The sequence below is a fragment of the Salvelinus fontinalis genome, chromosome 6, assembly GCF_029448725.1.
Source record: "Salvelinus fontinalis isolate EN_2023a chromosome 6, ASM2944872v1, whole genome shotgun sequence".
NCBI classification, from domain to species: domain Eukaryota; kingdom Metazoa; phylum Chordata; class Actinopteri; order Salmoniformes; family Salmonidae; genus Salvelinus; species Salvelinus fontinalis.
In genome coordinates, this window is record NC_074670.1 from 77,857,923 (window position 1) to 77,930,011 (window position 72,089).

Genomic DNA, 72,089 nt, shown 5'->3' on the forward strand with positions numbered 1-72,089 from the left:
ACGGTCCTAACTACTGTGACCTGATATAAACCTGTATCTCTGCTGCTCCAGTACAGTACACCCACGGTCCTAACTACTGTGACCTGATGTAAACCTGTATCTCTGCTGCTCTAGTACAGTACACCCACGGTCCTAACTACTGTGACCTGATGTAACCCTGTATCTCTGCTGCTCCAGTACAGTACACCCACGGTCCTCTATTCTCCACTACACCCACACGGGCCTCACAGTGTGCACATGTAACAAACACACAGCTAACACAAAGCAGGAGATAACTGATGTGCGGCTCAGCCAATTCATTAGTTGTTGTCGGCCTGTTGTGAATCATTTGGATCACAACAGGAATTCTGTAACATTGATACCTCTCTGCGATACCTGAGCTGACAGGGTGGAAAATCTGTCGCTGTGTCCTTGGGCAAGCCACTTAACACTAAGTGTTGCTCCTGGGGCTCTGTATTACTATGGCTGACCCTGTAAAACAACACATTTCACTTCTACATTGAAAGAAAACATATGGAATCATGTAGTAACCCCCAATAAGTTTTCAGCAAATCAATATATATTTAATATTGGCATTCTCTCAACCAGCTTCATGATGTAGTCACCTGGAATGCATTTCAATTAACAGGTGTGCCTTGTTAAAAGTTAATTTGTGGAATTTCTTTCCTTCTTAATGCATTTGAGCCAATCAGTTGTGTTGTGACAAGGTAAGGGTGTTATACAGAAGATAGCCCTATTCGACCCGGTTTAACATGTATACCACTTTAAAGATGAGTCGGTGTAGCACATATGAGACTTTATGGCCGTTTTTATTGGGAGGAGAGGGGGAGGTTCAGTCAGGGCCAGCCAGATGGTGTACTGTGTTGAGTAAGGCAGTAAACCTACCACAGGAACAGGGGCATCCACAGCTAAACAGTAGAGAAGAAAACACTGTTTCATTACACCCTGTGGAAGACTTTCAACAGATACGGTTTAGGCTTTTTAATACATTTTGATTAAAGTGTTTTTATGAAAACATTTATGGGATGGAATCCATATATGATACTTGTCTCTGCTGTCTCTGGCAGGGACTGCTGCTATTGCATTGTCCAAATGTTCATGATAAAATACAATTGATGATGTGTGTTATTTGTTTTGCATTGCAATAACCGCCTAAACTCACAAGTGTGTTGTGTATCCTCAACAAGATAGAGTTAACAAACGTACTGTAGTTTCAACTGTCAAAACAACAACTGTTGGGCCAGCGGACCCTAAACATACTGTAGTTTCAACTGTCAAAACACCAACTGTTGGGCCAGCGGACGCTAAACGTACTGTAGTTTCAACTGTCAAAACAACAACTGTTGGGCCAGCGGACGCTAAACGTACTGTAGTTTCAACTGTCAAAACACCAACTGTTGGGCCAGCGGACCCTAAACATACTGTAGTTTCAACTGTCAAAACAACAACTGTTGGGCCAGCGGACGCTAAACGTACTGTAGTTTCAACTGTCAAAACAACAACTGTTGGGCCAGCGGACGCTAAACGTACTGTAGTTTCAACTGTCAAAACAACAACTGTTGGGCCAGCGGACGCTAAACGTACTGTAGTTTCAACTGTCAAAACACCAACTGTTGGGCCAGCGGACCCTAAACATACTGTAGTTTCAACTGTCAAAACAACAACTGTTGGGCCAGCGGACGCTAAACGTACTGTAGTTTCAACTGTCAAAACACCAACTGTTGGGCCAGCGGACCCTAAACGTACTGTAGTTTCAACTGTCAAAACAACAACTGTTGGGCCAGCGGACGCTAAACGTACTGTAGTTTCAACTGTCAAAACAACAACTGTTGGGCCAGCGGACGCTAAACGTACTGTAGTTTCAACTGTCAAAACAACAACTGTTGGGCCAGCGGACGCTAAACGTACTGTAGTTTCAACTGTCAAAACACCAACTGTTGGGCCAGCGGACCCTAAACATACTGTAGTTTCAACTGTCAAAACAACAACTGTTGGGCCAGCGGACGCTAAACGTACTGTAGTTTCAACTGTCAAAACACCAACTGTTGGGCCAGCGGACCCTAAACGTACTGTAGTTTCAACTGTCAAAACAACAACTGTTGGGCCAGCGGACGCTAAACGTACTGTAGTTTCAACTGTCAAAACAACAACTGTTGGGCCAGCGGACCCTAAACATACTGTAGTTTCAACTGTCAAAACACCAACTGTTGGGCCAGCGGACGCTAAACGTACTGTAGTTTCAACTGTCAAAACAACAACTGTGATTTGGACACTAATGTGTCCAAATCACATATTTTCCATTTTTCTCTGAGGATATTTGTGATGGACTAATATAATTACATTAAGATTCTGTGACATGTAACAGAGGGTCTGAGCTGCACGCAGTCTCATCCTCCACATTAGATCTGCTGCAGTCCACTATACTGTCCCCTCTCCCCTCCCGTGGTGACAGTGTGTGCATCCAAAATGGCACCCTATTCCATATAGAGTGCACTACTTTTGGCTAGAGCACTATGGGAAAAGGGTCCCATTTCAGATGAGTCCAGTGCCTTCAGTGGGAAGGGATTAACTTTTTCTCTAGCTCTGGAAATGCCCGCAACTATTTTTACTTCTTCGGTTTCAGTAATTACCATGGTTTGCTCTCTCTCGCTCTCTCTCGCTCTCTCTCGCTCTCTCTCGCTCTCTCTCGCTCTCTCTGCACTAAAACCCATTAACATTTTGATTTCAATTTGCTCTGTGTGCAATTCATTAAAATATTACTGAATTAGAATATTCTGTCCTGCTAGAATAAATCTCAAGTAGATATTTGGATAAATTGGCAAAGATGAGGAAATATGCTGAAAATGACTCTTACATTGCTGTAGCAATTTCTCCTCAGCTGTCAGGCTATAGTTTGAAAGGCACATTCGTTATTTATTACAATATGTTAATATCATATTGATTTAAGATGTATTTAGTAAACGGATTAATTAACTCATTACAGGAAAAAGGTGGTGAAAAAAAGTGGTAATCAAGCTGCAACTCCAGAGGGCTTTTGAGAAGTCATACAATATGAGTACAATAGTAAATAGCTGAAATCCCCTTTTGGTCAACATTGTCTTTATTCTTATCTGAAATTATTATGTCCAAAAGTTGTAAAAGTATAACCCTATAAAGGAATTTATTTAATTCAAGTACATTTTTAGATTTTATGTGAACAGATACTTTTGGTCACATAGTGTATGTGGACACCTGCACGTCAAACATCTCATTCCAAAATCATGGGCATTAACATGGAGTTGGTCCCCCCTTTGCTGCTATAACAGCCTCCACTCTTCTGGGAAGGCTTTCCATTAGATGTTGGAACATTGCTGAGTAGACTTGTTTCCATTCAGCCACAAGAGCATTAGTGAGGTAAGGCACTGATGTTGGGCGATTAGGCCTGGCTCGCAGTCGGCGTTCCAATTCATCCCAAAGGTGTTGGGGTTGATCATGTTAAATAGGAGACCTCCTCCCAGACTGAGATACAACACATCATGTTAAATAGGAGACCTTCTCTCAGACTGAGATACAACACATCATGTTAAATAGGAGACCTCCTCCCAGACTGAGATACAACACATCATGTTAAATAGGAGACCTCCTCCCAGACTGAGATACAACACATCATGTTAAATAGGAGACCTCCTCCCAGACTGAGATACAACACATCATGTTAAATAGGAGACCTCCTCCCAGACTGAGATACAACACATCATGTTAAATAGGAGACCTCCTCCCAGACTGAGATACAACACATCATGTTAAATAGGAGACCTCCTCCCAGACTGAGATACAACACATCATGTTAAATAGGAGACCTCCTCCCAGACTGAGATACAACACATCATGTTAAATAGGAGACCTCCTCCCAGACTGAGATACAACACATCATGTTAAATAGGAGACCTCTAGTCTGTGTGTGTGTGTGTTTAATATGTTTAATCTCCCCCGCTATCTTTAATAACTCTACCTATATGTACACATTACTTCAATTACCTTGACTAACCGGTGCCCCCGCACATTGACTCTGTACCGTAATACCCTGTATATAGCCCTGCTATTGTTATTTTACTGCTGCTCTTTAATTATTTGTTACTCTTATTTATTATTATTTTTCTTCTTTTTTTTTAAGGTTTTTATTTTTATTTATTTTTTAACTGTATTGTTGGTTGGGGCTTGTAAGTAAGCATTTCACTGCTGCACCTGTTCTATTCGACGCATGTGACAAATACAATTTGATTTGATTGTGATGTTCTCTCTTGTTCAATGTGAGTGTTGTGTTACCTCAGCAGAACACCTGCTATGGGCTTGATGTTTGAGCTTTGTAATGACAGACGTACAATGGATTCCTTGGTCACACACACACCCTGCAGCCTCACACAGCCAGCAGCCTCACACAGCCAGCAGCCTCACACAGCCAGCAGCCTCACACAGCCAGCAGCCTCACACAGCCAGCAGCCTCACACAGCCAGCAGCCTCTCACACCCTGCAGCCTCACACAGCCAGCAGCCTCTCACACCCTGCAGCCTCACACACCCTGCAGCCTCTCACAGCCAGCAGCCTCACACAGCCAGCAGCCTCACACAGCCTGCAGCCTCACACACCCTGCAGCCTCACACAGCCAGCAGCCTCACACACCCTGCAGCCTCACACAGCCAGCAGCCTCACACACCCTGCAGCCTCACAACAGAGGCTTGATTACACACACCCTGCAGCCTCACACAGCCAGCAGCCTCACACACCCTGCAGCCTCACACAGCCAGCAGCCTCACACACCCTGCAGCCTCACAACAGAGGCTTGATTACACACACACTGCATTTATGTCTGATTTTCAATCTGATCAGCACTCCTACACTTTGGCGTCAATATCATTTATGTCTCTCTGATCGGAGACCCATTGATATTACATGTTGCTCGTGAATGTGTCATAGAAATCAATAATGAATTATATTGAGTATCTCTTAATACCTCTTCATTGTCACTCTGTAGTCTATTGTCCCATGTGTTCTCTAGGCCTATAGGTTCTCTACTGAAGTCTGCCAAATAGCATATTGGGTGCTAAATAACGATAAAACAGCACAATGTAAACAATCTTTATCCATCTCTAAAGCAAGTTAACCCTTAGGCTTTGATTCCATGAAAATTATTTCACAACAAGTCATATCCATAACCAGAAATAACCATTTGGTGTCCATGACTAAAACAAAATTATACATCCAGATTATATGCAGTTGATTTGAACAATTCTAGGAGATACAAAAATGCGAACTGTGTAAATTGTGATATTTTATTTGTATTTTTGGAGAAGCTTGAAGTGGTAGTGTGAATAGTGAAGGGGTGGTCGGGACTGAGGGCGGGCGATACTACTCATCGCCAAACTGCGGAGGATAACAGACAGACTTGTTGGTTGGGGACCGAGAGAGACGCCGCCTGACTTTCTCCAGCTGCGCCAAGGTTTGTTTGAACAACTAATATAACGCACCCCTTTCTCCGATCAATTAATTTTGAGGAACAGGTGTTTCACATAGCTGGGAACACGTTTTGACTTTCCACTCGCCTGGTGCTGAAACCAGCTAGGCTACTGGTGGTACGAACTGCAGTCGACAATGGACACGCGCTGGTTTCAAGGCGTGTTGAGCTGTTACTTTCAGCACCATGTTAGAAAAATGAAAAGAGTGATCATGGTTGTTGCCTATTTTACCGCCATATCTGGCAGTAAGTGGGGCGGGGGGGGGGGGGGGGGGGTGTCCTCCTCAAAGCTATTGAGCGGCGGAGGAGAAAATATAGATGCGTGTGTGGCGCTGATGTTTTTCGTCAATGGGCGGTTGTTGTGCATGCATTAGATAGTCTACTGAGACGCTCTATTCGATGAGCGATCGGTCTGAACATGTATTGGGTTGTTCAAGTTAAACATGCATTTTCTATAGGTATGTTGTATGTTGTATGCGCAGACCAATGTGTTTTTGTTGAGGGTGTAGGTTACCAGTCTGTTGAAATGGACCAGATCTCCTGTTATGGACACCTTAAATATTTGATGTTATGCTGAATGGATTAGCCTAAATATTCATGCTATATGCACTCACGCTGTGTATGTATGTGTGTGAGAGAGAGAGAGAGAGAGAGAGAGAGAGAGAGAGAGAGAGAGAGAGAGAGAGAGAGAGAGAGAGAGAGAGAGAGAGAGAGAGAGAGAGAGAGCAGGAACTAGAGAGAGAGAGAGAGAGAGAGAGAGAGAGAGAGAGAGAGAGAGAGAGAGAGAGAGAGAGAGAGAGAGAGAGAGAGAGCAGGAACTAGAGAGAGAGAGAGCGGGAACTAGAGAGAGAGAGAGAGAGAGAGAGAACATGAACTATAGAGAGAGAGAGAAAGAGAGAGAGAGAGAGAGAGAGAGAGAGAGAGAGAGAGAGAGAGAGAGAGAGAGAGAGAGAGAAATGAACTAGAGAGAGAGAGAGAGAGAGAGAGAGAGAGAGAGAGAGAGAGAGAGCAGGAACTAGAGAGAGAGAGAGAGAATGCATACATAAGTATACAGGATCCAGAAAAGTTCAGGTCACTGGTCCACCAATAAGACCATATAGAATCCTTGTTGTTCAGAACTAAGGGATGGATGAGTTCAACATTTACAGTCAGTGCCAGTGTTTCACCATTAGCCTACCAATGGGTATACTTTCAACAGTTGCTTATAGCTGAATCAACATCCTCCAGCCATGCTTGTACAGTAGCCTATCAGAGCCTGGAGGCAGCCAACCCTACAGTTCATTCATGTAATCCTCAGTCATGTTAAGTGCGAGAACCTTTTGGATAAAGATTTCATGAAATTCAGTGAGCTCATCCACAACCTTTCAATCACTCTTAAGACTACATAGATTGCCTTCTATACATCCAATGCAAAAAAAAATCAAGTAATACACCTACAGTACATGTTGTAATAATTGTATAGCTGTAATACTAGCCTACAGCCTCCGGCAGATGCCGAGGGTAAAATGCCACCCAGGCTTGCCTGTCACCTAGTTGGAAGGAGATTAATCATCTTGTCAAAAGTGGGCTGTAGATGACAGATGTGGAGATGGTTTGAAAATTCCTGTGTGCGTTCTGTTCTGTTAGCAGTGCAGCAGAGGAGAGAGGGGGAGAGGGAGAGATGGGCAGAGAGAGAGAGAGAGAGAGAGAGAGACAGAGAGAGAGAGAGAGAGAGAGAGAGAGACAGAGAGAGAGAGAGAGAGACAGAGAGAGAGAGAGAGAGAGAGAGACTGAGCTGCTGAACCACAGAGGATTCAAACTGATGAATTATTAATATAATCTCCCACAGAAATAAACCTCAATCAAGATGTTGTGAGATGTTTATAATGCAATAATGAAAATAATAAGAACTCCTGTTACAATTACCTGGACAAATGGTCCCTTTAGGAGCCTGTGATGGGGATGTTGTCATACAGGTTCAAAGGATCAGGTTCAGTCTGTATTTCAGAACCCAGTAGACATGATGTTTCCCAAATGGCACCCTATTCCCTATATCGTGCACTACTTTTAACCAGTGCCAAATGGCACCCTATTTCCTATTTCGTGCACTACTTTTTACCAGTGCCAAATTGCACCCTATTCCCTATATAGTGCACTACTTTGACCAGAGGAGCTGATTTGTAATTGAATAGATCTTCTAGAGCTGAAATGGTAACAGATAATGGATAGAGCTTCTAATCTATAGCCGAAATGGTAACAGATAATGGATAGAGCTTGTAATCTATAGCCGAAATGGTAACAGATAATGGATAGAGCTTCTAATCTATAGCTGAAATGGTAACAGATAATGGATAGAGCTTCTAATCTGTAGCTGAAATGGTAACAGATAATGGATAGAGCGTCTAATCTATAGCTGAAATGGTAACAGATAATGGATAGAGCTTCTAATCTGTAGCTGAAATGGTAACAGATAATGGATAGAGCTTCTAATCTATAGCTGAAATGGTAACAGATAATGGATAGAGCTTCTAATCTGTAGCTGAAATGGTAACAGATAATGGATAGAGCTTCTAATCTACAGCTGAAACGGTACCAGATAATGGATAGAGCTTCTAATCTATAGCTGAAATGGTAACAGATAATGGATAGAGCTACTAATCTATAGCTGAAATGGTACCAGATAATGGATAGAGCTTCTAATCTATAGCTGAAATGGTAACAGATAATGGATAGAGCTTCTAATCTGTAGCTGAAATGGTAACAGATAATGGATAGAGCGTCTAATCTATAGCTGAAATGGTAACAGATAATGGATAGAGCTTCTAATCTATCGCTGAAATGGTAACATATAATGGATAGAGCTTCTAATCTATAGCTGAAATGGTAACAGATAATGGATAGAGCTACTAATCTATAGCTGAAATGGTAACAGATAATGGATAGAGCTACTAATCTATAGCTGAAATGGTAACAGATAATGGATAGAGCTTCTAATCTATAGCTGAAATGGTAACAGATAATGGATAGAGCTTCTAATCTATAGCTGAAATGGTAACAGATAATGGATAGAGCTACTAATCTATAGCTGAAATGGTAACAGATAATGGATAGAGCTTCTAATCTATAGCTGAAATGGTAGAAATGGTAATCTATAGCTGAAATGGTAACAGATAATGGATAGAGCTTCTAATCTATAGCTGAAATGGTAACAGATAATGGATAGAGCTACTAATCTGTAGCTGAAATGGTAACAGATAATGGATAGAGCTTCTAATCTATAGCTGAAATGGTATGCACAGTAACATACACTGTAGTGACATCATATTCATTACAAACTGAGATAATCAAATTATGATAATGGATTGGTGTTGGCATACCCTCGAAATTATAAATGATTGTTTCCAAAAGTAGTTAGCAGCACGTCATGAATATATTCCCTTGTTCCTTTGTAGTGTTTACGGTAGCCTAACGGTACAGAACCACACTGTTGTTGTTACGCTAGGTGTTGAAGATGACAACACTGCATCATTTTGACAGAGGCTAATTAGACCCCACCGTGTAGAGGGAGGGGGTTCCCAGGACCTCTATGTGAGACTCAAACCATCGCCACTACTCTGCTTTGACACCTCTCAGCAGGGGTGCAATGAGACAAGACACCAGGGCGGGGTTGTTTAATGGGCTGAAATGTTCACATTCTTCACAACACTGCAGATATTACCTCTCAAGAGAATTCTCTTCAGTTATAGTCACAGCCGTGTATATTCCACCTTTGTGCAAACTGGAAACCACATATCCTGAGGCCGCATTTATTTTTTGCTGGGGATTTTAAAACCTGTTATGGCTAGGGGTTCCGCTAGAGGAACGTTTCGACAACATCTGGTGAAATTGCAGAGCGTGAATTTTTTATTTTTTATTATTAGAAATATTTAACTTTCATACATTCACAAGTGCAATACACCAAATTAAAGTTTAACTTCTTGTTGATCTAGCCACCGTGTCAGATTTCTAAAAGGCTTTACGGCGAAAGCAAACCATGCTATTATCTGAGGACAGCACCCCATCAAACAAACACATGACAATCATATTTCAACACGCCAGGCACGATACAAAACTCAGAAATAATTATATAATTCATGCCTTACCTTTGAAGAGCTTCTTCTGTTGCCACTCCAATATGTCCCATAAATATCACAAATGGTTCTTTTGTTCGATTAATTCCGTCATTATATCTCCAAAATGTCAATTTATTTGGAGCGTTTGATTCAGAAAAACACCGGTTCCACCTCGCCCAACATGACCACAAAATATCTAATAAGTTACCTGTAAACTTTGTCCAAACATTTCAAACAACTTTCCTACTCCAACTTTAGATATTTTAAAACTTAAATAATCAATCAAATTTAAGACAGGGAAAACTGTGATCAATACTGGATAAAATGAAAGTGGAGCAAGCTTCAGGTCACGCGCCCCAAACAAAACTGTCCACTTGGACAATCCACAATGGAAATGGCTACTTCTTCATTTCTCAAAGGAAAAACATCAACCAATTTCTAAAGACTGTTGACATCTAGTGGAAGCCATATGAACTGCAACCAGATACCTCAGAAATCTAGATTCACATAGAAAACCAATTGAAAACACAGCCACCTCAAAAACAAAAATTTCCTGGATGGTTTGTCCTCGGGGTTTTGCCTGCCAAATAAGTTCTGTTATACTCACAGACATACTTTTAACAGTTTTAGAAACGTTATAGTGTTTTCTATCCACATCTATCATTTATATGCATATCCTAGCTTCTGGGCCTGAGTAGCAGGCAGTTTACTTTGGGCACGCTTTTCATCCGGACAGGAAAATACCGCAGCAGCCACTAAGGTGCAGGTTTGAGTTATCGGGTGGTAGCCGGCTAGTGAAGACTATTTAACAGTCTGATGGCCTTGAGATAGAAGCTGTTTTTTAGTCTCTCGGTCCCGGCTTTGATGCACTTGTACTGACCTAGCCTTCTGGATGATAGCAGGGTGAACAGGCTGTGGTTGAGGTCCGGGAGGGCAGGTAGTTTGCCCCCGGTGATGCATTGTGCAGACCGCACCACCCTTTGGAGAGCCTTGCGGTTGCCGTACCAGGCTGTTATACAGCCCGACAGGATGCTCTCGATTGTGCATCTGTAAAAGTTTGTCAGGGTTTTGGGTGACAAGACACATTTCTTCAGCCTCCTGAGGTTGAAGAGGCGCTGTTGTGCCTTTTCACCCCACTGTCTGTGTGGGTGGACCATTTCAGTTTGTATGTGATGTGTACGCCAAGGAACTTCAAACTTTCCACCTTCTCCACTGCTGTCCCTTCGATATGGATAGGGGGGTGCTCCCTCTGCTGTTTCCTGAAGTCCACAATCATCTCCTTTGTTTTGTTGACATTGAGTGAGAGGTTGTTTTCCTGACACCACACTCCGAGTGCCCTCACTTCCTCCTTGTAGGCTGTCTTGTCATTGTTGGTAATCAAGCCCATTACTGTTGTGTCGTCTGCAAACTTGATGATTGAGTTGGAGGCGTGCATGGCCACGCAGTCATGGGTGAACAGGGAGTACAGGAGGGGGCTGAGCACGCACCCTTGTGGGGCCCCAGTGTTGAGGGTCAGCGAAGTGGAGATGTTGTTTCCTACCTTCACCAACTGAGGGCGGCCCGTCAGAAAGTCCAGGACCTAATTGCACAGGGCGGGGTTGAGACCCAGGGCCTCCAGCTCTATAATGAGCTTGGAGGGTACTATGGTGTTGAATGCTGAGCTGTTGTCAATGAACAGCATTCTTACATAGGTATTCCTATTGTCCAGATGGGATAGGGCAGTGTGATGGCGATTGCATGGTCTGTGGACCTATTGGGGCAGTAAGCAAATTGGAGTGGGTCTAGGCTATCAGGTAGGGTGGAGGTGATATGATCCTTGACTAGTCTCTCAAAGCACTTCACGATGACATAAGTGAGTGCAACTGGGCGGTAGTCATTTAGTTCAGTTACCTTTGGTTTTTTGGGTACAGGAACAATGGGGGTCATATTGAAGCATGTGGGGACAGCAGACTGGGATAGGGATTGATTGAATATGTCCGTAAACACACCAGCCAGCTGGTCTGCGCATGCTCTGAGGACTCGACTAGAGATGCTGTCTGGGCCGGCAGCATTGTGAGGGTTGACACATTTAAATGTTTTACTCACGTCGACCACGGAGAAGGAGAGGGCGAAGGAGGGCGCAGTCCTTGTTAGCGGGCCGCGACGGTGGCGCTGTATTATCCTCAAACCGGGCAAAGGTATTTTGTTTGTCTGGAAGCATGACGTCAGTGTCCGTGACGTGGCTGGTTTTCTTTTTGTAGTCTGTGATTTCCTGTAGATCCTGCTACATACGTCTCGTGTCTGAGCCGTTGAATTGCGACTCCACTTTGTCCCTGTATCGGCATTTCGCTTGTTTGATTGTCTTGCAGAGGGAATAACTACACTGTTTATATTCAGCCATATTCCCAGACCTCTTTCCACGGTTAAATGCGGTGGTTTGCCCTTTTAGTTTTGTGCGAATGCCGCCATCTATCCACGGTTTCTGGTTAGGGTAGGTTTTAATAGTCACCGTGGTTACAACATCTCCAGTGCACTTCACCGAGTCAGAGTATAAATCAATGTTGTTCTCTGAGGCTGACCGGAACATATCCCAGTCCGCGTGATCAAATCAATCTTGAAGCGTGGATTCCGATTGGTCAGACCAGCGTTGAATGGGTCTCGTCACTGGTAGATCCTGTTTGAGTTTCTGCCTATAAGAAGGTAGGAGCAAGATGGCGTCGTGGTTGGATTTGCCGAAGGGAGGTCGGGGGAGGGCTTTGTATGCATCGCGGAAGTTAGAGTAGCAGTGATCGAGTGTATTGCCCCTGTGCCTCAGGATATATGGTTTCCAGTTTACATAGAGTCCAGTGAAGTTCCTTGAGCGCCGTCTTGGTGTCTGCTTGAGGGGGAATGTACACAGCTGTGACTATAACTGAAGAGAATTCTCTTGGGATGTAATATGGCCGGCATTTGATTGTAAGGAATTGTAGGTCGGGTGAGCAGAAGGACTTGAGTTCCTGTATGTTGTTATGATTACAGCATGAGTCGTTAATCATGAAGCATACACCCCCACCCTTCCTCTTCCCAGAGAGGTGCACTAGTCACTTTAATATTGTTTACATACTGCTTTACTCATCTCATATGTATATACTGTATTCTATTCTACTGTATTTTAGTCAATGCCACTCCAACATCGCTCGTCCTAATATTTATATATTTCTTAATTCCATTCTTTTACTTTTAGATGTGTGTATTGTTATGAACTGTTAGATATTACTGCACTGTTGGAGCTAGGAACATAAGCATTTCACTATACCCCCAATAACATCTGTATGTGACTAATAAAATTTGATTTGATAGAATTGTAATGATTAGAGCAGCTGACATGATGATTCCCCAATTCTACAGGGCAAAATAAATCTGTTTTATCTGTCTGTTCTGCGAAATGCATTTCTATCTGATTATTTTGCCATGTTGCTCCCTACTGAACAGACCCCAGGAACCTGAGTCACCGATAGGCCACTTACCGGCCAGCAGCACTTGGCTTTCTCTCTTTTATTTCACTAGAGGAGAAAACCCATTGTGGGCTCATTGAACCACTCCAGACAAACAGATTAGCGCCACAGTACAATACCAGACAGATGACAGAGTTGTTGTTGAGACTGGTACAGTACAATACCAGACAGATGACTGAGTGGAGACTGGTACAGTACAATACCAGACAGATGACTGAGTGATGTTGTAGAGACTGGTACATTACAATACCAGACAGATGACTGAGAGTTGTTGTAGAGACTGGTACAGTACAATACCAGACAGATGACTGAGTGGAGACTGGTACAGTACAATACCAGACAGACGACAGAGTTGTTGTAGAGACTGGTACAGTACAATACCAGACAGATGACTGAGAGGAGACTGGTACAGTACAATACCAGACAGATGACTGAGTGATGTTGTAGAGACTGGTACATTACAATACCAGACAGATGACTGAGAGTTGTTGTAGAGACTGGTACAGTACAATACCAGACAGATGACTGAGTAGAGACTGGTACATTACAATACCAGACAGATGACTGAGAGGAGACTGGTTCAGTACAATACCAGACAGATGACTGAGAGATGTTGTAGAGACTGGTACATTACAATACCAGACAGATGACTGAGAGTTGTTGTAGAGACTGGTACAGTACAATACCAGACAGATGACTGAGTGGAGACTGGTACAGTACAATACCAGACAGATGACTGAGTGATGTTGTAGAGACTGGTACAGTACAATACCAGACAGATGACTGAGTGGAGACTGGTACAGTACAATACCAGACAGATGACTGAGTGATGTTGTAGAGACTGGTACAGTACAATACCAGACAGATGACTGAGTGATGTTGTAGAGACTGGTACAGTACAATACCAGACAGATGACTGAGTGATGTTGTAGAGACTGGTACAGTACAATACCAGACAGATGACTGAGTGGAGACTGGTACAGTACAATACCAGACAGATGACTGAGTGGAGACTGGTACAGTACAATACCAGACAGATGACTGAGTGATGTTGTAGAGACTGGTACAGTACAATACCAGACAGATGACTGAGTGATGTTGTAGAGACTGGTACAGTACAATACCAGACAGATGACTGAGATGTTGTGGAGACTGGTACAGTACAATACCAGACAGATGACAGAGTTGTTGTAGAGACTGGTACAGTACAATACCAGACAGATGACTGAGAGGAGACTGGTACAGTACAATACCAGACAGATGACTGAGTGATGTTGTAGAGACTGGTACTGTACAATACCAGACAGATGACTGAGTAGAGACTGGTACAGTACAATACCAGACAGATGACTGAGTGGAGACTGGTACAGTACAATACCAGACAGATGACTGAGTGGAGACTGGTACAGTACATCACCAGACAGATGACTGAGTGATGTTGTAGAGACTGGTACAGTACAATACCAGACAGATGACTGAGTGGAGACTGGTACAGTACAATACCAGACAGATGACTGAGTGATGTTGTAGAGACTGGTACAGTACAATACCAGACAGATGACTGAGTGATGTTGTAGAGACTGGTACAGTACAATACCAGACAGATGACTGAGTGATGTTGTAGAGACTGGTACAGTACAATACCAGACAGATGACTGAGTTGTTGTTGAGACTGGTACAGTACAATACCAGACAGATGACAGAGTTGTTGTTGAGACTGGTACAGTACAATACCAGACAGATGACTGAGTGGAGACTGGTACAGTACAATACCAGACAGATGACTGAGTGATGTTGTAGAGACTGGTACAGTACAATACCAGACAGATGACTGAGTGATGTTGTAGAGACTGGTACAGTACAATACCAGACAGATGACTGAGTGGAGACTGGTACAGTACAATACCAGACAGATGACTGAGAGATGTTGTAGAGACTGGTACATTACAATACCAGACAGATGACTGAGTGGAGACTGGTGCAGTACAATACCAGACAGATGACTGAGAGATGTTGTAGAGACTGGTACATTACAATACCAGACAGATGACTGAGTGGAGACTGGTACAGTACAATACCAGACAGATGACTGAGTGATGTTGTAGAGACTGGTACAGTACAATACCAGAAAGATGACTGAGAGATGTTGTAGAGACTGGTACATTACAATACCAGACAGATGACTGAGTGGAGACTGGTACAGTACAATACCAGACAGATGACTGAGAGATGTTGTAGAGACTGGTACATTACAATACCAGACAGATGACTGAGAGGAGACTGGTACAGTACAATACCAGACAGATGACTGAGTGATGTTGTAGAGACTGGTACAGTACAATACCAGACAGATGACTGAGTAGAGACTGGTACAGTACAATACCAGACAGATGACTGAGTGGAGACTGGTACAGTACAATACCAGACAGATGACAGAGTTGTTGTTGAGACTGGTACAGTACAATACCAGACAGATGACTGAGTGGAGACTGGTACAGTACAATACCAGACAGATGACAGAGTTGTTGTTGAGACTGGTACAGTACAATACCAGACAGATGACTGAGTGGAGACTGGTACAGTACAATACCAGACAGATGACTGAGAGATGTTGTAGAGACTGGTACATTACAATACCAGACAGATGACTGAGTGGAGACTGGTACAGTACAATACCAGACAGATGACTGAGAGATGTTGTAGAGACTGGTACATTACAATACCAGACAGATGACTGAGTGGAGACTGGTACAGTACAATACCAGAAAGATGACTGAGAGATGTTGTAGAGACTGGTACATTACAATACCAGACAGATGACTGAGTGGAGACGGGTACAGTACAATACCAGACAGATGACTGAGAGATGTTGTAGAGACTGGTACATTACAATACCAGACAGATGACTGAGAGGAGACTGGTACAGTACAATACCAGACAGATGACTGAGTGATGTTGTAGAGACTGGTACAGTACAATACCAGACAGATGACTGAGTAGAGACTGGTACAGTACAATACCAGACAGATGACTGAGTGGAGACTGGTACAGTACAATACCAAACAGATGACTGAGTGATGTTGTAGAGACTGGTACAGTACAATACCAGACAGATGACTGAGTGGAGACTGGTACAGTACAATACCAGACAGATGACTGAGTGGAGACTGGTACAGTACAATACCAGACAGATGACTGAGTGATGTTGTAGAGACTGGTACAGTACAATACCAGACAGATGACTGAGTGATGTTGTAGAGACTGGTACAGTACAATACCAGACAGATGACTGAGATGTTGTGGAGACTGGTACAGTACAATACCAGACAGATGACAGAGTTGTTGTAGAGACTGGTACAGTACAATACCAGACAGATGACTGAGAGGAGACTGGTACAGTACAATACCAGACAGATGACTGAGTGATGTTGTAGAGACTGGTACTGTACAATACCAGACAGATGACTGAGTAGAGACTGGTACAGTACAATACCAGACAGATGACTGAGTGGAGACTGGTACAGTACAATACCAGACAGATGACTGAGTGGAGACTGGTACAGTACATCACCAGACAGATGACTGAGTGATGTTGTAGAGACTGGTACAGTACAATACCAGACAGATGACTGAGTGGAGACTGGTACAGTACAATACCAGACAGATGACTGAGTGATGTTGTAGAGACTGGTACAGTACAATACCAGACAGATGACTGAGTGATGTTGTAGAGACTGGTACAGTACAATACCAGACAGATGACTGAGTGATGTTGTAGAGACTGGTACAGTACAATACCAGACAGATGACTGAGTTGTTGTTGAGACTGGTACAGTACAATACCAGACAGATGACAGAGTTGTTGTTGAGACTGGTACAGTACAATACCAGACAGATGACTGAGTGGAGACTGGTACAGTACAATACCAGACAGATGACTGAGTGATGTTGTAGAGACTGGTACAGTACAATACCAGACAGATGACTGAGTGATGTTGTAGAGACTGGTACAGTACAATACCAGACAGATGACTGAGTGGAGACTGGTACAGTACAATACCAGACAGATGACTGAGAGATGTTGTAGAGACTGGTACATTACAATACCAGACAGATGACTGAGTGGAGACTGGTGCAGTACAATACCAGACAGATGACTGAGAGATGTTGTAGAGACTGGTACATTACAATACCAGACAGATGACTGAGTGGAGACTGGTACAGTACAATACCAGACAGATGACTGAGTGATGTTGTAGAGACTGGTACAGTACAATACCAGAAAGATGACTGAGAGATGTTGTAGAGACTGGTACATTACAATACCAGACAGATGACTGAGTGGAGACTGGTACAGTACAATACCAGACAGATGACTGAGAGATGTTGTAGAGACTGGTACATTACAATACCAGACAGATGACTGAGAGGAGACTGGTACAGTACAATACCAGACAGATGACTGAGTGATGTTGTAGAGACTGGTACAGTACAATACCAGACAGATGACTGAGTAGAGACTGGTACAGTACAATACCAGACAGATGACTGAGTGGAGACTGGTACAGTACAATACCAGACAGATGACAGAGTTGTTGTTGAGACTGGTACAGTACAATACCAGACAGATGACTGAGTGGAGACTGGTACAGTACAATACCAGACAGATGACAGAGTTGTTGTTGAGACTGGTACAGTACAATACCAGACAGATGACTGAGTGGAGACTGGTACAGTACAATACCAGACAGATGACTGAGAGATGTTGTAGAGACTGGTACATTACAATACCAGACAGATGACTGAGTGGAGACTGGTACAGTACAATACCAGACAGATGACTGAGAGATGTTGTAGAGACTGGTACATTACAATACCAGACAGATGACTGAGTGGAGACTGGTACAGTACAATACCAGAAAGATGACTGAGAGATGTTGTAGAGACTGGTACATTACAATACCAGACAGATGACTGAGTGGAGACGGGTACAGTACAATACCAGACAGATGACTGAGAGATGTTGTAGAGACTGGTACATTACAATACCAGACAGATGACTGAGAGGAGACTGGTACAGTACAATACCAGACAGATGACTGAGTGATGTTGTAGAGACTGGTACAGTACAATACCAGACAGATGACTGAGTAGAGACTGGTACAGTACAATACCAGACAGATGACTGAGTGGAGACTGGTACAGTACAATACCAGACAGATGACTGAGAGATGTTGTTGAGACCTCTGCTCTTATGCAGAGTAACGCTCTGCTCTAGTCCACAATCATTGTAGAAGCACTGATGTGAAGCAGCTGTTCCACATTTAAAAGGAAGGAAATGGAAAGACACTGCAGGGATCTGGGATTAAAAACCCCTGAGTGAATCCTGTGTCTCTATCACAATGTGTGTTCCCTAAAAGCACTTCCCTGTCTGACTATGGGTGTCGCTAGGCTGTGCCTCGTTACGATGTGTCTCACTCTGATGGGTCTCGCTACAATGGGCCCAGCTATGATAGGTCTCACTACCATGGGCCTCGCTATGATAGGTCTCACTACCATGGGCCTCGCTATGATAGGGCTCACTACCATGGGCCTCGCTATGATGGGTCTCACTACCATGGGCCTCGCTACAATAGGGCTCACTACCATGGGCCTCGCTATGATAGGTCTCACTACCATTGGCCTCGCTATGATAGGCCTCACTACCATGGGCCTCGCTATGATAGGGCTCACTACCATGGGCCTCGCTATGATGGGGCTCACTACAATGGGCCTCACTATGATAGGCCTCACTAACATGGGCCTCGCTACAATAGGGCTCACTACCATGGGCCTCGCTATGATAGGGCTCACTACCATGGGCCTCGCTACAATAGGGCTCACTACCATGGGCCTCACTATGATAGGGCTCACTACCATGGGCCTCGCTATGATAGGGCTCACTACCATGGGCCTCGCTACAATAGGGCTCACTACAATGGGCCTCGCTATGATAGGGCTCACTACCATGGGCCTCGCTATGATAGGGCTCACTACCATGGGCCTCGCTACAATAGGGCTCACTACAATGGGCCTCGCTATGATAGGGCTCACTACCATGGGCCTCGCTATGATAGGGCTCACTACCATGGGCCTCGCTATGATGGGTCTCACTACCATGGGCCTCGCTATGATAGGTCTCACTACCATGGGCCTCGCTATGATAGGACTCACTACCATGGCCCTCGCTACGATGGGCCTCACTACCATGGGCCTCGCTATGATAGGTCTCACTACCATGGGCCTCGCTATGATAGGTCTCACTACCATGGGCCTCGCTATGATAGGCCTCACTAACATGGGCCTCGCTATGATAGGCCTCGCTACGATGGGACTCGCTATGATAGGCCTCACTACCATGGGCCTCGCTATGATAGGTCTCACTACCATGGGCCTCACTATGATAGGTCTCACTACCATGGGCCTCACTATGATAGGTCTCACTACCATGGGCCTCACTATGATAGGTCTCACTATGATAGGTCTCACTACCATGGGCCTCGCTATGATAGGTCTCACTACCATGGGCCTCGCTATGATAGGTCTCACTACCATGGGCCTCGCTATGATAGGTCTCACTACCATGGGCCTCACTATGATAGGTCTCACTACCATGGGCCTCACTATGATAGGTCTCACTATGATAGGTCTCACTACCATGGGCCTCGCTATGATAGGTCTCACTACCATGGGCCTCGCTATGATAGGTCTCACTACCATGGGCCTCGCTATGATAGGTCTCACTACCATGGGCCTCGCTATGATAGGTCTCACTACCATGGGCCTCGCTACAATAGGGCTCACTACCATGGGCCTCGCTATGATAGGGCTCACTACCATGGGCCTCGCTACAATAGGGCTCACTACCATGGGCCTCACTATGATAGGGCTCACTACCATGGGCCTCGCTATGATAGGGCTCACTACCATGGGCCTCGCTACAATAGGGCTCACTACAATGGGCCTCGCTATGATAGGGCTCACTACCATGGGCCTCGCTATGATAGGGCTCACTACCATGGGCCTCGCTATGATGGGTCTCACTACCATGGGCCTCGCTATGATAGGTCTCACTACCATGGGCCTCGCTATGATAGGACTCACTACCATGGCTCTCGCTACCATGGGCCTCGCTATGATGGGTCTCACTACCATGGGCCTCACTATGATAGGTCTCACTACCATGGGCCTCACTATGATAGGTCTCACTACCATAAGCCTCGCTATGATGGGCCTCGCTATGATAGGCCTCACTATGATAGGTCTCACTACCATGGGCCTCGCTACGATAGGTCTCACTACCATGGGCCTCGCTATGATAGCTCTCACTACCATGGGCCTCGCTATGATAGGTCTCACTAACATGTGCCTCGCTACGATAGGTCTCACTACCATGTGCCTCTCTGACCTGGTCCTCCTCCTCCTCTCTGACCTGGTCCCTGGTCCTCCTCCTCTCTGACCTGGTCCTCCTCCTCTCTGACCTGGTCCTCCTCCTCTCTGACCTGGTCCTCCTCCTCCTCTCTGACCTGGTCCTCCTCCTCTCTGACCTGGTCCTCCTCCTCCTCTCTGACCTGGTCCTTCTCCTCTCTGACCTGGTCCTCCTCCTCCTCTCTGACCTTGTCCTCCTGGTCCTCCTCCTCTCTGACCTCATCCTCCTCCTCCTCCTCTCTGACCTGGTCCTCCTGGTCCTCCTCCTCTCTGACCTGCTCATCCTCCTCTCTGACCTGCTCCTCCTCCTCTCTGACGTCCTCCTCCTCTCTGACCTGCTCATCCTCCTTTCTGACCTGCTCCTCCTCCTCTCTGACGTCCTCCTCCTCTCTGACCTGCTCATCCTCCTCTCTGACCTGCTCCTCCTCCTCTCTGACCTGGTCCTCCTCCACTCTGACCTGGTCCTCCTGGTCCTCCTCCTCCTCCTCTCTGACCTGGTCCTCCTGGTCCTCCTCCTCCTCCTCTCTGACCTGGTCTGGTCCTGCAGCTGCTGCTGTTTCACCTCCTGTTCTGACAGAACAATGGTTCGGGGTTCCTTCTCTCTCACTGCCTCTAACTGATGTAAGAAGTGGTTGTCCTGGTAACAACCCCTTAAACCTGTCACTGTAAAGCTATCTGCCTTGTTTTAGCCAATCAGAGTGCTGTCGGAGGGAAGACAGTTTGGAGCTCTGTACGGAACACACAGGTGCTGTATCCATTGTTTCTCCCCAAATATAGTCATTAGATTCATCGACCTTTAAAGGAGCGTCACTGAAGACAAGGTGTGTTACAATAACATGGATATAAAGAATGAAGAAAAATGATACCAGCCTCTGTTTGCAAAGTGTAGCAAAGAATCAAGGTCTGAACCACTTAAACTTAACCTTGTAGTGTTTGCAATAGTATGTCAAAGTTATGGATATTCATAAGGGGAAGAATCTCATCCAGCAACCTGCTCTCTCTCTCTCTCTCTAGTAGTTGGTCCTGGGGACTAGGCTAGTAGTTGGTCCTGGGGACTAGGCTAGTAATCAAGAGCCTGCTCTCTCTCTCTCTCTCTCTCTAGTAGTTGGTCCTGGGGACTAGGCTAGTAATCAAGAGACGAGGAACGCTTTTGATACTTACACTACCGTTCAAAAGTTTGGGGTCACTTAGAAATGTTCTTGTTTCTGAAAAAGAAAGTCACTTTTTTTCATCCAGTAAAACAACATCAAATTGATCAGAAATACAGTGTAGACATTGTTAATGTTGTAAATGACTACTGTAGCTGGAAACGGCTGATTTTTTGATGGAATATCTACATAGGCTACAGAGGCCCATTATCAGCAACCATCACTCCTGTGTTCCAATGGCACGTTGTGTTAGCTAATCCAAGTTTAACATTTTAAAAGGCTAATTGATCATTAGAAAACCCTTTTGCAATTATGTTAGCACAGCTGAAAACTGTTATGCTGATTAAACAACTGGCCTTCTTTAGACTAGTTGAGTATCTGGAGCATCAGCATTTGTGGGTTCGATTACAGGGTTCGATTACAGGGTAAGATTACAAATAGTGCTCTTCACTGATGAGTCTCGGAATGAGCATTACACCGAGGCCTGTACTCTGGAGCGGGATCGATTTGGAGGTGGCGGGTCCGTCATGGTCTGGGGCGGTGTGTCACAGCGTCATCGGACTGAGCTTGTTGTCATTGCAGGCAATCTCAACGCTGTGCATTACAGGGAAGACATCCTCCTCCCTCATGTGGTACCCTTCCTGCAGGCTCATCTTGACATGACCCTCCAGCATGACAATGCCACCAGCCATACTGCTCGTTCTGTGCGTGATTTCCTGCAAGACAGGAATGTCAGTGTTCTGCCATGACCAGCGAAGAGCCCGAATCTCAATCCCATTGAGCACGTCTGGGACCTGTTGGGATGGAGGGTGAGGGCTAGGGCCATTCCCCCCAGAAATGTCCGGGAACTTGCAGGTGCCTGGGTGGAAGAGTGGGGTAACATTTCACAGCAAGAACTGGCAAATCTGCTGCAGTCCATGAGGAGGAGATGCACTGCAGTACTTAATGCAGCTGGTGGCCACAACTTTTGATTTTGACCCCCCCTTTGTTCAGGGACACATTATTCCATTTCTGTTAGTCACATGTCTGTGGAACTTGTTCAGTTTATGTCTCAGTTGTTGAATCCTGTTATGTTCATACAAATATTTACACATGTTAAGTTTGCTGAAAATAAACACAGTTGACAGTGAGAAGACGTTTATTTTTTTGCTGAGTTTATATACTGTATATTTGGTGACCCCACTGCAGTTCCCCCGCGACCCCACCTTTGAATACCACAGACCTAGAGACTTGAAACTTTGTATGAAGTTGTTTTTCCTCATGCTAAACAAATTTGCCTCAAGAAACCATATGGTCCGTCAGGACAGATTTTCCTCCATCTTGGATATTTTGGAAAACTTCTTCTCATGAACCATGAGTCCAAATAACAACAAAGCGCTAAGGGATTGATTAAGAGATGACTGAATTATTGATAAATCAGGAAATCAGATTTTACATGTCCATTTAAATCCTTTGTAAATCCATTTCACAATGGCCTATCAACTTGAAACGTTTAAGGGTCATCAAGTTTGCCGTTGATATAAAAAAAAATTGGGTCTGGACTAACTTCTTGGGGTTGTACAGTCAAAAACCCTCTACACCTGCCTAGAGTTCTACTCTATATCAACAAGCAAGCAGCATATAAAAAACACTCTATTCTAATGTAGGTGGCTGTTGGCACTATCTCCATTATAATACGTTCTTGTTAACTGGAGATACCTTTCCCAGATAAAGAGTAGCAGTGGCTAATGCAGGGAGAGCACTCAGCTCAGTGCTGATACCCTATAGAATAGGGTCTGCGTCCCAAATGACACCCAATTCCCTACATTGTGCGCTACTTTTGACCAGAGCCCTAAAAGTAGTGCGTTATATAAGGAACAGGGTTCCATTTGGGACGCAAGCCTACATCTCAACAGCTCTTGACTGGAGCTCATCAGGCCCACTGTGTGTTTACGGACATGAGGCTCTTCTCTTTACCCCTCTGGGTCTCAAGCACATAGTCACTGTCATCCCAAACCCCTCCATGACCCCTCGCCTCTCAACAAAAAAAGAGTACCCTTAATATTGATCCTAGGGGCCTCTGGGGAATGGGATTGTCTTTCAAAGGGGGACCAGAGTGACATCTAGGAGGTGAAATATCCAGCAGCACCGATGGTTTACTGTAGCAGGAAATATACTCTGTTCTATTAGAGCTCAGTGATGATGTATTGACGTAGACATAGACTCCACAACATAGAGATTGATACATCTTTATGCTCTACAAACACACACACACACACACACACACACACACACACACACACCACACACACACACACACACACACACACACACACACACACCCACACCCACACCCACACCCATACACACACACACCCACACACACACACACACACACACACACACACACACACCATACCGCCTCAACCATACCTAGCCACTGTCCATATCCTTAGCTAACATCTTCCGGTAAACTGTTCTGTCTTTCTCTCTCCTTTGTCTCCACAGGTTGGATCAAGAGGTAAACACAGACTGCAGAAGGCAACAGAGATCTGGTAAAGAAGGGGTGGCTACATGCACAGTTGTGTTTGTCTGTAGAAGACCAGAGTATCAGAAGGAACCATGAATTTTGTGATGAAGCAAGCCTTAGGTGGTAAGTACTGTATATGCTGCTATATGAACGTGTCAATATTATGGACATCTGTTCGCCATGCGATCTGATGTTTGTACTCAGGGGGGCACGTACCTCTTGACATCTTCAAAATACAAACTGACTTTGGAAGAACTGCTAAACTATAAACAAGTCAAACAAGTTGCCTGGTAAACTTATTGTAGACAATACACTGTAATGTAAAGCTATGATCAGTATCGAGGAATTAAACGCTCACAATTTATGACCAGTTTCTAGTTCTAGGTCTCAGAGAGAAGCAATATCAACCTATAGACTCAGATACAGCTCCATCATTTACATCTATAGTCAACTCAACCTATAGACTCAGAAACAGTTCTATCATGTATATCTATAGTCAACTCAACCTATAGACTCAGATACAGCTCCATCATTTATATCTATAGTCAACTCAACCTATAGACTCAGATACAGCTCCATCATTTATATCTATAGTCAGCAGTTCCATCATTTATATCTAGTATTTTTTTATTTAACTAGGCAAGTCAGTTAAGAACAAATTATTACTTACAATGACGGCCTACTGGGGAACCGTGGGTTAACTGCCTTGTTCAGGGGCAGAACGACAGATTATTACCTTGTCAGCTCTGGGATTCGATCCAGCAACTTTTCGGTTACTAGTCCAACGCTCTAACCACTAGGCTACCTGCTGTGTATAAGCTGTGTAGATTTACTTGTCACTGCGGGTGAACTCTGTCTAGAGGTCAATGCATTCTTAAATCAACTTCCTGATTCGGGTCAACCAGTTGAATAACTATTGGTAATACACCTACGTGTAGACCTCTCTTGCCAATCCAATCCTCCTGTCCTCTGATGGGCTTGGCTGCAAATAGCCTTCCTGGAAAGAGGCTGTGGCCACGGGATGACCTTTCATGTGGTTGTTCTGGACTTGGTGCAGATTGGAATTTCATTGGGCTGGGAGGCTGGGGATGGGGGATTGATGGGGGCCTGAGACTGGAGATGGGGCTGGGGATGGGGGATTGATGGGGGCCTGAGACTGGAGCTGGGGCTGGGGATGGGGGATTGATGGGGGCCTGAGACTGGAGCTGGGGGAAAGCTGGGTGGGGGGCTGAGGCTGTGAGATGGAGGGCTGGGTTAGGATGGGGCGCTGAGGGGCTGGGGGTAAACTGGGGCTTCAACTGGGTTAGGATGGGGATGAGGCTAGGGCTGGGGGCGGGACTGGGGCTGGGGGACAGCGGGACTGGGGGGCTAGGCCTGGGGGAGGGGGGAACTGGGGCTGGGGGACAGCGGGACTGGGGGGCTAGGGCTGGGTTTGTGCTGGGGGAAGTTTCCGGTCTCTCTTAAGACCTGTTGAGATATAGTGACACCACAGATGAGGTCTGTCAAGACCGTATTCCTAAAGGTATTAAGATGGGGTTGAAATGGTTAATTGATCTTAGAATAATATTTTTGCAGATAGAACCGTGTTTAGATTTTCCAAGCTCTCGATATGTCAGAATAGTACATACTGGGTTTTTGAGATATATATTTTTAAAAAGTCATATTTTTCCACTTCTCTATCACATTTAGCTTCGACTGATATCATTGGATATAAACAGGATGTCATTTGTTGCTTTCTTCCGGTATCTGACACAGATCTCTGTCTGGATCCTAGCCTCTGGCCTGGGATTGCTTTGCATCGCTGCATAGTTCATTCGATATTGCCTCACCAGGCTCTCTGACTGAGCACATTAGATTAGCAGGGATTGCTAATTGCGGGCCTGTTTCAATCAGTCTCCAAACAGACAGACAGCTGAGGAGTTACTGCCAGCAGGTCAAAACATGGAGAGAAGACTAAAACCCTTTTTACACCTGGTTCTAACATGCATCTTTTGTCCTGATCCTGTCCACATTCTGATAGTGGCCGCATTTTCAGACAGGTGTAGACGATTGAAAGATGCACTGTGATTTGATTGTGATCAGATCTTCCCGACCTCCTCTGGAGGTAGTCAGGCACGTATTGTGTCTGGATAAAGTGTAGACAGATCTGGACAGTGAAACCATTGAATTCATCAGTATCCCGCCCTCTAAAGTCATTGACAGGCGGCATCAATATGTGTCTTCAAATAAATAAATTACATATTATTTTGAAAAGAATAGCTGTCAAATAAATTCCAGACAGGGAGGGGCGAGGAAATCTGGTCACAGTGGACAGATAAGAGACACGTTTAAATACCATGTGTAGACATACAATATTTCAAAAAATGTGGGCCAGTCAGAATGTGGACAAGATCCGAACAAAGGACGCATGTTAGCGCCAGGTGTATTTATATATAGTTCATAGTCATAACCAGCTCACTATAGTCACTATAGTTCATAGTCACCAGCTCACTCAAATGCTATATCTTCACCATGAGACTGACCACTCATGTAATCTGTTATGGCATGACACTAACAGTCCAGTTATCTACTGTAATAGTATTATAATACCTGTAGTAGTATTATAATACCTGTAGTAGTATTATAATACCTGTAGTAGTATTGTAATAGTATTATAATACCTGTAATAGTATTATAATACCTGTAATAGTATTATAATACCTGTAATAGTATTGTAATAGTATTATAATACCTGTAATAGTATTGTAATAGTATTATAATACCTGTAATAGTATTATAATACCTGTAGTAGTATTGTAATAGTATTATAATACCTGTAATAGTATTATAATACCTGTAAATAGTATTAGAATACCTGTAATAGTATTAGAATACCTGTAATAGGCATGTTACTTCTCCTGGAGCATAGAAAAATGCCAGATAGCTAGTGTACAAAGTGGCTCTGTACATTCATGATCAACTGTAGCCTACAGCAGAAATGACACCCTATCTCCTGCCTAGTGCACTTCTTTTGACCAGGGCTCATAAGTCTCTGGTCAAAAGAAGTGTACTATGTAGGAATTAAGGTGCCATTTGGGAAACAGCCTAGCTGCAGTACATCTTCATGAGCTCTTCTTGATGCTGGTCATCATTGTAAAAGTTAATCCCAAAGTGTCCAACATTTAGGTTTACTTTTGACAAACGAGGGCATGATTTACCAATGAGGGTCATCCATTATTCAAATGAGTTCCATTCTCCAATCTTCCCCCCATCCCTAACACATTTTTCAGCAGCAACAGCCTTTTGACTAGCAGCCTGTGGAAGCCAATGGGCCATGTCCCCTATTTTTTATCTCTCTCTCTCTCTCTCTCTCTCTCTCTCTCTCTCTATCTGTTTTCACACTAGGCTAGACAAAACACGCTGTGTGCCATGCAGTCAAAGGGTTAGTTATGGTGATTCATAAGACGTGACATCAACTGTTGAAGGATGATTTGTCACAGTCTGTGTCCTTCCCATCCTCTGAATATATCAAACGAGAGCTTTGTTAGAATATATAATTGAGGTATTCAAAAAATAATTACCATCAAGTCAAAGAATGTATGAAGAGAGACCACTTTAGCACTTAGCTCCAAATTGCATTCTTTGTGTTCATTCTTTATTATACATTCACCACTCTTCTTTTAATCAGGATCAAGATCTTTACCATATAAAGATGATCATATACAGTGCATTTGGAAAGTATTCAGACCCCGTCCCTTTTTCTACGTTTTGTTACGTTACAGCCGTATTATAAAATGTATAAAAAAAAAAAATCCTCATCGATCTACACACAATACTCCATAATGACAAAGCAAAAAAACTGTTTTTTAGACATTTCTGCAAATGTTTTAAAAATTAAAAACACAAATACCTTTTTTACATAAGTGTTCAGACCCTTTGCTATGAGACTCGAAATTGAGCTCAGGTGCAACCTGTTTCTATTGAAAAAAACCTTTGAAATGTTTCTACTACTTGATTGGAGTCCACCTGTGGTAAATTCAATTGATTGGACATGATTTGGAAAGGCACACACCTGTCTACTATATTTTAATTGAATGACTTCTGGCTCTGTGTGTGTGACTGTTTCCTCAAGGGGCCACTAAAGACATGGGGAAAATGTTAGGAGGAGAGGAGGAGAAGGATCCAGAGGTCGTGAGGAAGAAGAAGGAGGAAGAGGAGGAGAGACAGGAGGCTCTGAGACAACAGGAGGAGGAGAGGAAGGATAAGCACCGGAAAATGGAGTCAGAAAGAGAAGTAGTACGACAGTCCATCAGGGACAAGGTGAGCACTGCAGCAGTCCACAAACTACTCAGGAACTATTTTACATTCAATGTAGCCCCACCCCCGCCCCCCTTTAAAAAAACTGTTCCATTTCTCCAGCCCCAACCTTCACCTGTATACTGTACCTAAAAAAGTGTTTTATTGTTCTTTTAATCCTAGATTGTGCCTTTAATGGAAATTAGAAATAATGTACAGTGCCTTCAGAAAGTATTCATACCCTTTGACTTATTCCACATTTTGTTGTGTTACAGCCTGAATTTAAAATGGATTAAATAGATTTTGTGTCTAATCCATCTACACAAAATACTCCATAAGGACAAAGTGAAAACATGTTTTTTAAAAACTCCCCAGCCCGTAATGATTACAATCATACCCATAACATCATTCAGTAATGTGTTGTATTGGATTTGCCCTAAACAAAACACTTTGTATTCAGGACAAATAGTTAATTGCTTTGCCACATTTCTTGCAGTATTACTTTAGTGCCTTGTTGCAAACAGGATGCATGTTTTGCAATATTTGTGTTCTGTACAGGCTTCCTTCTTTTCACTCTGTCAATTAGGTTAGTATTGTGGAGTAACTACAATGTTGTTGATCCATCCTCAGTTTTCTCCTATCACAGCCATTACACTCTGTAACTGTTTTAAAGTTGCCAATCGCCTCATGGTGAAATCCCTGAGCGGTTTCCTTCCTCTCCGGCAACTGAGTTAGGAAGGACACCTGTATCTTTGTACTGACTATGTGTATTGGTACACCATCCAAAGTGTAATTAATAACTTCTCTATGCTCAAAGGAATATTCAATGTTAGATTTTTTTATTTTTACCCATCTACCAATACGTGTCCTTATTTGTGACGCATTGGAAAACCTCCTTGATCTTTGTGGTTGAATCTGTGTTTGAAATTCACTGCTCAACTGAGAGACCTAGCAGATCATGTTGTGTGTGGGGTACAGAGATGAGGTAGTCATTCAACAATCATGGTAAACATTATTATTGCACACAGCGTGAGTCAAATCAAATCAAATGTTAATTGTCACGTGCGCCAAATACAACAGGTGTAGACCTTACAGTGAAATGCTGAATACAACAGGTGTAGTAGACCTTACAGTGAAATGCTGAATACTACAGGTGTAGTAGATCTTACAGTGAAATGCTGAATACAACAGGTGTAGTAGACCTTACAGTGAAATGCTGAATACAACAGGTGCAGACCTTACAGTGAAATGCTGAATACAACAGGTGTAGTAGACCTTACAGTGAAATGCTGAATATAACAGGTGTAGTAGACCTCACAGTGAAATGCTGAATACAACAGGTGTAGTAGACCTTACAGTGAAATGCTGAATACAACAGGTGTAGATCTTACAGTGAAATGCTGAATACAACAGTTGTAGACCTTACAGTGAAATGCTGAATACAACAGGTGTAGACCTTACAGTGAAATGCTGAATACAACAGGTGTAGACCTTACAGTGAAATGCTGAATACAACAGGTGTAGATCTTACAGTGAAATGCTGAATACAACAGTTGTAGACCTTACAGTGAAATGCTGAATACAACAGGTGTAGACCTTACAGTGAAATGCTGAATATAACAGGTGTAGACCTTACAGTGAAATGCTGAATATAACAGGTGTAGACCTTACAGTGAAATGCTTACTTACAAGCCCTTAACCAACAATGCAGTTTTTAGAAGAAAAAAAGAGATAAGTAAAAAATAAGAAATAAAAGTAACAAATAATTAAAGAGCAGCAGTAAAATAACAATAGCGAGGCTATATACAGGGGGGTATCGGTACAGAATCAATGTAGAGGCTAAAAACAGTGGGTATCGGCACAGAGTCAATGTGCGGGGGCACCGGTTAGTCAAGGTAATTGAGGTAATATGTACATGTAGGTATAGTTATTAAAGTGACCAAGCATAGTTAATTAACAGAGTTGCAGCAGCGTAAGGGGGGGGGGGGGGGGTGTAAATAATCTGGGTAGCCATTTGATTAGCTGTTCAAAAGTCTTATGGCTTGGGGGTAGAAGCTGTTTAGAATCCTCTTGGACCTAGACTTGGCACTCCAGTACCACTTGCCATGCGGTAGCAGAGATAACTGTCTATGACTAAGGTGGCTGGAGTCTTTGACAATTTTTAGGGCCTTCCTCTGACACCGCCTGGTATAGAGGTCCTGAATAGCAGGAAGCTTGGCCCAGTGATGTACTGGGCTGTACGCACTACCCTCTGTAGTGCCTTGCTTTCGGAGTCCGAGCAGTTACCATACCAGGCAGTGATGCAACCAGTCAGGATGCTCTCGATGGTGCAGCTGTATAACTTTTTGAGGATCTGAGGACCCATGCCAAATCTTTTCAGTCTCCTGAGGGGGAATAGGAATAGGTTTTGTCGAGTCCATGCAACTTATTATGTGACTTGTTAAGTAAATGTTTACTCCTGAACTTATTTAGATTTGCCATAACAAAGGTGTTGAATACTTATTCATTTTTAATTAGTTTTAAAAAATTCTTAAAACATAATCCACTTTGACATTATGGGGTATTGTGTGTAGGCCAGTGACAAAAAACATGTCAATTTAATATATTTTAAATGCAGGCTGTAACACAACAAAATGTGGAAAAAGTCAGTGTGTGAATACTTTCTGAAGGCCCTATAGTTCCAAGAATCAAACCTTGTGGGACACAATATGACCTCAACAGGGGGGTGGGGGTGTTACTTCTTTGAAAGTGACATCCTCATATATACTGTTTATTGTTAACTCTCTGCCCTTCATCCGTGCAGTATGGCCTGAAGAAGAAGGAGGAGAAGGAGGCGGAGGAGAAGGCAGCCATGGAGCAGGCCTGTGAGGGGTCTCTGACTCGCGCCAAGAAGGCCATCCCAGCCGGGTGCGGAGACGAGGACGACGAGGACGAGGAGAGCATTCTGGACACCGTCCTCAAGTTCCTCCCTGGACCTCTGCAGGACATGTTCAAGAAGTAATGAACACATCGACAACCACAACACATGGTTCGGTCCAGGGAGGGGGAGGAGAGATCTGGGACTGGGGGAGGGGAGGAGAGATCTGGGACTGGGGGAGGGGGAGGAGAGATCTGGGACTGGGGGAGGGGAGTCCAGGGAGGGGGAGGGGAGATCTGGGACTGGGGGAGGGGAGGAGAGATCTGGGACTGGGGGAGGGGGGTCCAGGGAGGGGGAGGAGAGATCTGGGACTGGGGGAGGGGAGGAGAGATCTGGGACTGGGGGAGGGGGGTCCAGGGAGGGGGAGGGGAGATCTGGGACTGGGGGAGGGGGGTCCAGGGAGGGGGAGGGGAGATCTGGGACTGGGGGAGGGGGGTCCAGTGAGGGGGAGGGGAGATCTGGGACTGGGGGAGGGGGGTAGGAGGGGTGGAGGGGTTCTTGCCAAACTGTGGGAGGTGGCTATTCACTGCCTTTACAGAAATATTTGTTGTTTTCTAGACTAGACACAATGTGCTTATATATCGCCCTACAGCTTTTGGTCGGTCTCTCAACCACCGACTAAGTGTATATAAAAAAAAATAATCCACTTCTCTAACATTCCAACATTGGTAGATCGATCCACCGCACCAGGTAGATGCATTTGGATTGGTTGTCCATTGGTATTAACTGGGGTATGGAGTTTCTGTCCAGCCATGCATTAGAGAGCAGGGTTCAATCCACCGTACTAATGAACACTTCAATGGGCATTCCTGCTCATGTGGTTGAAAAGCACTTGCCAACACTTATCTCAAGATGGAGCGCTTTCTTTTAAATTCACTGGCTTTTTCTATTTTTATAGTAAGTAAGCTACTGTAACTGTATGGGAAGTGGATATTCTATTCTAGGTCTTTTTGAGAACACCAGTTTAGTTAGTTTAGACTGTGCCTTCGTAGGACTTTCTCCAACAGGGGAGCTGTTAAATGAGGGTCTCGTTGAAGTCGTTTGACGACGTAATTTAACTTTATAATATGGTGTTTGTCTTAAAAGGAAGTAAACCTGCCACATTATTGACGTATGTATTTAATGTTAGTCTGGCTCTATGTATAGATCTGGTCCCATACCTATGAAACACTAAGGCAACTGGACTATTTGATTTCCCTTTAAAAACCTGACTAATATAAAACCTCTAATTATCAGTCTGACAGACAGACTGCATTTTTGTGAGAGAAACTATCTTTACTTACTGTTGCATTATAAACAAAGACCACTGCATCAACATTATACACTCAGATTATCCATAGAATACACACGATTCATATTCAACATTATACACTCAGATTATCCATAGAATACACACGATTCATATTCAACATTATACACTCAGATTATCCAGAGAATACACACGATTCATATTCAACATTATACACTCAGATTATCCATAGAATACACACGATTCATATTCAACATTATACACTCAGATTATCCATAGAATACACACGATTCATATTCAACATTATACACTCAGATTATCCAGAGATAAAACACACGATTCATATTCAACATCATACACTCAGATTATCCATAGAATACACACGATTCATATTCAACATTATACACTCAGATTATCCAGAGAATACACACGATTCATATTCAACATTATACACTCAGATTATCCATAGAATACACACGATTCATATTCAACATTATACACTCAGATTATCCATAGAATACACACGATTCATATTCAACATTATACACTCAGATTATCCAGAGAATACACACGATTCATATTCAACATTATACACTCAGATTATCCAGAGAATACACACGATTCATATTCAACATTATACACTCAGATTATCCAGAGAATACGCGCGATTCATATTCAGTGTAGAGAAGAAGAAAAACAGGCACAGTTCTATAAAAATGATTTAGTCAACATCATATTTAGCAGCTGGTGGTTAGTGCCAAAGACCAGGAAACATCAGCACTGCATTACATTGAAGGAAGCCAATACTGCCTATGTCATTATTTCACTACTCACTTCCCATACTACGTGTCTGTTTTACACAAGGTACATGTTTAACTAATTACTGTTTGAATTCATTAATATCAAATCCAAAGATACTGAAAAAAACATGATCATTTCTTTCGTCACCAGTAAATAAGGAAGTGGTCCAGAACTAAGGAAGTGGTCCAGAACTAAGGAAGTGGTCCAGAACTAAGGAAGTGGTCCAGAACTAAGGAAGTGGTCTAGAACTAAGGAAGTGGTCCAGAACTAAGGAAGTGGTCCAGAACTAAGGAAGTGGTCCAGAACTAAGGAAGTGGTCCAGAACTAAGGAAGTGGTCTAGAACTAAGGAAGTTGTTAGGACTTAAGGAAGTGGTCCAGAACTAAGGAAGTTGTTAGGACTTAAGGAAGTGGTCCAGAACTAAGGAAGTTGTTAGGACTTAAGGAAGTGGTCCAGAACTAAGGAAGTGGTCCAGAACTAAGGAAGTGGTCCAGAACTAAGGAAGTGGTTCAGAACTAAGGAAGTGATCCAGAATTAAGGAAGGGGTCCGTATTTGGTCTTGTTGACAGCGGTAGAAATAGGCTGGCAATATACAGTTGTTATGAATACTGTTGTCATTTTGGGTTTCACTTTCCAAAGACCAAATCCTGTGAAGTTTTATTGTAAGAAACTCTCATATCTTTCTAATAACGTGCATGGCTACATGACATTGAAGATTGATATATTTGAAAAATGAACAAAAACGTTTCAATAATCATAGGTTATGAGTAAATTATTCTTAACTTTTTATTTTTATTTTTAGCTCTGATAGGGTTTTCACTAGGTAACGCCATATTGTTTCAACTGCAAAAAAAATAATAATGTTTGTTTTCTGTAAAGAAAATAATACAGTTTTGTCAAGCTATGTCTAAACCCTTCTCACCAACTGTATCCTAACGTGTAGACAAGTGTATATGCAGAGAAAAGACAAGGAGAAATATGATGAAGCCATTGTAATGATGTCTGTGTACTACTACTTGTACTGTATGTTTATACTATATGTGTGTGTCTTTCTATCGTGACGTGACACCATGTTGTTGATTCATATAGACCTGTTTAATAAGTGTCTTTCAATCTTATGTGCACAAACTCTAACTAGGCTCTAATAGTTGTGCCGTATGCCCGCCAAAAAAAATACTTAACACATTCCTTTCACATCTCCAGCATACTAAACTAAAAGGGACATGGGGGGGGGGAATGACACCAAATAGTACAATACTAAAGATGGCCTATGGCTAGAAGTCTCCCGGCAACAGACTCTGTTTACTAAATCCAGACGTTTGGGTTGCTGTAGATTCTCAGCTCTGTGGATGGCCTGTGTCGACCACATACAGTTTGTTGATGACAAACTGAATTATTAGGGTTCTGGCATTGCTCTCGGATGTAGTGCTACATGTCGTATTAGAACATGTGTCTGTGTATCTATCTCCATCATGTAACTCCATCATGTACTTTCATTCAGCTCCTAAAAAATGTCCAAAGATAAAGAATAATTTTCGAACTCAGTCCATAAATGTATATCTAATGCTGTAAAATGTATTCCTATAACACGTGGCCCTAGAACATCCTACTCCTATAACACCTGGCCCTATAACACCTGGCCCTATAATATCCTACTCCTATAACACCTGGCCCAATAACATCCTACTCCTATAACACCTGGCCCTATAACATCCTACTCCTATAACACCCTACTCCTATAACACCTGACCCTATAACATCCTACTGCTATAACACCTGACCCTATAACATTCTACTCCTATAACACCTGGCCCTATAACATCCTACTCCTATAACACGTGGCCCTAGAACATCCTACTCCTATAACACCCTACTCCTATAACACCTGACCCTATAACATCCTACTGCTATAACACCTGACCCTATAACATTCTACTCCTATAACACCTGGCCCTATAACATCCTACTCCTATAACACGTGGCCCTAGAACATCCTACTCCTATAACACCTGGTCCTATAATATCCTACTGCTATAACACCTGGCCCTATAACATCCTACTGCTATAACACCCTACTCCTATAACATCCTACTCCTATAACATTCTACTCCTATAAAACCTGGCCCTAGAACATCCTACTGCTATAACACCTGGCCCTATAATATCCTACCGCTATAACACCCTACTGCTATAACACCCTACTCCTATAACATCCTACTCCTATAACATCCTACTCCTATAACATTCTACTCCTATAACATCCTACTCCTATAACACCTGGCCCTATAACATCCTACTCCTATAACATCCTACTCGTTTAACATCCTACTCCTATAAAACCTGGCCCTATAACATCCCACTCCTATAAAACCTGGCCCTATAACATCCTACTCCTATAACATCCTACTCCTATAACACCTGGCCCTATAACATCCTACTCCTATAACATCCTACTCGTTTAACATCCCACTCCTATAAAACCTGGTCCTATAACATCCTACTCCAATAACATCCTACTGCTATAACACCTGGCCCTATAACATCCTACTCCTATAACACCTTGCCCTATAACATCCTACTCCTATAACACCTGGCCCTATAACATCCTACTCCTATAACACCTGGCCCTATAACATCCTACTCCTATAACACCTGGCCCTATAACTCCTGGCCCTATAACACCTGGCCCTATAATATCCTACTCCGATAACATCCTACTCCGATAACATCCTACTCCGATAAAACCTGGCCCTATAACACCTTACTCCTATGACACCCTACTCGTGTAACTCCTGGCCCTATAACTCCTGGCCCTATAATATCCTACTCCTAGGACATCCTACTCGTTTAACATCCTACTCCTATAAAACCTGGTCCTATAATATCCTACTCCTATGACATCCTACTCCTATAAAACCTGGCCCTATAATATCCTACTCCTATGACATCCTACTCCGATAACATCCGACTCCTATAAAACCTGGCCCTATAATATCCTACTCCTATGACATCCTACTCGTTTAACATCCTACTCCTATAAAACCTGGTCCTATAATATCCTACTCCTATGACATCCTACTCCTATAAAACCTGGCCCTATAATATCCTACTCCTATGACATCCTACTCGTTTAACATCCTACTCCTATAAAACCTGGTCCTATAATATCCTACTCCTATGACATCCTACTCCTATAAAACCTGGCCCTATAACATCCTACTCCTATGACATCCTACTCCGATAACATCCTACTCCTATAAAACCTGGCCCTATAATATCCTACTCCTATGACATCCTACTCCGATAACATCCGACTCCTATAACACCATACTGCTATGACATCCCCAGATGCTATTCACTTTGCTTGCTCAACCAGACCTGCTCTTATGTGATGATGTGATTTATTTCATGACAAACATTTTTTACAAAGGGTGGCTTCCCTACCTTTATCGAGACCTTTATGTAATTACAGTTGAAGTCGGAAGTTTACATACACCTTAGCCAAATATATTTAAACTTAGTTTTTCACAATTGCTGACATTTAATCCTAGTTAAAAATCCTTGTTTTAGGTCAGTTAGGATCACCACTTTATTTTAAGAATGTGAAATGTCAGAATAATAGTAGAGAGAATGATTTATTTCAGCTTTTATTTCTTTCATCACATTCCCAGTGGGTCAGAAGTTTACATACACTCAAATAGTATTTGGTAGCATTGCCTTTAAATTGTTTAACTTCCACAAGCTTCCCACAATACGTTGGGTGAATTTTGGCCCATTCCTCCTGACAGAGCTGGTGTAACTGAGTCAGGTTTGTAGGCCTCCTTGTTCGATGTTGCTTCAATATATCCACATAATTTTCCTGCCTCATGATACCATCTAATTCCATCTATTCCTCTAGCATCTTCACAAGGTCCTATGCTGTTGTTCTGGGATTGATTTGCACTTTTCGCACCAAAGTACGTTTGTCTCTAGGAGACAGAACGCGTCTCCTTCCTGAGCGGTATGACGGCTGCGTGGTCCCAAGGTGTTTATACTTGCGTACTATTGTTTGTACAGATGCACGTGGCACCTTCAGGCGTTTGGAAATTGCTCCCAAGGATGAACCAGACTTGTGGTGGTCCACAATTTTTTTCTGGGGTCTTGGATGATTTCTTTAGATTTTCCCATGACGTCAAGCAAAGAGGCACTGAGTTTGAAGGTAGGCCTTGAAATACATCCACAGGTACACCTCCAATTGACTCAAATGATGTCAATTAGCCTATCAGAAGCTTCTAAAGCCATGACATAATTTTCTGGAATTTTCCAAGCTGTTTAAAGGCACAGTCAACTTAGTGTATGTGAACTTCTGACCCACTGGAATTGTGATGCAGTGAATTTTAAGTGAAATAATCTGTCTGTAAACAATTGTTGGAAAAATGACTTGTGTCATGCACAAAGTAGATGTCCTAACCGACTTGCCGAAACCATAGTTTGTTAACAAGAAATTTGTGGAGTGGTTGAAAAATGAGTTTTAATGACTCCGACTTGAACTGTATATCATTCATATTCAACAACACTTATGTTAACCCCAAACTGGGCAAACTATATGTATGCATTGAGTTTCTAATTGGTTTCTCCTATATCCTAAACTACATAACACACATCACAGAGATAGTGTGCCACTGCCAAGTAAAGTCCAGACAGGATATGTTGCCATGCAGATTTGCTCTCCTTATTACACACCATATGAACAACATGTTTCCATTTTGGTCAAAGAAGCTGTTGAGGTTTTTGTCTTCCTCCCAATACCTGTAGTTCAGATATACTTCCTCCACGTCTACTGTTGGGGACATACTATATGCAGTAACCATGAAATCAAACATCTGTGTATATTATTGTCCTCTAAGATAATAGCATGTATTCCAATCAGCATACAGATCACACTTAAATATTCTGTCCCAGTTGTAAACATACTCTTGTAATTACAGTAATGTATGGAACATGTCTGAGTGGTTCGAATTTGGCTTTACAATTATAATGCATATTTCCCTATGCCTTGTTGCAGCATATTAGTGAATATGATGGTTGGGTGATTGTTCCTGGCTGGGATAGGGGCATAAATCTGTGTCCCAACTTGGAGACTCACACTTTCCTCCTGTAATTGTTTAGAGTAGGGATTGTTAAACAGGAAAAACAGCCATATTTCTTCTGTCTATTATCCTCTCTCTCTCTCTCTCTTTCCTTCTCTCTCTTTCCTCTCTCGCTCCCTCTCTCTGACATATTCTCAAGGCACCACACCATGATGTGAACTGCCTTTTTGCAAAGGGCTATTATCATTTCCACATAGAGTAGATGAGTACATCTGTCACAAACAATACTTGTTCTGGTAATGTTTACTAGATATTTTGTTATTTTGGTTGCATTAAACATTTACTGATGTTCTTTGGACCTATACTATTAGCAAGGCCAAGAACACAAGACTCATAAAGCTCTCAGATAGCGTGATTTAATAATGTAGATATGTGTCCTCTGGTATTACATAAGAACATTCCTATTTTTGACTGATTTGAAATGGAATTGAGCCCAGCCCTGGTGAAATGTTTGATTACTTTAATTTAACTTGAAAAGGTGGAAAAGCTACAGAATTATAACTTTTCTCCAGTATATTACTTGGACTTTGACAGTAGTCTTTGGATTATGGTTCAGGATTACTCCTTCAGAATTGAAGGAAAAGACGAATTATATCAGGTTTTAGAGGTAAACAAAGGTCTGATATTGCATTATTAAGTCAGTTTCTGTTGTCATGGAGAGACATACTATTCTGTTGTCATGGAAAACTTTAAATGTAATGCCTACATTCCATCATAACTTTCATGGGTATACTTTGTCCAAAGACGGAATGACTGTTTTACCTGACATCATGTTCATGTCAAAACGATCAACATGGGTATGGTGATATTTCAAAAATAAGTGATTATTATATGATATATACAATAAAATGTATAATTAGTCTGAGAAAGATGTTTACTTCTTCAACTACATTTTTTTTCACGCAATGATATGGGGAGATTTCTAGTGTGGTCAGGGTTTAAGATTAGATCACACATCCTGTTTCAGATTAAACCTGTCAAATAGTTCACTCCGTTCAACTTTATAGTCTGTCAAACGGTAGAAGTTATTGAGATTGATGTGTGACTTTTATTTGAACAACTGGATTGCTGTAACATCTCTGTCATGTTGCTTAACACCTTGAAGCTATTTTTTAACTCATAACTAGCCACGTTGTTGTCCTGCCGAAAAGAGGTGTGAAACAAAGCACTATGCACAGGAAGAATCCCACCATGCAGTGGGGCATGCACTCCAGTCTTGTGAAAATGGCCACTGCCTGCTAGTGCTATGGCACCCTATTCCTGGTCAAAATTAGGGCTCTACACTCTTAGTAAAAAGGGTTCCAAAAGGGTTCTTTGGCTGTCCCCGTAGGAGAACACTTTTTGGTTCCAGGTAGAACCCTCTGTGAAACGGGTTCTCCATGGAACCCTAAAGAGTTTTACCTGGAACCAAAAGGGTTCTACCTGGAACTATAAAAGGTTCTTCAAAGGGTTCTCCTATGGGGACGACGTAAAACCCTTTTCGGTTCTAGGTTGCACCTTTTCTTCTGAGCGTGTATAGGGAACAGTGTGCCTTTTCAGCCATGTATTCCGTTGTAATACGATCTGCTGACTGAGAATGTACAACTAACACTAGTGTGAAACGCTAAACCTGAAATACATTACAATGTTTTGATATTTGCAATAAAATATATTTTGATCGTTCCCTATGGAGAGAAAGTGGTGTGGGATCAGTCATTGTGTCAACCTTTATTTTAGAACATTCTCCATGTGGCTCACTGTTGCTGTACTTTTCAATGTGACTGGACATCGATGTTATAAAAAGGGTACTTTTCAATGTGACTGGACATCGATGTTATAAAAAGGGAAATAAAATGCTGTTCATTATGTCCGTTTGAGGATTTTTGTAAATAATAAATTGAGAATGTAAAATATGAGTTATTATAATATTTGTTTCCTTATCTGCATGTCATATAATCTATGTGGAACCAAATCACCGTAGACTTGGCTCATCAATGGAACTGAGTCATCATACATTTGGGAAATTAAAATGCATAACAAATAAAACATTTGATTAAAAAAAAATAGTTAAATTGTTCTTGGATGATTTTGAAGATTCTTCTCATTATGAGCGAACAGTATTTGTAATGTACTGTAGATGTGTATTACTCATTTCTATCCAGCTGTATAGTGTATCTTCTACCTATTTACTGTCCGCCTATCCTCCCCTGCTTACAGTCTGATGTAGAAGGTACTTTATCAGTCGAAGAGAGATTTAAAGGAGAGATTCAGAGAGATTTGTACAGTATTAATGTAATGTTCTTCCAGTATTTTACCTTCCATTCAGATATAAATATATATTTCCACACTATGAGGTTGTAATAATACTGTGAAAATTATGATAATGCCCTTTTAGTGTAAGAGCTGTTTGAAAAGACTGTGTGATATTTCAGCCTGTTTTGGAGGGATGGAGTTCTGGCCTGCCTGGTGACATCATCAAGGAGGCAAATAAGAGAGTTCCAAACCTCTCTGCCAATAACAGCCTCTTTTCAGTTTTCCCCTCCCCACTCAGACCCCTCCCACACAGTCCTAGAAAAATGATTGCTTGAGAAACTGCTATTTGCTAAGAAGCTATATTATTGTTTATTTTTTTAAACCATTTTAATTGAAAACAATCACAGTAAGGTACTTAATTGTTACCCAGAAATGATTTGATAGTCAGATAAAGTGCAGCAATAATGAAATGTTAATATGGAGATTAATTCAACCAGAAGCCAGATCCTTTTAATTTAATTTCCAATAGTTACTCATTAAAATAAGATCATACTCATAATACTCTCTATATAAGACTAAAATATAAAATCCCTGTAATGTGATGGAATAGAAGCTGTGAAGTTTAACATCTAGCTAATCCAGCATTAGAAAACTACACATGGATTAGTGTCTGTATTGCGTAATATATATATTTTAATTTTACTTCTTTGTTTTACAACTTTGAATGACGGACAGTTGAAAGTGGCTTAATGAATTAATTTCTCATAGTAAAGGCATTAGCATAGTAATTTGTTTCAGCCTTCATATTTCATCAAAATAAATAAGAAATCCTTAGGCCTATTTTCTTGCAGGAAAACAACAATAGTGGTATAGAGAGAGGTTGCTGTACTGTCACTACCTCCTCCAGACATAACCCGAACCCACGGAAAAATCCATAGCCCACTATAGTGCAGGCAGCAGATGTTCTTTTCACTGGTGTAATGGACTGACAGAACGACATACAGAAATGTTGATATGTCTGTAATACCGCTGTTAAAGAAGCATAGGGTCGGTTTTCCAACTCCAGATTAGGCCTACTCCCGGACTAAAAAGCACGACGCTCAATGGAGAATCTCCATTGAAAATTTCAAAAACAAACAAGAAACCAGTAGAAACATCAGTTTCAAGTCAAAAACACAGAAATTCTCAACCACCATCCAATAAAAGACATCTTCTGGCACACCATCTTGAATGTCTGCTACCTCAAATCAAATCAAAGTTCATTTGTCACGTGCACTGAATACAACAGGTGTAGTAGACCTTACAGTGAAATGCTGAATACAACAGGTGTAGTAGACCTTACAGTGAAATGCTGAATACAACAGGTGTAGTAGACCTTACAGTGAAATGCTGAATACAACAGGTGTAGTAGACCTTACAGTGAAATGCTTACTTACAGGCTCTAACCAATAGTGCAAAAAAGGTATTAGGTGAACAATAGGTAGGTAAAGAAATAAAACAACAGTAAAAAGACAGGCTATATACAGTAGCGAGGCTACATACAGACACTGGTTAGTCAGGCTGATTGAGGTAGTATGTACATGTAGATATGGTTAAAGTGACTATGCATATATGATGAACAGAGAGTAGCAGTAGCGTAAAAGAGGGGTTGGCGGGTGGTGGGACACAATGCAGATAGCCCGGTTAGCCACTGTGTGGGAGCACTAGTTGGTCAGCCCAATTGAGGTAGTATGTACATGAATGTGTAGTTAAAGTGACTATGCATATATGATCAACAGAGAGCAGCAGCACCTGATGTACTGATTGATGTAGACCACCTGGTACATTAAATTCATTCAAATGTTTACACAAAATAAACTAAATGAATATCTATCTAACCCCTAAAAGCTTTTTAGAATGTATAAACGTCATTCTGTTTTTCTTCCAATCATATTACTGGAATCAATTCTTTTTAATCTTGAGAGCAGAGCATTTGTGTTTGGAAGGGTTGAGGAGGCTGGCGGCTGGGAGTTATATTTCAATTCAGTGAAGAAAATATGTTTTTTTGCCCTCACACCTATCCTTTATCATGATTAGTAGCTAGTGGGAAAATGGAGAATCAGGGTGAGGGTCGTCTCGTGGGGCTATCCTTCCAAATCTCGTCTTGTGAAGAGCATGGCGTCCAAGGCTAAGCTTGGGGGTGTTACACAACCCCAACTATCAGTGTTCAGTGGGTTGCAGGGTTGAGGTCAATTCAGAAATTAAACCAAAATCCAATTCCAAATGTTCCGAATTAATAAGCATTGAAGCTTTTTAGAATTGGAATTCCAATTCCAGAATTGACCTGGAACTGACCTCACCCCGGTGGGTTGTGGTAAAATATGGTGGGAGGGGCATGTTTGAGAAAACAATTGATGTACTGTGATTGACAGCTGTCTCTGCTTTCTACTGTTTCCTCAAATATTTTATGCAGAGAAATCAGGCATTTTGACTTCTACCTAAGTGAGAACATAACATCTGAGAATACCTTGAAATGAAAGGTGCTCAATCAATTAAAGAACCAACCCAATGTCAATCCATCCGGACTGGAGAACCAACCAAATGCCAATCCATCTGGACTGGAGAACCAACTCAATGCCAATCCATCTGGACTGGAGAACCAACCAAATGCCAATCCATCTGGACTGGAGAACCAACCCAATGTCAATCCATCCGGACTGGAGAACCAACCAAATGCCAATCCATCTAGACTGGAGAACCAACTCAATGCCAATCCATCTGGACTGGAGAACCAACCCAATGTCAATCCATCTAGACTGGAGAACCAACCCAATGCCAATCCATCTAGACTGGAGAACCAACCCAATGTCAATCCATCTGGACTGGAGAACCAACCCAATGCCAATCCATCTGGACTGGAGAACCAACCAAATGCCAATCCATCTAGACTGGAGAACCAACCCAATGTCAATCCATCTGGACTGGAGAACCAACCCAATGCCAATCCATCTGGACTGGAGGACCAACTCAATGTCAATCCATCTAGACTGGAGGACCAACTCAATGTCAATCCATCTAGACTGGAGAACCAACCCAATGCCAATCCATCCAGACTGGAGAACTAACCCAATGCCAATCCATCTAGACTGGAGAACCAACCCAATGCCAATCCATCCAGACTGGAGAACTAACCCAATGCCAATCCATCTAGACTGGAGAACCAACCCAATGCCAATCCATCCGGACTGGAGAACCTACCAAATGCCAATCCATCTGGACTGGAGAACCAACCCAATGCCAATCCATCTGGACTGGAGAACCAACCCAATGCCAATCCATCTAGACTGGAGAACCAACCCAATACCAATCCATCTGGACTGGAGAACCAACTCAATGCCAATCCATCTGGACTGGAGAACCAACTCAATGCCAATCCATCTGGACTGGAGAACCAACCCAATGCCAATCCATCCGGACTGGAGAACCAACCAAATGCCAATCCTGGACTGGAGAACCAACCCAATGCCAATCCATCTGGACTGGAGAACCAACCCAATGCCAATCCATCTAGACTGGAGAACCAACCCAATGCCAATGCCAATCCTGGACTGGAGAACCAACCCAATGCCAATGCCAATCTTGGACTGGAGAACCAACCCAATGCCAATCCATCTGGACTGGAGAACCAACCCAATGCCAATCCATATAGACTGGAGATCCAACCAATGCCAATCCATCTAGACTGGGGAACCAACCCAATGCCAATCCATCTAGACTGGAGAACCAATCCAATGCCAATCCATCTGGACTGGAGAACCAACCCAATGCCAATCAATCTGGACTGGAGAACCAACCCAATATCAATCCATCTGGACTGGAGAACCAACCCAATGCCAATCAATCTGGACTGGAGAACCAACCCAATGCCAATCCATCTGGACTAGAGAACCAACCCAATGCCAATCAATCTGGACTGGAGAACCAACCCAATGCCAATCCATCTGGACTGGAGAACCAACCCAATGCCAATCCATCTGGACTGGAGAACCAACCCAATATCAATCCATCTTCATAGATTCAGAGAGTAACTAATTTGTACGGCAGCAAATGGACGGGGGGGGGGGGGGGGGGAATCTAATTACTATCACCCTTCACTGTCAACACACCACGACTGACAACACAACCTTGTAATAGACAGATCAGCATTCATATCTATGGCCATCACGATGACACGGAGGTAGGTAGCAAGCCTCTCCTGCTGACCTCGCTAGTGATGTTTACATTACAAGTCTGGACCTAGCCCTGTTCATCAGACATAAGACCTTGAGGGAATGATATCTGATTTACCCTGGCAGCTCATCTTTAACAAACAGTTTGATATCACGGCATCCACGTATATAAAGAGGTTCTCAAATTTAGTGAAGTCATTGATCAAACTGTTATGTGGGCTTGGTTACTAGTTATCTTACAGAGCAGTATTTCTAATACTCTCTGCAACACTAATATAAAGTGTTCAGTAGCTACGTAATGAAACCGATACAATGTTGATCAGACGTCATTAATTCAACATGTTTTTGTGTTTTTCCAAAAGGACATCGGTGTAGCAGATGGTACATCATTGCATGTAATACATATTCAGATGTCATGTTCTGTGATCTGAGCTCCTCGTTCAAACAGATGAATCCTTCATTACAACAAGGATTCATTGTGGCACGGTGATTGACCTAGAAGATCAATTGAAAGACATCGACCCTGTTGTCCTCTTAAGGGGGCTTTCACAGCAAATTGGTTTGGACTGGTTTTTTTCTAAAGTCTAGCACATTTTCCCCTTTAAGTCCAGCCCATTAAAACAACAATAGTAATTTATTAACATTCGATTGATGATGGCTGACAATGGAAAAACATCCTATAATGGAAGTACAACAGGAAACATAAGCATTTGTCATGACAGGAAGGAGAGAGTTTTTTTTTTTAATTGAACCTTTATTTAACTAGGCAAGTCAGTTAAGAACAAATTCTTATTTACAATGACCACCTACCAAAAGGCCTCCTGTGGGTTGACAGGGGCCTGGGATTAAAAATACAATATAAATATAGAACAAAACACACATCACGACAAGAGAGACAACACCACACTACATAAAGAGAGACCTAAGACAACAACATAGCATGGCAGCAACACATGACAACACAGCAGCTTAGCAAAACAACAACATGGTAGCAGCACAAAACATGACACAAACATTATTGGGCACAGACAACAGCACAAAGGGCAAGAAGGTAGAGACAACAATACAACACACAAAGCAGCCACAACTGTCAGAGTGTCCATGATTGAGTCTTTGAATTTAGAGATTGACAGTTGCTCAAATCTGTTTTGATGTGCAGATTTGAGATCCTTTGTTTTTGACCAACGTGACAGATATAGGTACCCCAAACTACATGACATTAGGGAGTGGCCAGGGGGAGCCTGTTCCATCCCTGCTAGGAATAGGAAGCTGCAAAATGAAAACATCCTGGAGCCCGCTGCTCAGAAGCACCAGAGAACGGAGAGGACAGCTGTCACCAGCCAAGTCCGAAGCCTCCTGATCTGGGCACTGAGACGGCTCTCGCTGGGCAGTGTCTGTCTTGGCTGAGGAAGATGAGCGAGGAATTGACACCATGTCTAATCTCTAGTCACAGATGGTGATTCCCTAGAGGAAGTGTAACTGGCCTCACACAGACCCAATGTCAAGACACTAGTTTTTTTTCTTTCCAACCCTCCATCGCCCACCGTCTGCTTTGTTATCAGACAGGAGGAACTGTTCCGTTCCGGAAACATCGGACACCAGGGAACTGTTCCGTTCCGGAAACATCGGACACCAGGGAACTGTTCCGTTCCGGAAACATCGGACACCAGGGAACTGTTCCGTTCCGGAAACATCGGACACCAGGGAACTGTTCCGTTCCGGAAACATCGGACACCAGGGAACTGTTCCGTTCCGGAAACATCGGACACCAGGGAACTGTTCCGTTCCGGAAACATCGGACACCAGGGAACTGTTCCGTTCCGGAAACATCGGACACCAGGGAACTGTTCCGTTCCGGAAACATCGGACACCAGGGAACTGTTCCGTTCCGGAAACATCGGACACCAGGGAACTGTTCCGTTCCGGAAACATCGGACACCAGGGAACTGTTCCGTTCCGGAAACATCGGACACCAGGGAACTGTTCCGTTCCGGAAACATCGGACACCAGGGAACTGTTCCGTTCCGGAAACATCGGACACCAGGGAACTGTTCCGTTCCGGAAACATCGGACACCAGGGAACTGTTCCGTTCCGGAAACATCGGACACCAGGGAACTGTTCCGTTCCGGAAACATCGGACACCAGGGAACTGTTCCGTTCCGGAAACATCGGACACCAGGGAACTGTTCCGTTCCGGAAACATCGGACACCAGGGAACTGTTCCGTTCCGGAAACATCGGACACCAGGGAACTGTTCCGTTCCGGAAACATCGGACACCAGGGAACTGTTCCGTTCCGGAAACATCGGACACCAGGGAACTGTTCCGTTCCGGAAACATCGGACACCAGGGAACTGTTCCGTTCCGGAAACATCGGACACCAGGGAACTGTTCCGTTCCGGAAACATCGGACACCAGGGAACTGTTCCGTTCCGGAAACATCGGACACCAGGGAACTGTTCCGTTCCGGAAACATCGGACACCAGGGAACTGTTCCGTTCCGGAAACATCGGACACCAGGGAACTGTTCCGTTCCGGAAACATCGGACACCAGGGAACTGTTCCGTTCCGGAAACATCGGACACCAGGGAACTGTTCCGTTCCGGAAACATCGGACACCAGGGAACTGTTCCGTTCCGGAAACATCGGACACCAGGGAACTGTTCCGTTCCGGAAACATCGGACACCAGGGAACTGTTCCGTTCCGGAAACATCGGACACCAGGGAACTGTTCCGTTCCGGAAACATCAGACACCAGGGAACTGTTCCGTTCCGGAAACATCAGACACCAGGGAACTGTTCCGTTCCGGAAACATCAGACACCAGGGAACTGTTCCGTTCCGGAAACATCAGACACCAGGGAACTGTTCCGTTCCGGAAACATCAGACACCAGGGAACTGTTCCGTTCCGGAAACATCAGACACCAGGGAACTGTTCCGTTCCGGAAACATCAGACACCAGGGAACTGTTCCGTTCCGGAAACATCAGACACCAGGGAACTGTTCCGTTCCGGAAACATCAGACACCAGGGAACTGTTCCGTTCCGGAAACATCAGACACCAGGGAACTGTTCCGTTCCGGAAACATCAGACACCAGGGAACTGTTCCGTTCCGGAAACATCAGACACCAGGGAACTGTTCCGTTCCGGAAACATCAGACACCAGGGAACTGTTCCGTTCCGGAAACATCAGACACCAGGGAACTGTTCCGTTCCGGAAACATCAGACACCAGGGAACTGTTCCGTTCCGGAAACATCAGACACCAGGGAACTGTTCCGTTCCGGAAACATCAGACACCAGGGAACTGTTCCGTTCCGGAAACATCAGACACCAGGGAACTGTTCCGTTCCGGAAACATCAGACACCAGGGAACTGTTCCGTTCCGGAAACATCAGACACCAGGGAACTGTTCCGTTCCGGAAACATCAGACACCAGGGAACTGTTCCGTTCCGGAAACATCAGACACCAGGGAACTGTTCCGTTCCGGAAACATCAGACACCAGGGAACTGTTCCGTTCCGGAAACATCAGACACCAGGGAACTGTTCCGTTCCGGAAACATCAGACACCAGGGAACTGTTCCGTTCCGGAAACATCAGACACCAGGGAACTGTTCCGTTCCGGAAACATCAGACACCAGGGAACTGTTCCGTTCCGGAAACATCAGACACCAGGGAACTGTTCCGTTCCGGAAACATCAGACACCAGGGAACTGTTCCGTTCCGGAAACATCAGACACCAGGGAACTGTTCCGTTCCGGAAACATCAGACACCAGGGAACTGTTCCGTTCCGGAAACATCAGACACCAGGGAACTGTTCCGTTCCGGAAACATCAGACACCAGGGAACTGTTCCGTTCCGGAAACATCAGACACCAGGGAACTGTTCCGTTCCGGAAACATCAGACACCAGGGAACTGTTCCGTTCCGGAAACATCAGACACCAGGGAACTGTTCCGTTCCGGAAACATCAGACACCAGGGAACTGTTCCGTTCCGGAAACATCAGACACCAGGGAACTGTTCCGTTCCGGAAACATCAGACACCAGGGAACTGTTCCGTTCCGGAAACATCAGACACCAGGGAACTGTTCCGTTCCGGAAACATCAGACACCAGGGAACTGTTCCGTTCCGGAAACATCAGACACCAGGGAACTGTTCCGTTCCGGAAACATCAGACACCAGGGAACTGTTCCGTTCCGGAAACATCAGACACCAGGGAACTGTTCCGTTCCGGAAACATCAGACACCAGGGAACTGTTCCGTTCCGGAAACATCAGACACCAGGGAACTGTTCCGTTCCGGAAACATCAGACACCAGGGAACTGTTCCGTTCCGGAAACATCAGACACCAGGGAACTGTTCCGTTCCGGAAACATCAGACACCAGGGAACTGTTCCGTTCCGGAAACATCAGACACCAGGGAACTGTTCCGTTCCGGAAACATCAGACACCAGGGAACTGTTCCGTTCCGGAAACATCAGACACCAGGGAACTGTTCCGTTCCGGAAACATCAGACACCAGGGAACTGTTCCGTTCCGGAAACATCAGACACCAGGGAACTGTTCCGTTCCGGAAACATCAGACACCAGGGAACTGTTCCGTTCCGGAAACATCAGACACCAGGGAACTGTTCCGTTCCGGAAACATCAGACACCAGGGAACTGTTCCGTTCCGGAAACATCAGACACCAGGGAACTGTTCCGTTCCGGAAACATCAGACACCAGGGAACTGTTCCGTTCCGGAAACATCAGACACCAGGGAACTGTTCCGTTCCGGAAACATCAGACACCAGGGAACTGTTCCGTTCCGGAAACATCAGACACCAGGGAACTGTTCCGTTCCGGAAACATCAGACACCAGGGAACTGTTCCGTTCCGGAAACATCAGACACCAGGGAACTGTTCCGTTCCGGAAACATCAGACACCAGGGAACTGTTCCGTTCCGGAAACATCAGACACCAGGGAACTGTTCCGTTCCGGAAACATCAGACACCAGGGAACTGTTCCGTTCCGGAAACATCAGACACCAGGGAACTGTTCCGTTCCGGAAACATCAGACACCAGGGAACTGTTCCGTTCCGGAAACATCAGACACCAGGGAACTGTTCCGTTCCGGAAACATCAGACACCAGGGAACTGTTCCGTTCCGGAAACATCAGACACCAGGGAACTGTTCCGTTCCGGAAACATCAGACACCAGGGAACTGTTCCGTTCCGGAAACATCAGACACCAGGGAACTGTTCCGTTCCGGAAACATCAGACACCAGGGAACTGTTCCGTTCCGGAAACATCAGACACCAGGGAACTGTTCCGTTCCGGAAACATCAGACACCAGGGAACTGTTCCGTTCCGGAAACATCAGACACCAGGGAACTGTTCCGTTCCGGAAACATCAGACACCAGGGAACTGTTCCGTTCCGGAAACATCAGACACCAGGGAACTGTTCCGTTCCGGAAACATCAGACACCAGGGAACTGTTCCGTTCCGGAAACATCAGACACCAGGGAACTGTTCCGTTCCGGAAACATCAGACACCAGGGAACTGTTCCGTTCCGGAAACATCAGACACCAGGGAACTGTTCCGTTCCGGAAACATCAGACACCAGGGAACTGTTCCGTTCCGGAAACATCAGACACCAGGGAACTGTTCCGTTCCGGAAACATCAGACACCAGGGAACTGTTCCGTTCCGGAAACATCAGACACCAGGGAACTGTTCCGTTCCGGAAACATCAGACACCAGGGAACTGTTCCGTTCCGGAAACATCAGACACCAGGGAACTGTTCCGTTCCGGAAACATCAGACACCAGGGAACTGTTCCGTTCCGGAAACATCAGACACCAGGGAACTGTTCCGTTCCGGAAACATCAGACACCAGGGAACTGTTCCGTTCCGGAAACATCAGACACCAGGGAACTGTTCCGTTCCGGAAACATCAGACACCAGGGAACTGTTCCGTTCCGGAAACATCAGACACCAGGGAACTGTTCCGTTCCGGAAACATCAGACACCAGGGAACTGTTCCGTTCCGGAAACATCAGACACCAGGGAACTGTTCCGTTCCGGAAACATCAGACACCAGGGAACTGTTCCGTTCCGGAAACATCAGACACCAGGGAACTGTTCCGTTCCGGAAACATCAGACACCAGGGAACTGTTCCGTTCCGGAAACATCAGACACCAGGGAACTGTTCCGTTCCGGAAACATCAGACACCAGGGAACTGTTCCGTTCCGGAAACATCAGACACCAGGGAACTGTTCCGTTCCGGAAACATCAGACACCAGGGAACTGTTCCGTTCCGGAAACATCAGACACCAGGGAACTGTTCCGTTCCGGAAACATCAGACACCAGGGAACTGTTCCGTTCCGGAAACATCAGACACCAGGGAACTGTTCCGTTCCGGAAACATCAGACACCAGGGAACTGTTCCGTTCCGGAAACATCAGACACCAGGGAACTGTTCCGTTCCGGAAACATCAGACACCAGGGAACTGTTCCGTTCCGGAAACATCAGACACCAGGGAACTGTTCCGTTCCGGAAACATCAGACACCAGGGAACTGTTCCGTTCCGGAAACATCAGACACCAGGGAACTGTTCCGTTCCGGAAACATCAGACACCAGGGAACTGTTCCGTTCCGGAAACATCAGACACCAGGGAACTGTTCCGTTCCGGAAACATCAGACACCAGGGAACTGTTCCGTTCCGGAAACATCAGACACCAGGGAACTGTTCCGTTCCGGAAACATCAGACACCAGGGAACTGTTCCGTTCCGGAAACATCAGACACCAGGGAACTGTTCCGTTCCGGAAACATCAGACACCAGGGAACTGTTCCGTTCCGGAAACATCAGACACCAGGGAACTGTTCCGTTCCGGAAACATCAGACACCAGGGAACTGTTCCGTTCCGGAAACATCAGACACCAGGGAACTGTTCCGTTCCGGAAACATCAGACACCAGGGAACTGTTCCGTTCCGGAAACATCAGACACCAGGGAACTGTTCCGTTCCGGAAACATCAGACACCAGGGAACTGTTCCGTTCCGGAAACATCAGACACCAGGGAACTGTTCCGTTCCGGAAACATCAGACACCAGGGAACTGTTCCGTTCCGGAAACATCAGACACCAGGGAACTGTTCCGTTCCGGAAACATCAGACACCAGGGAACTGTTCCGTTCCGGAAACATCAGACACCAGGGAACTGTTCCGTTCCGGAAACATCAGACACCAGGGAACTGTTCCGTTCCGGAAACATCAGACACCAGGGAACTGTTCCGTTCCGGAAACATCAGACACCAGGGAACTGTTCCGTTCCGGAAACATCAGACACCAGGGAACTGTTCCGTTCCGGAAACATCAGACACCAGGGAACTGTTCCGTTCCGGAAACATCAGACACCAGGGAACTGTTCCGTTCCGGAAACATCAGACACCAGGGAACTGTTCCGTTCCGGAAACATCAGACACCAGGGAACTGTTCCGTTCCGGAAACATCAGACACCAGGGAACTGTTCCGTTCCGGAAACATCAGACACCAGGGAACTGTTCCGTTCCGGAAACATCAGACACCAGGGAACTGTTCCGTTCCGGAAACATCAGACACCAGGGAACTGTTCCGTTCCGGAAACATCAGACACCAGGGAACTGTTCCGTTCCGGAAACATCAGACACCAGGGAACTGTTCCGTTCCGGAAACATCAGACACCAGGGAACTGTTCCGTTCCGGAAACATCAGACACCAGGGAACTGTTCCGTTCCGGAAACATCAGACACCAGGGAACTGTTCCGTTCCGGAAACATCAGACACCAGGGAACTGTTCCGTTCCGGAAACATCAGACACCAGGGAACTGTTCCGTTCCGGAAACATCAGACACCAGGGAACTGTTCCGTTCCGGAAACATCAGACACCAGGGAACTGTTCCGTTCCGGAAACATCAGACACCAGGGAACTGTTCCGTTCCGGAAACATCAGACACCAGGGAACTGTTCCGTTCCGGAAACATCAGACACCAGGGAACTGTTCCGTTCCGGAAACATCAGACACCAGGGAACTGTTCCGTTCCGGAAACATCAGACACCAGGGAACTGTTCCGTTCCGGAAACATCAGACACCAGGGAACTGTTCCGTTCCGGAAACATCAGACACCAGGGAACTGTTCCGTTCCGGAAACATCAGACACCAGGGAACTGTTCCGTTCCTGGAAACATCAGACACCAGGGAACTGTTCCGTTCTGGAAACATCAGACACCAGGGAACTGTTCCGTTCTGGAAACATCAGACACCAGGGAACTGTTCCGTTCTGGAAACATCAGACACCAGGGAACTGTTCCGTTCTGGAAACATCAGACACCAGGGAACTGTTCCGTTCTGGAAACATCAGACACCAGGGAACTGTTCCGTTCTGGAAACATCAGACACCAGGGAACTGTTCCGTTCTGGAAACATCAGACACCAGGGAACTGTTCCGTTCTGGAAACATCAGACACCAGGGAACTGTTCCGTTCTGGAAACATCAGACACCAGGGAACTGTTCCGTTCTGGAAACATCAGACACCAGGGAACTGTTCCGTTCTGGAAACATCAGACACCAGGGAACTGTTCCGTTCTGGAAACATCAGACACCAGGGAACTGTTCCGTTCTGGAAACATCAGACACCAGGGAACTGTTCCGTTCTGGAAACATCAGACACCAGGGAACTGTTCCGTTCTGGAAACATCAGACACCAGGGAACTGTTCCGTTCTGGAAACATCAGACACCAGGGAACTGTTCCGTTCTGGAAACATCAGACACCAGGGAACTGTTCCGTTCTGGAAACATCAGACACCAGGGAACTGTTCCGTTCTGGAAACATCAGACACCAGGGAACTGTTCCGTTCTGGAAACATCAGACACCAGGGAACTGTTCCGTTCTGGAAACATCAGACACCAGGGAACTGTTCCGTTCTGGAAACATCAGACACCAGGGAACTGTTCCGTTCTGGAAACATCAGACACCAGGGAACTGTTCCGTTCTGGAAACATCAGACACCAGGGAACTGTTCCGTTCTGGAAACATCAGACACCAGGGAACTGTTCCGTTCTGGAAACATCAGACACCAGGGAACTGTTCCGTTCTGGAAACATCAGACACCAGGGAACTGTTCCGTTCTGGAAACATCAGACACCAGGGAACTGTTCCGTTCTGGAAACATCAGACACCAGGGAACTGTTCCGTTCTGGAAACATCAGACACCAGGGAACTGTTCCGTTCTGGAAACATCAGACACCAGGGAACTGTTCCGTTCTGGAAACATCAGACACCAGGGAACTGTTCCGTTCTGGAAACATCAGACACCAGGGAACTGTTCCGTTCTGGAAACATCAGACACCAGGGAACTGTTCCGTTCTGGAAACATCAGACACCAGGGAACTGTTCCGTTCTGGAAACATCAGACACCAGGGAACTGTTCCGTTCTGGAAACATCAGACACCAGGGAACTGTTCCGTTCTGGAAACATCAGACACCAGGGAACTGTTCCGTTCTGGAAACATCAGACACCAGGGAACTGTTCCGTTCTGGAAACATCAGACACCAGGGAACTGTTCCGTTCTGGAAACATCAGACACCAGGGAACTGTTCCGTTCTGGAAACATCAGACACCAGGGAACTGTTCCGTTCTGGAAACATCAGACACCAGGGAACTGTTCCGTTCTGGAAACATCAGACACCAGGGAACTGTTCCGTTCTGGAAACATCAGACACCAGGGAACTGTTCCATTCTGGAAACATCAGACACCAGGGAACTGTTCCATTCTGGAAACATCAGACACCAGGGAACTGTTCCATTCTGGAAACATCAGACACCAGGGAACTGTTCCATTCTGGAAACATCAGACACCAGGGAACTGTTCCATTCTGGAAACATCAGACACCAGGGAACTGTTCCATTCTGGAAACATCAGACACCAGGGAACTGTTCCATTCTGGAAACATCAGACACCAGGGAACTGTTCCATTCTGGAAACATCAGACACCAGGGAACTGTTCCATTCTGGAAACATCAGACACCAGGGAACTGTTCCATTCTGGAAACATCAGACACCAGGGAACTGTTCCATTCTGGAAACATCAGACACCAGGGAACTGTTCCATTCTGGAAACATCAGACACCAGGGAACTGTTCCATTCTGGAAACATCAGACACCAGGGAACTGTTCCATTCTGGAAACATCAGACACCAGGGAACTGTTCCATTCTGGAAACATCAGACACCAGGGAACTGTTCCATTCTGGAAACATCAGACACCAGGGAACTGTTCCATTCTGGAAACATCAGACACCAGGGAACTGTTCCATTCTGGAAACATCAGACACCAGGGAACTGTTCCATTCTGGAAACATCAGACACCAGGGAACTGTTCCATTCTGGAAACATCAGACACCAGGGAACTGTTCCATTCTGGAAACATCAGACACCAGGGAACTGTTCCATTCTGGAAACATCAGACACCAGGGAACTGTTCCATTCTGGAAACATCAGACACCAGGGAACTGTTCCATTCTGGAAACATCAGACACCAGGGAACTGTTCCATTCTGGAAACATCAGACACCAGGGAACTGTTCCATTCTGGAAACATCAGACACCAGGGAACTGTTCCATTCTGGAAACATCAGACACCAGGGAACTGTTCCATTCTGGAAACATCAGACACCAGGGAACTGTTCCATTCTGGAAACATCAGACACCAGGGAACTGTTCCATTCTGGAAACATCAGACACCAGGGAACTGTTCCATTCTGGAAACATCAGACACCAGGGAACTGTTCCATTCTGGAAACATCAGACACCAGGGAACTGTTCCATTCTGGAAACATCAGACACCAGGGAACTGTTCCATTCTGGAAACATCAGACACCAGGGAACTGTTCCATTCTGGAAACATCAGACACCAGGGAACTGTTCCATTCTGGAAACATCAGACACCAGGGAACTGTTCCATTCTGGAAACATCAGACACCAGGGAACTGTTCCATTCTGGAAACATCAGACACCAGGGAACTGTTCCATTCTGGAAACATCAGACACCAGGGAACTGTTCCATTCTGGAAACATCAGACACCAGGGAACTGTTCCATTCTGGAAACATCAGACACCAGGGAACTGTTCCATTCTGGAAACATCAGACACCAGGGAACTGTTCCATTCTGGAAACATCAGACACCAGGGAACTGTTCCATTCTGGAAACATCAGACACCAGGGAACTGTTCCATTCTGGAAACATCAGACACCAGGGAACTGTTCCATTCTGGAAACATCAGACACCAGGGAACTGTTCCGTTCTGGAAACATCAGACACCAGGGAACTGTTCCGTTCTGGAAACATCAGACACCAGGGAACTGTTCCGTTCTGGAAACATCAGACACCAGGGAACTGTTCCGTTCTGGAAACATCAGACACCAGGGAACTGTTCCGTTCTGGAAACATCAGACACCAGGGAACTGTTCCGTTCTGGAAACATCAGACACCAGGGAACTGTTCCGTTCTGGAAACATCAGACACCAGGGAACTGTTCCGTTCTGGAAACATCAGACACCAGGGAACTGTTCCGTTCTGGAAACATCAGACACCAGGGAACTGTTCCGTTCTGGAAACATCAGACACGAGGAACTGTTCCGTTCTGGAAACATCAGACACGAGGAACTGTTCCGTTCTGGAAACATCAGACACGAGGAACTGTTCCGTTCTGGAAACATCAGACACGAGGAACTGTTCCGTTCTGGAAACATCAGACACGAGGAACTGTTCCGTTCTGGAAACATCAGACACGAGGAACTGTTCCGTTCTGGAAACATCAGACACGAGGAACTGTTCCGTTCTGGAAACATCAGACAGGAGGAACTGTTCCGTTCTGGAAACATCAGACAGGAGGAACTGTTCCGTTCTGGAAACATCAGACAGGAGGAACTGTTCCGTTCTGGAAACATCAGACAGGAGGAACTGTTCCGTTCTGGAAACATCAGACAGGAGGAACTGTTCCGTTCTGGAAACATCAGACAGGAGGAACTGTTCCGTTCTGGAAACATCAGACAGGAGGAACTGTTCCGTTCTGGAAACATCAGACAGGAGGAACTGTTCCGTTCTGGAAACATCAGACAGGAGGAACTGTTCCGTTCTGGAAACATCAGACAGGAGGAACTGTTCCGTTCTGGAAACATCAGACAGGAGGAACTGTTCCGTTCTGGAAACATCAGACAGGAGGAACTGTTCCGTTCTGGAAACATCAGACAGGAGGAACTGTTCCGTTCTGGAAACATCAGACAGGAGGAACTGTTCCGTTCTGGAAACATCAGACAGGAGGAACTGTTCCGTTCTGGAAACATCAGACAGGAGGAACTGTTCCGTTCTGGAAACATCAGACAGGAGGAACTGTTCCGTTCTGGAAACATCAGACAGGAGGAACTGTTCCGTTCTGGAAACATCAGACAGGAGGAACTGTTCCGTTCTGGAAACATCAGACAGGAGGAACTGTTCCGTTCTGGAAACATCAGACAGGAGGAACTGTTCCGTTCTGGAAACATCAGACAGGAGGAACTGTTCCGTTCTGGAAACATCAGACAGGAGGAACTGTTCCGTTCTGGAAACATCAGACAGGAGGAACTGTTCCGTTCTGGAAACATCAGACAGGAGGAACTGTTCCGTTCTGGAAACATCAGACAGGAGGAACTGTTCCGTTCTGGAAACATCAGACAGGAGGAACTGTTCCATTCTGGAAACATCAGACAGGAGGAACTGTTCCATTCTGGAAACATCAGACAGGAGGAACTGTTCCATTCTGGAAACATCAGACAGGAGGAACTGTTCCATTCTGGAAACATCAGACAGGAGGAACTGTTCCATTCTGGAAACATCAGACAGGAGGAACTGTTCCATTCTGGAAACATCAGACAGGAGGAACTGTTCCATTCTGGAAACATCAGACAGGAGGAACTGTTCCATTCTGGAAACATCAGACAGGAGGAACTGTTCCATTCTGGAAACATCAGACAGGAGGAACTGTTCCATTCTGGAAACATCAGACAGGAGGAACTGTTCCATTCTGGAAACATCAGACAGGAGGAACTGTTCCATTCTGGAAACATCAGACAGGAGGAACTGTTCCATTCTGGAAACATCAGACAGGAGGAACTGTTCCATTCTGGAAACATCAGACAGGAGGAACTGTTCCATTCTGGAAACATCAGACAGGAGGAACTGTTCCATTCTGGAAACATCAGACACCAGGAACTGTTCCATTCTGGAAACATCAGACAGGAGGAACTGTTCCATTCTGGAAACATCAGACAGGAGGAACTGTTCTATTCTGGAAACATCAGACACCAGGAACTGTTCCATTCTGGAAACATCAGACAGGAGGAACAGTTCCATTCTGGAAACATCAGACAGGAGGAACAGTTCCATTCTGGAAACATCAGACACCAGGAACTGTTCCATTCTGGAAACATCAGACAGGAGGAACTGTTCCATTCTGGAAACATCAGACAGGAGGAACTGTTCCATTCTGGAAACATCAGACAGGAGGAACTGTTCCATTCTGGAAACATCAGACAGGAGGAACTGTTCCATTCTGGAAACATCAGACAGGAGGAACTGTTCCATTCTGGAAACATCAGACACCAGGAACTGTTCCATTCTGGAAACATCAGACACCAGGAACTGTTCCATTCTGGAAACATCAGACAGGAGGAACTGTTCCGTTCTGGAAACATCAGACAGGAGGAACTGTTCGATTCTGGAAACATCAGACAGGAGGAACTGTTCCATTCTGGAAACATCAGACAGGAGGAACTGTTCCATTCTGGAAACATCAGACACCAGGAACTGTTCCATTCTGGAAACATCAGACAGGAGGAACTGTTCCATTCTGGAAACATCAGACACCAGGAATTGTTCCATTCTGGAAACATCAGACAGGAGGAACTGTTCCATTCTGGAAACATCAGACAGGAGGATCTGTTCCATTCTGGAAACATCAGACAGGAGGAACTGTTCCATTCTGGAAACATCAGACAGGAGGAACTGTTCCGTTCTGTAAACATCAGACAGGAGGAACTGTTCCATTCTGGAAACATCAGACAGGAGGAACTGTTCCATTCTGGAAACATCAGACAGGAGGAACTGTTCCATTCTAGAAACATCAGACAGGAGGAACTGTTCCATTCTGTAAACATCAGACAGGAGGAACTGTTCCATTCTGGAAACATCAGCATGTTCTTAGAACAGTATGAAAGAACAGGCTGTGCTTCCATCTAAACAAGCAGTGTGTTCTCCCACCTCCTCAGCTATGGCAGCAGGCCACAGAAGCAAGCTACATAAGCTGTTGTGGTAACACTTTACTTGATATCCAGCGTCATAACACACTCATAATATGTCATAACACCCATGACCTACTTATTTACAGTACACCTCTTGTGACAGTGTTATTTCATGGCAGGTTATGACACCTATATAAGTATCAAAACCCACATTTATTCAAACCTGTTACCACTGTTGTCTCATACAACAAATCACCCATCATGATAACTGCTTAGTTTGAACTTATACGCTTATCACTCGTCTCATACTCACGATGACATGACTGAAAACCTAAGTGCACATTACATACATACATATGGAATACTTACAGCTAAGTAGTCAGGTCCAACGTTAATGACACCATTTATAAAGATCAGCAAAGAAGACTATCAAATAAATAACACAAATACTGGGCTAGATTGTTCCAAAGAAATTGGGAAATTTTATTATTTTATACTAATACAATTGAAGAAAAATAAAGACATTTTGTAAAACAAATATTTTCTTCTCTCAAAAAGATAGTGAAACTTCCAGCAAGACAATAACCCCAAGCACACATCAAAATACACAAAGAAATGTTAATCAACCACAAAATAAAATAAACATTTTGCAATAGCCATCTCATTCTCCGGAACTTGAAGAGGGCCGTCCCTAAGCGCAGATGAAGGATATCAACGGTCTATGATCCCTCCCAACGTGTTCTCCAATCTGATACATTTTAGAAAAAAAAGGCTCAGTGCCATTATACTCAATAGGTGAGGGATTGAAAACATCTGAAGGGGAAAAAAATATTACTTACAAAACAAAATGTATTTCTCTGAGCAATTGTATTAGTATAAAATATTTGTATTAATTTTTGTTTTGCATCATTGGACAGGAAAATGCAATATAGCCCAGAACTTTTTGGCTCATCTTTGGACCGGACTGTATACTGTACTTGGTTGGCAGGGCATCATATTCACCCAGGTAAGATAATATGGTCTTGTGCTGGTTGATGTGTGGGAGCTGTGATACAGAGGGTAGGCTACCATATCAAGTCCAAGACCTCACACCCACCATCTCTGTGTACATTACATAAATGCATTTAGTTACACAACGTCTTCATGCCATAGCCTGCAATGAATCACCATTTCCTGGCTGGGATACAGTCCCCTCTTAGTGAAATAACCCACTAAATCTAGACAGCAGACATACAATGCACCATATTAGTTTTATACCTTGATATGTTCAACCAAGACAAGTATACAAGACTGTTGTTTTAATATAAAAAAATAGATATATTTACAGTTTCAACAAAATGTGTTACAGCACTGTGTGTAATTGCAAACTGTATGGAGAAACAGTCATGTAGAAAACTCTACAGAAACAAACAACTATTTCATAATTGGGATTCACTGCCATCTGGTGGCTTCAAAGAGAACACTAGTGTTCACCCCCTCACTACAGAGAGTAAATTATGTTTTATCTATTCCCTGAATGGCAACTCTAGACCCGCTTCCCTTAAGGGCAACTCTAGACCCGCTTCCCTTAAGGGCAACTCTAGACCCGCTTCCCTTAAGGGCAACTCTAGACCCGCTTCCCTTAAGGGCAACTCTAGACCCGCTTCCCTTAAGGGCAACTCTAGACCCGCTTCCCTTAAGGGCAACTCTAGACCCGCTTCCCTTAAGGGCAACTCTAGACCCGCTTCCCTTAAGGGCAACTCTAGACCCGCTTCCCTTAAGGGCAACTCTAGACCCGCTTCCCTTAAGGGCAACTCTAGACCCGCTTCCCTTAAGGGCAACTCTAGACCCGCTTCCCTTAAGGGCAACTCTAGACCCGCTTCCCTTAAGGGCAACTCTAGACCCGCTTCCCTTAAGGGCAACTCTAGACCCGCTTCCCTTAAGGGCAACTCTAGACCCGCTTCCCTTAAGGGCAACTCTAGACCCGCTTCCCTTTGCAGAATCGCTGTAATTATCTGTTCATTTTACATGTAAGATGGCACTCTTTCTAGAAATAAAAAAAGCAGTAGAAGAACATTGAGGATTTGATTTATGGAGAAATATCAGTTTACATGAATGACGTAGCTATTTATACAGACATCCCTTCTGGCTGAATTTAAAAGGACCAAAAGTCAAGGATGTTGTATTGAACATATAGAGAAGAAGTCTTACAGCAGAGGGATAGGTAACATGCCTCCACAGAGTAGGGCCAATCATTCGCATTTAAACAGTTTAGAGAGTGAATCAAGAGACGTGTGTGTTTGATCTCACTCAGGAATCATTGGTTAATCTAAACAGTTTGACAGCGCCTGCATCGCTACCCCACTCAGGAATCATTAGGTAATCCAACCAGTTTGACAGTGCCTGAATCGCTACCCCACTCAGGAATCATTAGGTAATCCAAACAGTTTGACAGTGCCTGCCTCACTATCCCACTCAGGAATCATTAGGTAATCCAAACAGTTTGACAGCGCCTGCATCGCTACCCCACTCAGGAATCATTAGGTAATCCAACCAGTTTGACAGCGCCTGACTCACTATCCCACTCAGGAATCATTAGGTAATCCAAACAGTTTGACAGCGCCTGCCTCACTACCCCACTCAGGAATCATTAGGTAATCCAACCAGTTTGACAGTGCCTGAATCGCTACCCCACTCAGGAATCATTAGGTAATCCAAACAGTTTGACAGTGCCTGCCTCACTATCCCACTCAGGAATCATTAGGTAATCCAAACAGTTTGACAGCGCCTGCATCGCTACCCCACTCAGGAATCATTAGGTAATCCAAACAGCTTGACAGCGCCTGCATCGCTACCCCACTCAGGAATCATTAGGTAATCTAAACAGTTTGACAGCGCCTGACTCACTACCCCACTCAGAAATCATTAGGTAATCCAAACAGTTTGACAGCGCCTGCCTCACTATCCCATTCAGGAATCATTAGGCAATCTAAACAGTTTGACTGTGCCTGCATCGCTACCCCACTCAGGAATCATTAGGTAATCCAAACAGTTTGACAGCGCCTGCATCGCTACCCCACTCAGGAATCATTAGGTAATCCAAACAGTTTGACAGCGCCTGCATCGCTACCCCACTCAGGAATCATTAGGTAATCCAAACAGTTTGACAGTGCCAGACTCTCTATTGTTGTCGTACTTCCCTTCCTTGTCATCACATGCGTAGGCCAGCAGCGGTCTCTTAGGATGCCAGGCTACTGTGAACGTAGGAGACTCACACTGGACCTCCCACAGCTTCTCTCCTGCATAAACACAAAACAAAGAAGAGGATACTGAGGAAGGATGAAATCAAATTAAAGAGGACTTGATTCTTGCCAAGGACTATGTGGCATAGTGTGGGCTTGTTGTGTGGATCGTACATTCCACAGGGAGCAGAGGGAATTATTCTTGCACATCCAATTCTGGTTTCTTTATGTATCCACAGAAAGTTGTATTGACTTTCTTCAACTAACCTGTTTCAACCTCAGATCAGAAAGAACCGGATGTTGCAGATGGCCGAAAATGACAAAGTACTGTAGATTCAAAACTAAAGTACAAGACTGAAGGATTGTTTTTGGCTGAAGACACAGCAGATGAATCATTTGCATCACTGTCCAAAACAAAGACTGAAACTGGAGGGTACCTTTAGTGTTGACAGTCGCCGTGCACTTCGTTGTTCTAACGTCCCAGATGCGTATGGTCTTGTCCCCTGATGCAGTGACAAACACGTCTGGGTTGGTAGGATGCCAACACAGCTGATCAACCCTGTCTCCGTGGCCTCTGTAGTTGTTCTCTTTCACCTGTAAGGGGTTGATATAGGCAAAAACAGCTAGCAATCAACAAATGGCTAGCTGTGTGCTACGGGGGAGGTGGCTACCACTAAAAGTAACTGCAACTACTAAGTTAACTAGGCTAGCTGGATCCGCATAAAACATAGCATCTAGTTAGCTAGCTAGCATGTTCTTCCATTCGCAGTCTGATCATAAAGTTAGAAAATGAATCGATATCTGCTAGATAACAAAGTGCGTGTATTATTTTTGGAGGCTGCATGTTGCCAGATACCACTGGGGAGGTGTTTTGTTAGCCTTGCACTAGCACGCTTGGTTCATTCATTCCATGTTTACTAGCGTCGATAACATACTACCAAGCTAGCTAGCAACTTACCAAACGGTCTTTTTCCAAGACAAATACGCTTGCTGTTTTATCAAAAGATCCAGATGCCAACCTCCTGCCGTCGCAACTCTATGCTACTGAATTAACTTTAGCGGTATGCGCAGGGAATTCCCTGCTTTTGTTGTTATTTCTGAAACTCTCTTGCATCTCTTGATAATATCTGGACGTCATTTTGGAAGACGCTACCTACCACGTTACGACGCTACAGGGGGTGTTTGCTCTAGTGACAGTAATTTGTTATGTTTTTGGATTACCAATGGCTAAATCGTGGATTATAAACGAATATGCCATCATTGTCTAAAAAGTTCAATGGTTTTGATTAAACAGTGAAAACAAATACGAAATAGAGCCCCACAGTGGAGGAATCATAATACCCATAACACCTAGCGGTCAATCAGGGAAATGGTTCCAATCCAGCTCTACAGTAGCTGGCAGAATGCACATATAATTGTTGCGAACACCATTATACCAAAAAAGAAGTAGAAATGGTTCCAATCATTTTTGCGCCATACATTTTTCCCATGGGGGATTTTATTAACACTTAAAACAAAGGGCTGTGTTTCGTGTAGGCTTACCCTGGTGTGATATTTTGATAACCATGACAAGATGACTTTTAACAATATATTCAGCTCTATTTACTGTCAGATTTGAAGATCCTAATTAACATCAAAGTAGACATCTTGCAAATCTACAAATCCTTACAAGCTCCTGCCCGTCATCACTAGATGATGCTTTTGCTAACAGGTATTGTGTCAATTTAAAACAGTTTACAGAATTGACCATTTAAAGAAATGTAGCCAATTTATTTATTACTACATTTAGCTAACATTAGGTAGTTAATCCAGAGATTTTTTACCTTTGAGTCGATTCGTCAGTCTTGTCCAGATCATCATGGCATTTGAAGTTCTTTATGATAGCCACAAGAGTAGCTAATTAGCATTTCATTTTTGGGGGGTAAATACAAGTGAATATATTGATAAAAGTCAAAACGTCACACCAGGGTAAACCTACACGAAACACAGCCCTAAAATATTATAATATTAGTAATATATTACACATAAGATGGAGAAATAGATTCAAGTACAAGTCTTGTCATTTGAATAGTAATTTTATTTCAGACAAGTGATGAATGAACATCAATGTAAATGTAAAAAAAAAAAAACTTAACACTTAAAATCCCAAACACACACAAAATCAAGATTCACACAAACTCAGTCCAGTAATTATCTTTTCCATCAGCTGCTTGCCTGACAAAGATGAAATTGAGAAAATGGTAATCGGTTTAAGACGTAGTAAATCTGGAAAATAAGATTTCCTTTCATTTTGATGAAAGAAGGCTTCATAGAAATGACTTACAATAGTCAACACTCTCAATGTTGTTTCTATGTTTTTAAGAAACATTTACAATGTCATGATGGGTGTGAGTGACTGTCCTATGAGCCTTCAAATGTATTTATTTCTTAGATTAAGTTGCTGTATCAGTTAAGTTTGCATACGGTGTAATCCAGTTGTTTTAGGTTGTACTAGATATCTGAAAGCATTACCTACTAACATAATACAGGTGGGGAATACACACAGGACGAAATCAGGTTACAGCCGTAATGAAACAATAGGAGTATACCAGCAAATATGAACAAAGCACCTTATACAGCTTGGGAACGTAGGTGGAAGACATTTACAAATGTTGTCCCATTGCATGAAGATGATACTATATCATGTTTTCCCTTCAAATACAATTTAGGATAGTCAAGAGGCAAGTGTGTCTAATACGAGGTAGACTGAATACACAAGCACCTAATTCCTCAAGGATGGTAGGCTACTTTGATTGAAATACGTGCATGGCTTTCATTTGCATCCCTACGCTGTATTTGCATTGATTACACATTAAAGATAGATAGTTCACAAACTGAAACAGAGCTCCAGTTTTGAAATAGCAAAAGTGCCTTAATAATGTGCAATATCCGTATCCTATTTGCTTAGGATGACCCAGATCTTAAACATTGTTCTTTATCGATGTTTAGGTGGTGCTTCTGCTGCGAAAAGTAAGCAGTGACTTTACTGAAAGTCTTACAGTAGGGTAGTGTCTTCTTTAGGTTCAGGAAGAGCAAGGAAGAAGCAGAACTAGAATCAAATAAGTTTGTGCCATATATTAGAAGTATCATTCAACTCCTGTTAGAGAGAGCGAGATATAGAGACAGACAGAGAAAGAGAGACAGAGAGACAGAGACAGACAGAGAAAGAGAGACATAGAGACAGACAGAGAAAGAGAGACATAGACACAGACAGAGAAAGAGAGACATAGAGACAGACAGAGAAAGAGAGACAGAGACATATAGAGACAGAAAGAGAAATAGAGACAGACAGAGAAAGAGAGATACTGGTCAAATAAAAAGGTTGTATTCTAAAAGAGTGCATTAGATGATGACACAAAGCCACATCAGATCGAGAGAGTTTGTGCATAAAATAAAATAACCTAAAGCTTTTATAATTAAATGTCTCTAACTGCAGATAACTGAGATTCTGTGCAAATTGTGCAGGGACCTCTAGAGCCGACCTTCAACACTCTGCATCCGTGTTCCCGTTCCCGCTGAGTGGGTTGGGCACTGCGGAGAGGCTGGGAGAGAGTGTGGCATGCGTGTCCGACTCTACAGTCAGGCCCGGGTTAAGATGGCTGATTCCGTTGGGCTGTGGTGCCCATTTCTCAGGCTTCTGCTTCTCAGGCTCCGCCCCACTGTTAGAACACACAACACGGGTGTCCTCCTTCAAAAGTCCTTCACATTTTCCTACATGTATTTTGCACCAACAAAGTCTTTGAACGAATCCTTTTGTTTGAAAATAAGCAAATTGCCCACTTTGATTCTTATGGTAAAAAACACAAATAAATGTTTTATTGTCACACACCGAATAGGTGCAGTGAAATGTTTTGTTTTACAGGGTCAGCCATAGTAGTAGGGCGCCCCTGGAGCAAATGAGGGTTAAGTGCCTTGCTCAAGGGCACATTGAAAGATTTTTCACCATGTCGGCTCAGGTATTCAAACTAGCGACCTTTCGGTTACTGACCCAGCGTAGTTGTGCCTATCATATATGGGCCAATTTAGCTGAAATAATTGACATGAGGATGGTCACCATAATAGATGTACATTACCTGACAATGCATCCATTGGTGACAGGTGCCTCAGAGTAGACTTCTTTCTCAGACAAAGAAGTACGGGACCTCCTGTCCAGCCAGGACCCTGCTTGGGGCTCTTGGCAAGAGTCTGACCTGCGCCTGGCTGCTACGGCTGGGCCGGGGCCCCTTCCGCTGGGGGAGGCTGGCTCTCTGGGGCTCTGCCCAGGCCCTGGCCCTGTAGGCCCCTCTGGCTCTTTGCCAGAGCTGTTGGAGCTGTGGGAACTCTGGCTGTGCCTCCCGTTCAGGCTGTCAGAGGACGAAACCTTGCTTATTTGTCCGTCCCTGCTCTCATCTGAGGGATCGAGACAAAGGGGTTAGTAGAGACATGATGTAAAAGAACAGCATGTTCACTCTCTCTGTGGGTTATTATCTCCTGTAGATTACTATATGATCTAGGAGCATAAACAATCACATATTTGATGGGCATTTCACAAAGTAAACAGTAATGCAAGCTTTTACTAGCCACACTGTAGGCCTAACATCTAACCATAGGTTCAGTACATTGTAGGCCTAACATCTAACCATCCAGTACACTGTAGGCCTAACACCTAACCATAGGTTCAGTACACTGTAGGCCTAACACCTAACCATAGGTTCAGTACACTGTAGGCCTAACATCTAACCATCCAGTACACTGTAGGCCTAACATCTAACCATCCAGTACACTGTAGGCCTAACATCTAACCATAGGTTCAGTACACTGTAGGCCTAACATCTAACCATAGGTTCAGTACACTGTAGGCCTAACATCTAACCATAGGTTCAGTACACTGTAGGCCTAACATCTAACCATCCAGTACACTGTAGGCCTAACATCTAACCATAGGTTCAGTACACTGTAGGCCTAACATCTAACCATAGGTTCAGTACACTGTAGGCCTAACATCTAACCATAGGTCCAGTACACTGTAGGCCTAACATCTAACCATAAGTTCAGTACACTGTAGGCCTAACATCTAAACATCCAGTACACTGTAGGCCTAACATCTAACCATAGGTTCAGTACACTGTAGGCCTAACATCTAACCATAGGTCCAGTACACTGTAGGCCTAACATCTAACCATAGGTTCAGTAGACTGTAGGCCTAACATCTAACCATAGGTTCAGTACACTGTAGACCTAACATCTAACCATCCAGTACACTGTAGGCCTAACATCTAACCATAGGTTCAGTACACTGTAGGCCTAACATCTAAACATCCAGTACACTGTAGGCCTAACATCTAACCATAGGTCCAGTACACTGTAGGCCTAACATCTAACCATAGGTACAGTACACTGTAGGCCTAACATCTAACCATAGGTTAAGTAGACTGTAGGCCTAACAACTAGCCATCCAGTACACTGTAGGCCTAACATCTAACCATCCAGTACACTGTAGGCCTAACATCTAACCATAGGTTCAGTACACTGTAGGCCTAACATCTAAACATCCAGTACACTGTAGGCCTAACATCTAACCATAGGTTCAGTACACTGTAGGCCTAACATCTAACCATAGGTCCAGTACACTGTAGGCCTAACATCTAACCATAGGTTCAGTAGACTGTAGGCCTAACATCTAACCATAGGTTCAGTACACTGTAGACCTAACATCTAACCATCCAGTACACTGTAGGCCTAACATCTAACCATAGGTTCAGTACACTGTAGGCCTAACATCTAAACATCCAGTACACTGTAGGCCTAACATCTAACCATAGGTCCAGTACACTGTAGGCCTAACATCTAACCATAGGTTCAGTACACTGTAGGCCTAACATCTAACCATAGGTTCAGTACACTGTAGGCCTAACATCTAAACATAGGTTCAGTACACTGTAGGCCTAACATCTAAACATCCAGTACACTGTAGGCCTAACATCTAACCATAGGTCCAGTACACTGTAGGCCTAACATCTAACCATCCAGTACACTGTAGGCCTAACATCTAACCATAGGTTCAGTAGACTGTAGGCCTAACATCTAACCATAGGTCCAGTACACTGTAGGCCTAACATCTAACCATAGGTCCAGTACACTGTAGGCCTAACATCTAACCATCCAGTACACTGTAGACCTAACATCTAACCATCCAGTACACTGTAGGCCTAACATCTAACCATAGGTTCAGTAGACTGTAGGCCTAACAACTAGCCATCCAGTACACTGTAGGCCTAACATCTAACCATCCAGTACACTGTAGGCCTAACATCTAACCATAGGTTCAGTACACTGTAGGCCTAACATCTAAACATCCAGTACACTGTAGGCCTAACATCTAACCATAGGTTCAGTACACTGTAGGCCTAACATCTAACCATAGGTCCAGTACACTGTAGGCCTAACATCTAACCATAGGTTCAGTAGACTGTAGGCCTAACATCTAACCATAGGTTCAGTACACTGTAGACCTAACATCTAACCATCCAGTACACTGTAGGCCTAACATCTAACCATAGGTTCAGTACACTGTAGGCCTAACATCTAAACATCCAGTACACTGTAGGCCTAACATCTAACCATAGGTCCAGTACACTGTAGGCCTAACATCTAACCATAGGTTCAGTACACTGTAGGCCTAACATCTAACCATAGGTTCAGTACATTGTAGGCCTAACATCTAAACATAGGTTCAGTACACTGTAGGCCTAACATCTAAACATCCAGTACACTGTAGGCCTAACATCTAACCATAGGTCCAGTACACTGTAGGCCTAACATCTAACCATCCAGTACACTGTAGGCCTAACATCTAACCATAGGTTCAGTAGACTGTAGGCCTAACATCTAACCATAGGTCCAGTACACTGTAGGCCTAACATCTAACCATAGGTCCAGTACACTGTAGGCCTAACATCTAACCATCCAGTACACTGTAGACCTAACATCTAACCATCCAGTACACTGTAGGCCTAACATCTAACCATCCAGTACACTGTAGGCCTAACATCTAACCATAGGTTCAGTACACTGTAGGCCTAACATCTAACCATAGGTTCAGTACACTGTAGACCTAACATCTAACCATAGGTTCAGTACACTGTAGGCCTAACATCTAACCATAGGTTCAGTAGACTGTAGGCCTAACATCTAACCATCCAGTACACTGTAGGCCTAACATCTAACCATAGGTTCAGTACACTGTAGGCCTAACATCTAACCATAGGTTCAGTACACTGTAGGCCTAACATCTAACCATAGGTTCAGTACACTGTAGGCCTAACATCTAACCATAGGTCCAGTACACTGTAGGCCTAACATCTAACCATCCAGTACACTGTAGGCCTAACATCTAACCATCCAGTACACTGTAGGCCTAACATCTAACCATAGGTTCAGTACACTATAGGCCTAACATCTAACCATAGGTTCAGTAGACTGTAGGCCTAACATCTAACCATAGGTCCAGTACACTGTAGGCCTAACATCTAACCATAGGTCCAGTACACTGTAGGCCTAACATCTAACCATAGGTTCAGTACACTGTAGGCCTAACATCTAACCATCCAGTACACTGTAGGCCTAACATCTAACCATAGGTTCAGTACACTGTAGGCCTAACATCTAAACATCCAGTACACTGTAGGCCTAACATCTAACCATAGGTTCAGTACACTGTAGGCCTAACATCTAACCATAGGTCCAGTACACTGTAGGCCTAACATCTAACCATAGGTTCAGTAGACTGTAGGCCTAACATCTAACCATAGGTTCAGTACACTGTAGACCTAACATCTAACCATCCAGTACACTGTAGGCCTAACATCTAACCATAGGTTCAGTACACTGTAGGCCTAACATCTAAACATCCAGTACACTGTAGGCCTAACATCTAACCATAGGTCCAGTACACTGTAGGCCTAACATCTAACCATAGGTTCAGTACACTGTAGGCCTAACATCTAAACATAGGTTCAGTACACTGTAGGCCTAACATCTAAACATCCAGTACACTGTAGGCCTAACATCTAACCATAGGTCCAGTACACTGTAGGCCTAACATCTAACCATCCAGTACACTGTAGGCCTAACATCTAACCATAGGTTCAGTAGACTGTAGGCCTAACATCTAACCATAGGTCCAGTACACTGTAGGCCTAACATCTAACCATCCAGTACACTGTAGACCTAACATCTAACCATCCAGTACACTGTAGGCCTAACATCTAACCATCCAGTACACTGTAGGCCTAACATCTAACCATAGGTTCAGTACACTGTAGGCCTAACATCTAACCATAGGTTCAGTACACTGTAGACCTAACATCTAACCATAGGTTCAGTACACTGTAGGCCTAACATCTAACCATAGGTTCAGTAGACTGTAGTCCTAACATCTAACCATCCAGTACACTGTAGGCCTAACATCTAACCATCCAGTACACTGTAGGCCTAACATCTAACCATAGGTTCAGTACACTGTAGGCCTAACATCTAACCATAGGTTCAGTACACTGTAGGCCTAACATCTAACCATAGGTTCAGTACACTGTAGGCCTAACATCTAACCATAGGTCCAGTACACTGTAGGCCTAACATCTAACCATCCAGTACACTGTAGGCCTAACATCTAACCATCCAGTACACTGTAGGCCTAACATCTAACCATCCAGTACACTGTAGGCCTAACATCTAACCATCCAGTACACTGTAGGCCTAACATCTAACCATAGGTTCAGTACACTATAGGCCTAACATCTAACCATAGGTTCAGTACACTGTAGGCCTAACATCTAACCATCCAGTGCACTGTAGGCCTAACATCTAACCATAGGTTCAGTACACTATAGGCCTAACATCTAACCATAGGTTCAGTACACTATAGGCCTAACATCTAACCATCCAGTACACTGTAGGCCTAACATCTAACCATAGGTCCAGTACACTATAGGCCTAACATCTAACCATCCAGTACACTGTAGGCCTAACATCTAACCATAGGTTCAGTACACTATAGGCCTAACATCTAACCATCCAGTACACTGTAGGCCTAACATCTAACCATCCAGTACACTGTAGGCCTAACATCTAACCATAGGTTCAGTACACTATAGGCCTAACATCTAACCATCCAGTACACTGTAGGCCTAACATCTAACCATCCAGTACACTGTAGGCCTAACATCTAACCATCCAGTACACTGTAGGCCTAACATCTAACCATCCAGTACACTGTAGGCCTAACATCTAACCATCCAGTACACTGTAGGCCTAACATCTAACCATCCAGTACACTGTAGGCCTAACATCTAACCATAGGTTCAGTACACTATAGGCCTAACATCTAACCATCCAGTATACTGTAGGCCTAACATCTAACCATCCAGTACACTGTAGGCCTAACATCTAACCATAGGTTCAGTACACTATAGGCCTAACATCTAACCATCCAGTACACTGTAGGCCTAACATCTAACCATCCAGTACACTGTAGGCCTAACATCT

The 72,089-nt window shown here is 44.1% G+C and overlaps 2 protein-coding genes across 3 annotated transcripts in view; one reads left to right on the forward strand and one right to left on the reverse strand.

The window, feature by feature from the left end:
• The first annotated feature begins 5,351 nt into the window (after positions 1 to 5,351).
• On the forward strand, positions 5,352 to 31,535 carry LOC129858490 (complexin-2-like). The gene is made up of 4 exons (XM_055927758.1): positions 5,352 to 5,476; positions 24,158 to 24,302; positions 28,291 to 28,478; positions 31,258 to 31,535. The coding sequence occupies exons 2-4, from the start codon at positions 24,272 to 24,274 to the stop codon at positions 31,453 to 31,455; spliced, it is 417 nt and encodes a 138-aa protein (XP_055783733.1). The 5' UTR covers positions 5,352 to 5,476; positions 24,158 to 24,271; the 3' UTR covers positions 31,456 to 31,535.
• Positions 31,536 to 59,759: 28,224 nt separating this feature from the next.
• LOC129858491 (shootin-1-like) overlaps positions 59,760 to 72,089 on the reverse strand; it is a 39,496-nt gene continuing 27,166 nt past the window's right edge. For both annotated transcript variants that reach the window (XM_055927760.1, XM_055927759.1), the window contains 4 exons: positions 66,638 to 66,953; positions 64,349 to 66,223; positions 62,963 to 63,119; positions 59,760 to 62,582 (listed from right to left, as the gene is read on the reverse strand). In XM_055927760.1, the coding sequence (XP_055783735.1) occupies positions 66,049 to 66,223; positions 66,638 to 66,953 (491 nt within the window). In that variant the 3' untranslated portion in view covers positions 59,760 to 62,582; positions 62,963 to 63,119; positions 64,349 to 66,048. The remainder of the gene's footprint in view (positions 62,583 to 62,962; positions 63,120 to 64,348; positions 66,224 to 66,637; positions 66,954 to 72,089) is intronic.

What these genes read in the sequence shown, in the direction of transcription:
- LOC129858490 (XM_055927758.1), top strand. Translation starts at nt 24,272, where the DNA reads ATGAATTTTGTGATGAAGCAAGCCTTAGGTG. An exon ending in GATGAAGCAAGCCTTAGGTG is followed by an intron (nt 24,303 to 28,290) that starts GTAAGTACTGTA and finishes TGTTTCCTCAAG; the next exon opens with GGGCCACTAAAGACATGGGG. An exon ending in GACAGTCCATCAGGGACAAG is followed by an intron (nt 28,479 to 31,257) that starts GTGAGCACTGCA and finishes TCATCCGTGCAG; the next exon opens with TATGGCCTGAAGAAGAAGGA.